Below are 70,119 nucleotides of genomic sequence, written 5' to 3' on the forward strand. Positions count from 1 at the left end.
CCCAAATTTCTCTTCTCTTCTCTTACCTTCTCTTCTCCATCTTCGAAGCCAAATAATATTTTTTAGCATGCAACAACCACCTAAGGATGCAACATAAGTATACGCAACATCCCATAGATAAAATACCATTTAAATACTAACACCAATCTAGCAATTACATAAGAATTTATCAGCCCATTGATAGCATAATCAAAGAAGTGCGTGTGCAATTTAATAATTTATCAAACTTGAAACAGAAAAGAATTTAAGTTTCATTTAAAGGGTATCAACTTTTTCACAGTTTCTTCTCAGTAGCCTCGATTATCAAAACTATGGTAGGGAACTTCGATCATTGTCTTAGGAATCGGCCGATTTTGGAAATCCTCGGGGGAAAGAATTCAAAGTCAAGGCCAAAGTTGAACTTGATCGTGCAGATATTCAATCATTGATTCATTCATTCATTCATTTGTCATTCATTCATTTGTACAATAAATTCTTTTAAGTAGGTAAATTAAGTACACCTAATTTTCAATAAGCAGATATTCAGTCTGCGAAATTCAAAAAGGAATGTGATTATATCTATAATGTATAATGAACCAAAGATGCGGTAGTACTGACCATACTTTACACAATCAGATCCCAGATCCAAAAACAATGATATAGAAACCAATAACATCACCTTCTTTATACCCTTCGTCTCCATACTTCTTCCTCAGAGCCTTATGCACCTTACTCCCATCAATATCCCTTAACATTGTACGGTGACATTTACAAGAATTAGTATATGTAAATCATTATCAATCACAACAGACTATTATTCTAAAATACTACACACATAGAGAGTTGACAGTCAAATGATTATGGAAGTAATATTAGCATGTATTAAGCGGGATTTAAAAATAAGCGACATATTTTTTTGAAGGACAATGGGATCATCAACAAATTCAGAATTCTATTATCAATAGCATTAATTCAACTTCATTACATATATTATGGTATGCTCTAAATAATTTTAATTCAGGTTTGCAATTTCACAGTTAAAACAATCATTCATAAAATTTGTCTTTATCATAAAATTTTTCATATACTAAATAAAAAATAATATTAATATTAATATTCATATCCTGTGATTGAATTTGACTTGCATCATTGACAAAGTGTCCAGGTGATTAAGAATAAGTACTGAAAGTATCTGAATAAGCAACTTCATAATATGACTTCTTTCCATATTTTAGAGACAATTTATAGTCCAGAAGAATGAAGAAGGAGATCCAATCACAATAGATATCATAACTACTATAATAAACCAATTAAACCCTATTATAGCTACTATAACTACCAAAATTAATATTAATTAACAACTCAATCATCAAAATTGAATTATCAAACTCATTATCTTTTAACAGCACCCCTAAAATCTCTATAATCAAAATATAAACCCTTCTATCATCAACCTAACGTCTATAAACCCTAAACCTGTAAACCACATGCCACCAAAACATCCGAATCAAGCTATAAGAATGATGAAGTAGCTATCAACCATAACGAACAACCATTGATTAGAAAAAATAAAAAATTTACCCTGGTCACTAACAAAACTAGTTCCGATGAAACCCTAGCAAAAACAGCAAACCATCAACATTAAGGTAAAACAAAACATCTCTTATTTCTACTTCTTCTTTTCCTTTTTGTTTACATCTAATGGAGAAAACAGTCTTCAACACATACTCTCTAAATGACGACGATGATGAAGCCGACGTTGGAGTGCAGTCATTTTCGAAGGCAGCAACTGCAGTGGCGCAAATCACATCATCGCCGTTGAGGAATAAAGGGAAGAAGGGTTACAATATAGTGTGAAACAACATCGTTTCACAACGTTTGCGCGCCAACACAATACTATGTCATTTTAGGGTTTGCCAACGTGTCAAGATAGAGTCCAAATCAGCTTTCCGATGGTGCCAAGTAGACGGAAATGGCTTGAAAGACGTGTTTGGGTTCCAGAATGCAACTTCAGGAATGAATTTGGGTAACTATTAAGTTCAGGGACCACTTCGAGTCCCAAGTACAATTTCAGAGACCACTTTGAGGTTTAACTCAACCAACAAACTTTACATCCACACTCATAAGCATTTCATTTGTCGAAGTTATCAAAATAAAAGGCCACACAGCCAAATAATTAGTTCCTAATAATGCACCGTCTAATGGAAAGATACATTAACCAAAATATAGAGCCTATACAGGCAAAATAGTTGGTTCCTAATGACAAAATAAACAAAAGAGAGAGTTGCCAAAACAGAAAGTAAACACAAATCTAAGTCATTTCTTTTGGTTAGGTGGTTTGAAATCAGGAGTGGACACAAATCTCATGAAATTTTCAAGCATTGAGTTTTAACATTATGGAGAGAAATTATATCAAACACACCACACAACATCGTTCCACGCAAAAGACGCGCCAAATACGGCCTCGTTTTCGGAGTGCAAGCATGGCAGGCATCAATCCACATCAGCTTTCTGATAGCAACAGATGGATGAAAAGTGTCTTAGGGACTATTATGAGTCATCAGCTTTCCGATAGCAACTGATGGATGAAAAGTGTCTTAGGGACTATTATGAGTCTCGGAGTGCAATTTCAAAAATAAATTTAGATAACTATTAATTTTAAATACCACTTCAAAACTTGAGTGCAACTTCAAAAATCACTTTCACATTTAACTCAAAAATTAATGATGGTGGTAGATAAAATCTTAAGGTGATGTTTAGGGTATTACAGTTTTCAAAACTTTATTTGCTTTGTATATTTATTTTGCCGAACATAACACATGTATTTTGTCTCTATTTCTTTAATATTTATGTATCTGTGTCTACGTTTATGTTTTTTCCCCTATCTATATCTTAGAAGTTAGAACTTCCCATTAAACTATGCATGACTCGAAATTCAGAAAGGATGGTGCATTTTTTTTCTCAATGTGATAATAGTAGCTGTCTTTCCGTGAAAACTTTTATATCACTGATCATATTGCTTATCATCAATGGCAATGTCATTTACAATGGTTTGATTGTTTGACTAACATATCATTCTGTACTTTTGACCAAGCTCAAATACATAACCGGACAACACTACATACATCCACATACTATTACGAAAATACCCTTATGGTCATTAGCTTTTGCTGTAGTTCAACCATGCACAAGCATAAACAAGCTAGTGTGTAATTATGTATATCAAATGCAGTAGGTTGGAACGTTAACAGGTCGATAAACGAAAGTTCTGACAGTGTGTGAATACCCTGATGGGTGATTGTAACTGAATTTCACCCCCGAACTGCCCTCAGCGAGACGGGTGCAATGCTCATGGAAACCACTGATGGGTCGGGCAAGGCACGCATCCCACCGATCACTCTCCGGCATTGTCTCGGCCACTGTGTAAATCCCCTTAGCATCTGTGAATGCTTGGTAGTTTAGAACTTCCCCGGACTTCGTGATGCAAAGGACAGCAACCTCAGCACCTGGACCAACACAGAGAAATAAACGGAACAATGAGATTTCAAATGAAAAAAATGAAAGTTTGTTGATGTTGAAACCATTTTTTTGGTAGTTTTTGGACAATTAACAAAATGATATCAGACAATTGTGAGGTAAACTTTTCAGTAACAAAAGGTTACTTAAAATGGCAAGAAAGCATAGAATAAAGACAGCTTAGCCCAAATAAGTATCAATTGTAGTTTGGTCCTCACTGCTGTTGGGTACCTGTAACGGCTCCCAATTACCTCATGAAGTCAATTGCAAGAATTTTCCTGTCTAATGTGTAAGACTTTACAATTTCATACAAGAATGTGAACCAAATTATTTAGTAAAATATTTATAATCAATGTGAATGGTTAATGAAGTTGAAACTTTTTCTTTTCAGATTTACCTTAAAGACACTCTAATAGTAACCTAACAAGAAGAGTATAACAGAAATTATAAAAACAAAAACTTCTCAAATTAGACTAGGATGTATGTATATATGTGCCAACAAGGTATTGATAACGAATTTATAGGAAACCCTATTCAGTATTCCCCTCTTATTATTATATATTCTCCTAGTCATTCCAAATAACAAAACAACTACAATAAAACTTTATCTCGCTAAGTGGGATCGGTTGAGTCCAGCAGTCACATAATCAAATATTAAATGATTCTAAAAGAATAATGGAAGGACTATCATGCGAAACATCAAAGTCAAATAATTGGATCAGTGAGAATTCTTTTTTTAAAAAAAAAATGGAAAATTCAATCATCAATGTGGTATTGAAAAAATGCACAAGCACATTACTGAATCTATAGGATTTGAGGAAAAAACGGTGAGGCTTTATTCTCCTCCAAGTGTTTTATGTATGGGGGGGGGGGGGTGTGAAAGAACAAGTGAATGTCAAGCTTTTGAGAGGATTGACTCTCCCAGTACTGAGTCTAATTTCCTCAATTTTGAGATAGTCCCCTCACTACCTCTCGACTCTCTCTCATAACAGATATCTTTTCTATTTCACTGCCATGCCAGCAAGGCATAGTTACAAACCCTCCCAACCTAATGATGCACTAAACTAAAATTAAGTCCCTATTTCTCATTGGCTGGATTCCTAGCAGAGGCTAGAGATACATTGATTCTACTAATCAAAATAGGAACAGTTGAATACTTGAATCTGGTAATTGATGCTAATTAGTCACCAAGTCATATCACCCCCCAAAGGATGGTTGTGTTCACATTTTACAATAACATCTTATGTTCAATGGATTAGTCATGAAGTTCAAATAACATGAAAAGAAATGGCAAAACCTCGAAAATCTTGTGAATTATGGTTTAGCTCCAGAACAATGTTGACAAGAACCACAATATGGTGCTGGACAGGGGTTTTGTGCATCCCATCCATGCTCTCTCTCGCTGTTCCGATCAACTCTCTAACTGATTTTCCCTACACCCTTTTGTTCCTATTTAATGACTGATGAAGGCCCTAACTGTTAGGATTGGTATATCAATCTCAATCAGTAATAAGTTTTATGTCAGTGTACATATCAAACAATTCTTAGGGGCTACAAAGAAAATTATGTTAAACACGGTATAATCCTAGGTTAGGTTTCTGTTCATGTATTAGAAACAAGTTAATCTAAAACTTTACAAAGATTGCAATTATCATGAACATAATGGTTAGTAAACTAAAAGGAGCAAATTGAACAGCTGAAACTTCAATTGACCTATTACTTACTTGATATCTATAATTAAACAAGCAGAAACATCATAAATCACTACACCATCTATGCTAATGACAATGATTTCGATGTTTTCCACTCTATATCATTAAGAAGTAGGAACATTCCTATCCTGATTCATAAATTGATATCCACAGAGTGTATATTTCTCAAGAATCAGCATGACCCATGAATGTAGCAAAGATATGCAAATAAAAGAAATAATAATAGAAAAGAAAAATAAAGAGGGAAGTGACAATTGAGCAACATTGTGCATAAACCACAATACCTAAATTTCAAAATTGCAATATCTTGGACTTGATCATTAACAATATTCTTGACATCACACTAGAGTTGAAGGGCAAAATGCTAAAAAGAAAAAATAAAAATAAATTCCACTGTCACAGAACTTGTCCATTCTTATGAACATGTTCAAATCTATTGCTCTACCCGAAGTACCAAACCAATCCAAGTGAATCCACCCTTTTGTTAGTGATGATTTCTTCACAAGAAAAAAATAATTCAGCATAGTATCATTATACAACATCATTTCCTGATGCTTATTGGCAAACCTATATTGTGAGGCTCAAGCTTTCACACATCAACCTACTACAATAATACCTTTCTATAAAACATCACAGAATCAACCATCAAAATTGTTAATTGATACAAATTCCAAGCCAACGTGCACAATTCAAGGAAAAAGGTAACTGAAACAAAAATTCAGGGCAAAAAATAAATGATATAAAACTAAAAACATATTGGGGAGAGAGAGACAGAGACCTTCAAGAACATGATCTTCAGGTCCAAGAGAAGAATCCCCACACACATCACAAACAACTCTTCCATGGATTTCACCGGTCCAACCACTAACGCCGAAAGCAGAAAGCAGTAACGCAACCATACCCATCACTATCTTCTCCTTCGTTTCCATGCTTCGAAAAGAATTCTTTTTTCGGGTGGAAAATTTGGTTAGCTCTTAGAAGTTTCCTTGTTTTCTATGTTTCTAGGGAACTGGTTTTTCTTTTTCCCACCGACACAAGCTAACTTAATTACTGAATAGAGTGAATAGTGAATACTGTCATAATAGGATGAAAAAAAAATTCTTTAATGGGATGCGATCTTCGCCCAAAAAATTTGATTTGTTCTGACTTCTGAGAGCACACAGTAATTTCTCCTTGCTCGGAGTCCCATCATTTTGCAAAAGTCCATCGCTATATGGACTAAAGCGTCATTTTGCAAAAGAGTAGGGGTAAAATAATAAAATTAACCTCCAAGTCCCTTCCTTTAAATACTAAACTGAAACCAACTTGTGCCGCCCGAGTCCGAGTCATAGCGGCTGATTTTGGAGATTTCTTTCGAAGAGAGTTTGTTCACTATTTCTTTCATCTCATTGCATGCTTTTTATTAATAATTCTTTCTTATATATTTATTATTTTTTTTTTTTAAAATGTTATTTTGGCTGGTATTCCAAGATTAGGTGAGTTTTGGTTGATTTCTAATGCAGATTTATGACATATAAATGCTTCCCTGTGACGATTTATAATATTTAAAGTAGTGGACCGAATTCCATTGAGGAAAAAAATAATCTGAGGGATCCTCAAATCGTTTATTGTGTGTTTTACAATCCATTGTTCTTGAATCCGTTGTGAGATAAATTCTGTACTCCAAAGTTTGTTTGATTTTCTGTTATTTGAATGTCCAATTTTGTGCATAAGTGTTCTTATTCTCTGATTTCTAAGCACTGCCCTTAAGATCGCCTTCCCTGTGAATAATGGAAGCGTTTCGAGTCATAGCTGTGCAACATCAAATTACCAAATATGGAGGTTTTCTCATTAGGGTTTTTCTGATGGGATCCTCCTACTACCCACTTTGCTCATATTCTAATGAGGCATGGATCCTTTTTACCTTTGGAGCTTTGCTTTTTCTAGCCATTTGTATTGATGTCTATGGTAAATGGTTTCTTTGCCATTTGGCTTCAGATTCAACAACTGGTAGTAAGAGTTTAAGTCCTTTGGTGCTCAATTAATGTCTCAGCTTGCATGTGGGAAACAATTCTGTTAGCATAATTAACCACAAGAAAGTAAGATTCTGATATTAATGGTATGGTTGTATTGATAGGGAAGTTGACAATTAGAATTTAATAGTATAGTATTAGTAATAGTGTATCCTACTTCCATGATCTTACTATCTGTTCATTTTTATGCTAACAACTTTCCACTAATGTGAACTATTTTCTCTGCCTTTGCATGCTTTGATTATTTTGTTTGATTCATTGTTTTTTAATTGAGAGTGGGAAATGGCAAGGGTGATAAATCAATTAGATGTGTGAAAACTAAAGAGAAATCAAATCCTTTCTGAACTGAGTTTTTTAAGCATATATCAAACTTGCTAAACTACTCCTTTGTACCAGCTATTCTATTTCTCATGTGATACAGAGTTGAACAAAATTTACATTGACTATATAGTCAATCTAACACTAACACAACCGTCTTGCAAAATACTATGCAGAGAGTTGATTCTTGATTTTACAAGCCAAAAAGGAACATTAGTGTTTACTAACAACTGAAATACTAAGGAACTGAATGCCTTGGATCTAATTTTTTTATATTTTGGGGGGTAAATTTTGCTAGTTTGAGCTTGGCATGCATTTTTTCAAGCTTCAGAATCCGGTATTCAAGATAAGATGCCATTTCTCCAATACAATGGCATGCACCTTTTCCGTCCTTGTTGAAACCAGTTTCAACTGTACCACAAAATTTATGAGCCTTTGGTTTGCCTTCTTTTGCATCTTCATTGGAAATTTTTTTGCTCCCTTCTGCTTTAGGATCTTCTACATTAGCAATGTTTGATCCTCCAACAACATTGTCACTTGCAACAAAATTAAGAACTCCACTACTCATTATTCCATATGCTTGAAAGACAGCACCTAGTGAGGGAAGATTGTCAACAGATTCAGAACTAGACAAAGTGCTCTTGTTTTGAACAACTGCATCCTCAAAACATCTATTGTTGCTCGAAGTACTCAATCTTTCTACAATTGTAAGCTCATGCCTTTGATTAAAAACCCCTTGATCTCTCTTTCGCTTAGAAGGTAGACCAGATGGCGAATCATATGATCCAGCACCCTTCACCTGCCTAGACGAAACTCGTGACAAATTCCCCGTCCCTAATCCCGTTTTCATGCCTTCTTCCTTGCCTAGTTTCCGTCGCTTCCACCAAGCATAGTACCTTAAAGTAACATCTGGCTGTCTGGCACACAATGCACTTAATAAATTTGTATCCATGACAGGGCGGATGTAATCCATCCAAGGATCCTTGTTGCGATGAGGAACTGTACAATCAGGTATGTCCTGATCCATACCAAATTGCATAGCAACACGATTTGGGAAGTATTGCTCTATGCAGGACATTCCCACCAACTTAGAGACCCTCAAGCAGCGAATGTATGAATCCAATTCGCTATGAAAATCAGGATTATCACACACCCAAGAGTACTTTGTATTATAAAGCTTAAGTGGTGGAGAATTCTTATACGGGCGCCAAAGAAAGCCGTCTTTTTTCACCCCCGCTGGATCCATAATCGATCTCAATTTGTTGTTATCAATCATTGTTTTCAATCTATCCCACCTAGCCATTATAGGCTGGCTTGGTTCAACCATCTTTGGCTTTGGCGGAAGTGCCGGAAACCTCTCTAAAGCCCACACAATTACCAACTGAAAAGGAGCCCAGAGAGTAACTCCCCCGTTCTTCGTCTTTGCTGAACCCTTGATAGCACTATTCAACAATCTCAAGTCCCTATAAATGCTAGCTAAAACAGCAGGTCCTAATGCTACTCTAGTTCCTCTGGCTAGTTTTACAGCAAGCGGAAAAACACATTTCAAAACAGATCTATGTGATTTAGAAGCGAAAACAAACCTTGACAACCACAATGCCAAGAAAGCTTCATGCTCCACTTGGCTACTTGCATTCTCCATGAAGTGCATCATCCACGCATGATGATCAGCCCTTCTTGCTTTTGATCTGAAGAACATTGCCCTCACAGCGAGGAGTTTCGCCTCAATTTCCTTCTCCTCGTCGGTCTCAATAGACAAAGAAACAGGAGCCCCAAGAACAGAGAAACCCCCACATAACTTCATGTCTTCCAATGTTACCGTGCATTCTCCCCACGGAAATATGAATGTGTTGGTCTCACAACACCACTTCTCTGCAAGAACAATAAGCATTTCACTGTTCTTGTTGATTGTGAATGTTGAAGCCATTATTGCTTTGTCTATTCCAGCTTGCACCCATACATGTTCGTACTTGGGTTTCATTAAGTCAACCCATGTTTTCCATTGTTGTTGTGGGTGTAACCACCCATTGAACGCTACTTCACATGGAACATTTTCTATAACGTTGGAATTGGAAGGGAGTGGTGGAGAGTCACGTGGTGATGGGGTTTTGCTCATGGTGGGTTTGAGAAAGTGGGCGAGTCTTATTGTTGGATTTGAACCCGTTGATGGTGAAACCATGAATTCTTCTCTGGCTTCTATAACGGTGTCAAATGATTCTTCATCATGATGATTATCCATTGGTGTGAGAAGTTCAAGGACCAGAGATGAAATTTGGGTGCATGCAAATGAAAACTCCGGTCAAAGAGACAAAGATCACAGAGAAGAGAGGAAGAAGCATGGAGAGAAGAGACAAGGAAAGTTGCATCGTGCGGTTAAGCCTCCTGTTTCCAAATGTCGGTTTGGCTACTAATGCCACTCTATTGTTCTTTACTTCACAGGTGTAAATACTTAATTTTAAATTATTATATATTTACATGAATTTATAGAAGAAAATAGTAAATTTATCAAGGTAAAACTAGTAATTTCCATTCTCCGCTTTACCGAAGACCTTCATCCAATTCCCATTAAAATAATCACATTCTTCTTGGAAATTTCACAACCGCTTTTGGAAGCACGCCACATAATTACACATCATTGTGTTAGATTAAGGACCGTTTGGGAAATTCTAGAAGTAGTTTTTTTTAACTTTTGACTTATGAAAAGTAATAGTATTAATGTCGGGTGTAATTTTCAAAACTAAATTGCAATTTTTTAAGAAGCTATTTTGGAGCTTATAGAAAAGTTAAAAAAAATAACTTCTCTCATAATACTTCTACTTTTCATTACATTTCTTTAAAATAAGCACTTTTAGAGTTAAAAATCCAAACACAAAATAACTTATTTATAAGTTATTTTTAACAGAGTCATTTATTGTTTAAGTTATTTTATCAAAAAGAGCTTAATTAAGTTAGTTACCCAAACTGGACCTAATTTCTTTTACCGAAGACCTTCATCCAATTCCATTAAAATAATCACATTCTTCTTGGAAATTTCACAATTCAAAATGGAGGGTCGGGGGGAATCATTGAAATCGGTATCGTGGTGAATAGAAACAGACGTCTGTCAAATCATTTGGAAATTTGCTAAATTTTTATAACATGTCAAATTATAATATAACCTTTAATTTTGATGGTTTGAGAGTATAAAATATTTTATATAATATTATATTTATTTTTTTTAGATAATTATTTATATAATTAATATAAAATATTTTTATTTTTGTTGAAATAATATTACGTAATTAAATATATATATAAAATTATCTTATACTAATAATAAATTAAAATTAATTATTTTTATTTATACAAAAATCTAATATTAAAAGTGTTCCGTCTGTGATGACTGAGGTTGGTGATCTCTGGCCGAGCACTTGGATGCGTGGTTGGATTATATGTTGTCCTCGAGTAGCAACGTGAGTTTAACCTCGGCCTTCTGAAACACGGCGGCAGGAGCATCTGCACAAAGCACTCCGACGCTCAAGTAAGTGGGAGAATAACTAATAAATAAAGAGTAAATAACTAGAAGTGAATGTGGAACCTGCTCCTTTCTGAATCAGGGGGTAAGATTTATAGGCTCTTCGAGTTTGCTGGTGAGTTCCTATTAGTTCCGATATTCCTGGTCAAGTGCCGTTATGGATATCTTGTGAAGAGACGTGATTGAGTGGTGTATTCAGTTTCGGAGGTGATTTATAAAGTTTGTTTGTTCTGTACTACTTGGTTCCGATTTTTAAGGTCAGTCTGCAACTGAACCTCCATGCCGATTATGGCGTGGTACGCATCATAGCCCCCCAGGTCGGCTAGCGTTCCGTATAGGTCGGTAGGCGAGCTTTTTGTCTTTCATACGTGGCTAGGTTTTGTTTTGAAAAAATTTGGAAAGGGTTTCACTTGTCTCTTCGCGAATCGTGTCATCTTTTATTGTCCATTATTGCCGTTTCGGTTTCCACGTTTGTTAGTGGGCATGAATTAATTTACCCACTTTGTTAGTGGGCTTGCAATAATAGTTATTTTCATTGTTTTGGAAATTACGCTGTGTTGCTCCTAGTCTTCAAATCTTCGCTATGTCTTCGAAAGGTAAACGTTCTCTGACTCTTCTTTGACTGTTCGTTTCTGCGTACTCTGTCATGGCGGGAGAGAAATTGAAAGAAAAATTGAAGGCTATTGAGGATAGGGAAGACGACCCATATCACTGGGTCCAAGATGATGTGAAGACACGTTCATCTTCCTTCATCAGCGTTGAATCCCTTTCTGATTTGAGGGGCATAGATTTCGTGAGGGGGGGTTCTGGCGTCGTTGTCGAGTTTCAGCCCTGTTCTAGTAGTGATAGGGTTTGTGAGAGGAGGGGTGACTGGGAGTATTTTTATATGTATACTCCATGCATGGTTGAACTTGGAGTGAAGTTTCCATTTTCTTCTTTTGAGTGTGACGTCCTTACTCAGCTAAACTGTGCTCCGTCACAGTTGCACCCAAATTCTTGGGCATTCCTTCGCGCATTTCAATGTCTGATGGAATTCCTCTCCTTCCCTTGTTCGCTGTCTTTATTCTTTTCCTTTTTTCAGGCAAAGGGGGTTCGTAAGGGGTTGTGGGTTTGTTTCAGTAGCTTTCCGGGTCGGTCTGTATTCCTTCTTTATAAGTCCTCTTTCAAGAACTTCAAATCTCTTTTTGTCAAAGTCCGCTTGGCCGAGTCTGAGTACCCTTTCTATTTGGATGGTGAGTTGAGCGAGAAATTTCCTCTCTATTGGTGTTCTGAACCGACTCAGATCCTCGAGGCTTCTGAGAGGAGTGAGGAAGAGGAGTTTGTGATGAATTTTATTGTGGAGAGTGTTGCTGCTGGGGAATGCTTGTCCATCCCTGAAATCTTGCGTTTATATGATTTGGGTGATAATGAGGGTCTTAGGGCTTACATAGGTAATGTTTTTTGGTGTTTTGTTATTAAGTATTGGGCGTTTGCCGAGTTTGTCTGACATTTGGTGGTTTCTTTCAGGTGGCCGAGTTCCCTTGTTGGATCCGAACAAGCTGCAATCTTTCTTGAGTAAGAAAAAGGAGAAAGGGATTGGGAGTGCTGGTGATCGGAAGGATGCGGGCGAGCAGGCTTTCTCGTTCGTTGCGCATCCGGCGTCTTCATTTAAAAGGAAGAGAGACGATACTTCCTTAGAGGTTATTTCCGAAGGTGATCGTGAGGTTGTAGGTGGTGGAGGAGTTGCCTTTGATCGGCAGAAGAAGCTTCATGGCTTCATTGCTAGTTCTAGCTCGCACTCCCTTTGGAACGAACAGTTTAATTTTGCGGAGCTTTCTGATAGGGCCTCGCAGTATCCTGGGGACATGCTTATGACGCGCCGAGCTGGAATGGAAGCGCTCGGTAAATTTGTTCAGGTATGTTTTGTTTGTGTTTCTTATTCTTTCAATCTTTTGTATTGTTCTCATACTACGGATGCTCGGTAGGTGGTTGCTTCTCGCTTACTCTGCGTTGGTCGGACTGTTGGGTGCGTTGGTGCTGATCAGCAAGAGGCTGTGAACAAGGTCTCTTCCATGGAGAAGTCATATACAGCTCGGATTGCTGATTTGGAGAAGGCTGTAAAGGAAAAGGAAGATGTTGCTACCAGTGCTGTGGCTAAAGCGAAAGAAGCTGAGGATGAGGTGGTTCGTTTAAGAGATCAAATCCGTTTGTTGCAGGCTGAAGTTATGGAGCACGACGTGGCCAAAGGTCGGCTTACTTCCCGTGTGCATGAGCTAGAGGAGGCTGGGATGGAGATGTTCTCTTATGATTTTGATCGTGCTGTGAGTCAGATTGCCCTGTTAGCTCCTAATTTTGATTGTGATAAGCTCGATATTACAAAGATAGTTGTAGGTGGAAAGTTAGTTGTGGATGGTACTGTGGAGGAGCACGATGAGAATGCTCCTTCTTAGTTTGTTTGTATTTGTGGCTTTTGTTTTGACTGTCTGAGCTCTAGACTGTTAGTTTTTTGAACTTTGTATGGTATTTGGCCGACGTTAGGCCGGTTTGACTATTAGGTGGTGGTATTTGGCCGATGTTTCAGGCCAGTTTGATAATATAATATATTTATATTAAGTGTTTTTGCTTTGTTATATTTTGTCATTGTCAGGCTTTATTTGAAAAGAATTTACCGCTTTTATTTGGATTCGGGGGGCGTCCGGCCTCATTAAAACCCTCCTTAGGCAAAACCCTTTAGTTGGGAAAAAAGCTCTAAGGGGAAAAAAGAGTACCTTCATTCGCATTTTGTACAAACTATGACATATACATTTTGAGTGATGAGATGTTCCAGTTTCCTGGGATGGCATTGCCTTGTAATGTTTGGAGTTGGTATGCCCCCTTGCCGAGCACTTGGGTAACACGGAAGGGGCCTTTCCAATTTGCGGCGAGTTTGCCATGAGCTGGAGGTCTTCTGGCTTCCTCTGTTCGTCTGAGCACAAGGTCGCCTTTGTTGAATATCCTCGGAATCACCTTCCTGTTGTATTTTCTTTCCATTATTCTTTTCTGGGCCCTTTGTTTGATAGCGGCGATTTCCCTGTCCTCTTCGGCTAGGTCAAGCTCGGCGCTCCTGGCCCTTAGGTTTTGTTGTTCATCGTACAACTCGGTTCTTAACGTCGGTAATCCGACCTCAATGGGGATCAGTGCTTCTGAGCCATAGACCAACTTGAAGGGTGTTTCGCCTGTAGTGTTATGTATTGTGGTGTTGTAACTCCACAGTACTTCGGGAATGAGCTCGGCCCATTCTCCTTTTGCATTGTCGAGCTTCTTCTTTATTGCCTGCAATACAACTCGGTTAGCAGCTTCGGCTTGCCCATTAGTTTGTGGGTGTTCTACCGAGCTAAAACGATGTTGAATATTGAAATTTTTTAGAAATAAACCGAGCTTATTGTCTGTGAATTGTCTACCATTGTCTGATATTATTTCCTTTGGTATCCCAAAGCGGCATATTATATTTCTCCAAATAAAAGATCGTACCTTTTCAGCTGTTATCTTTGCTAAGGGTTGCGCTTCTATCCATTTTGAGAAGTAGTCTATGGATACCAAAAGAAATTTTACCTGTCCTGGTGCTGTTGGGAAGGGGCCGAGGATGTTAAGTCCCCATCTGTAGAAGGGCCAGCTTACCTCCATGCTGTGTAGTACTTCGGCTGGCTTGGTTGAGATCACCTCGTGTTTCTGGCATTTGTCACATGTTTTGACTTTTGCTATGCAATCTCTCTTCATGGTCGGCCAATAGTATCCTGTTCGGATTATTTTTGCAGCGAGAGCTCGTCCTCCTATGTGGTTCCCACATACTCCTTCATGGACTTCGTTCATTACTTCTCTGGCCTGGTCTTGGTCTAGGCATCTTAGTAATGGTTGTGAGAAACCTCGTCTGTATAGCTCCCCTGATGTTCTCGTGTATAAGCTTGCCTTACGTTTAAATTGTTGAGGGTGGAGCTCGTCTCTGGGCACCGTACCTGTACATATGTATTCAAGGAAAGGTTTCCTCCAATCGTGGAAGTGGTTGATGTGTTCGATACACAATAGTTCAATGCTCGGTTTTGTGAGTGTGTGCTGTGATAGTGTTGATGTTTGCGTGTCCGCCCTGGTGGCGGCGAGTTTAGATAGTATGTCTGCCCTGACATTTTGTTCTCTATGCACGTGTAATATAGTGAATGAACTAAAATTTGAAATTAGATCCTTTGCTATGAGCCAGTATTGTTCTAGTAAGGGATCTTTTACCTGGAATTCTCCTCGGATCTGTTGGACCACTAGGAGGGAATCGCAATGTGCCGTTAAGTTCGTCGCTTTGTGGGTTAGGGCGAGCTTGAGTCCCGCTATGAAGGCTTCATATTCGGCCTGATTGTTGCTTGCCGAGAAGTGAAATTGGAGGGCTTGTTCGGCTATCACTTTATTTCCCTCTTTTAAGATTATGCCGGCCTCGCTCCCTTCTCGGCTTGACGCTCCATCTACGTGTAATTCCCATGTTTCAATGTGGTCGCCTGGGGTCATCTCCGTGATGAAATCGGCGAGGACTTGTGCCTTGAGGGCCGATCTGGTCTGAAACTGAATGTCGAACTCTGAGAGTTCAATTGACCATTTGGTCAACCGTCCTGCCAGCTCTGGTTTTGTTAATATTTGCCTCAATGGGTGATTTGTTCTTACTACTATTGTGTGGCTTTGGAAGTAGTGTCTTAGTCTTCTTGCCGTGACTACGAGTGCCAGGGCGAGCTGTTCTATCTTCGGGTACCTCTGTTCCGTTGGTTGCATTACTCTGCTGACGAAGTATACTGGCTGTTGGATCCTTCCTGTCTCAGTGACAAGGGCCGAGCTTATGGAATGATTGGAAATGGATAGGTATAGATATAGAGGCTTGCCGACCTCAGGTCTTTGTAGTACGGGAGGTGATGATAGAAGGGTCTTTAGCTCGGCGAACGCGGTTTCGCACTCTGGTGTCCATTGAAATCGTTTGTTTTTTAAGATCGTCTGGAAGAATGGATGTGACCGACTTGAGACCGCGGGTAGGAATCGGGAGAGGGCGGCTATCCGTCTTGCTAGCTGTTGTACTTCCTTTATCGTCCTGGGGCTTGTCATGTTGAGTATAGCCTTGCATTTCTCGGGGTTTGCTTCGATCCCTCTAGAAGTCAACATGAATCCTAGGAATTTCCCTCCTTGGACTCCAAAGGCGCACTTTTCTGGGTTTAATCTCATTTTGTATGCTCGGACCTGTTCAAATATTTCCTTGAGGTCGTCGCAGTGTGACCGATCTTCAGTGGACTTGGCGACCATATCGTCCACATAGATTTCAATGTTCCGACCTATTTGGTGTCGGAATACTTTGTCCATCAGACGCTGGTAGGTTGCACCTGCATTCTTAAGGCCAAATGGCATAACTCTATAACAGAAATTACCATGTTCAGTTATAAATGCTGTTTTGCTTTGGTCTTCTGGATGCATTAAAATCTGGTTGTACCCAGAGTATGCATCCATGAAGCTCAAGCTGTTAAAACCTGAGGCGTTGTCTACAAGTTTATCGATGCATGGCAGGGGATAAGCATCCTTGGGATACGCCTTGTTTAAATCTGTAAAGTCGACGCACATGCGCCATTTACCTGAGTTTTTTCTTACCATTACCACGTTTGAGAGCCATGTGGTGAAACGGATCTCTTTGATGAAGTTGGCTTTGAGGAGCTTTTCTGTTTCTTCTAAGGCCGCTTTTGACTTCTCTGTGCCGAGGTTTCGCTTTTTCTGGGCTATGGGTCGGCATGTCTTGTTAGTGGCTAGCTTGTGGCAGATGATGTCTGGGCTAATGCCAGGCATATCTGCCGGGGTCCAGGCGAACAAGTCAGCATAGTCTTGTAGTAACTTTATCAATTCCGATCTCTGTTGTCCTCTTAGTGCTTGGCCGATGTAAGTCACCTGTCCCGGGACTTGAGTTAGCTGGATCTTGTGCAGCTCATCTGCTGGTTGAGGTCTTTCCTGGGTATCTCCTCGAGGATCAAGCTCGGCCAAGGATAAGATTTCTGTGCCATTTATTGCAAGGACCTCCCTTTGTTTGTGGCTTATGTCCGATTTTTTTAAGCTAGCATTGTAGCATTGCCGAGCTTGTTGTCGATCAGAATGTATTGTCGCTATCTTGCTGTCTTGCGCCTGAAACTTAACACACAGATGATAAGTAGATACGACTGCCCTGAACATATTCAGGGCAGGTCGTCCGAGGATAATATTGTAGGGGTTGGGGCAATCAACTATTAGGTATTGTACGTCTAAGGTTTTTGATAATGGGTTGTTTCCCATCGTCGTCCTTAGCCATATGTAACCTTTGATTGGTACTCTCTCGCCAGAGAACCCTACTAATTCTCCGGACGAGGGCTGTATTAGTTTTTCGGATAGATTCATTTTTAAGAAAGTAGAATAAAAGAGAACATCTGCACTACTACCTGGGTCCAAAAGGACTTTCCTTACCAGAAGGTCGCCGGCTTGGATCGATATTACCACCGGGTCGTCCGAATTTGGAACAGCCGAGCATATGTCGGTTTGGTTAAACGTGATTTCTAAGTCAGGTATGTCCTTGTTGCTTGGTAGCGTTGTTCCTTCGATTGCTAACATGGCACGGTAGCTTCATTTCCTTGTTGAGATCGTCTCACCCCCTCATGTGAATCCTCCAGATATGCAGTTTATGATGCCTTTGGGGGGGTTATTGCTCGGCCACTTGTTGGTGTCTTTATTGGCCGAGGTTTGTTGTCGTTCTTCCTTGTTATTTTCTCTGTGTTTTCTACCCTCAATGTATTTGTCCAGGAGGCCCTGCCGCGCCAATCTCTCGAGGAGGTCTTTGGCTATCACACATTCGTCGGTCGTCTGTCCGATCCATGCACATAAATCCGAGCTGCCGCGAAATAGTCGATGAATGACCTGGCTAATTCCTCGAAAAAGGAGATTGATCCTGCAGACAGTTTCGAGAACACAATAGGGCAGCCCCATTGAGGTAAGTAGGGAAAGCTCTGCAAAGCACAGGGTCATTGTTAGGTCCGTTAAAAAACATCATGGATTGAAATTTCTTTAGGTGAGCCCGGGGGTCACCAATCCCCTTGTACGGCTCAAGAGAGGAAGGGAGAGTGAAATGTTTTGGCATTTGGTAGTTTGTGATCTCCTCTGAAAACGGGTTGTCCAAGGTCAGCTTTTCCTTGGGGGGTTAGCACAGATTAGATCGGCTCGACCTTGGGTTGGACCTTTGGAGTTGTTTTCCTCTTGCTTGCTGTTCTGCGTGGATAGCTCAGCTAATCTCTTGACTTCTGCTTGTAGTTCAGCCAGCTGGACCATGAGTTCGGCCTGACTGGGTTGAGGGACTCCATTGTCAGCCATGTCCTCAAATTAATGGGTCCTGCGTAAGAGAAGAAAAGAGAGTGGGAATAAAGTGGGGTTAGATCGGCCCCACGGTGGGCGCCAAATGTTCCGTCTGTGATGACCGAGGTTGGTGATCTCCGGCCGAGCACTTGGATGCGTGGCTGGATTATATGTTGTCCTCGAGTAGCAACGTGAGTTTAACCTCGGCCTTCTGAAACACGGCGGCGGGAGCACCTGCACAAAGCACTCCGACGCTCAAGTAAGTGGGAGAATAATTAATAAATAAAGAGTAAATAACTAGAAGTGAATGTGGAACCTGCCCCTTTCTGAATCAGGGGGGTAAGATTTATAGGCTCTTCGAGTTTGCTGGTGAGTTCCTGTTAGTTCCGATATTTCTGGTCAAGTGCCGTTATGGATATCTTGTGAAGAGACGTGATTGAGTGGTGTATTCAGTTTCGGAGGTGATTTATAAAGTTTGTTTGTTCTGTACTACTTGGTTCCGATTTTTAAGGTCAGTCTGCAACTGAACCTCCATGCCGATTATGGCGTGGTACGCATCAAAAAGTATACTTGACAATATAAGAGTAATATTAGAAATCTGTTTTTCAGTCCATATCAATTAATTTTTTAAATTATTTTGTTAATTTTAAATTCTAAATTCTATATCATAAATTTTAATAGTAAATTTTAAATTATAAATATAAACATTAATATTAGCTCACTAAAAATTAATTTTTTTATATTTTTATATAAAAAAAGCATTTATATAATTAAAATGGTTTAACTTTAAAATATTATATTTTAATTTTATGTTATATTTTCTAATAATGAATTTGTTCGGTGGATCGGTTTTCGGACGGTTCGGGTCAGGATCAGGGGTGAAGGAAGGGGCTCGTCTGGTCACAGTCTTCCAGTCCGAGGGCGCGAGGTCTCGAGCACTTCGTGTGAGGGGGGTGCCACCTGCAAAAACACTCCGACGCTCTTGTCAGAATACGTGCAGGCAGAATGAAGGTGGTGTAGGGATGTGACGTATCTCGGGGGAAGAGCCAGTCTTCCCCTTATATACATGTCAGTATTGGGTCCCTCTGGAGGGCAGGCCCATACTCCCAAGGACGCTGTCCCATAGCTGCGAGAGAGCCGTACGGGACGCGTGTCCGGGTCGGTTGAGAGGCGAGTAGTCGGGCCGGGTGGTCGTGAGGCGATCGGTGGTGCGTGATGTCCATGTTCGTGTGTTGTCGCCGAGTCGTCTGACCGTGGGAGAGGCGCGTTTCTTGTGCGCGTGTCCCTTGGTCTGCTGAGGTGTTCGTTCGCCGCTTCGTTCTTCGTGCTGAGCATTAAATGCTCATAATGGGTTAAAACTCCGTGCGTAAAGACCATTTTGCCCCTATCTCTTTTCGCACTCCTTGTGGTGGTTTTTAAACAGTTTCTTTCCCTTTTCCTCCTACCCTTGCCATTTTCACTTTCCTCTCTCCCTGATATCCAAAATTTCCTGTTCGAGCCCTCTCGTGCCTTCTTTTTCCTCTCAAGTTCCTGCAACCAATTCAGGTAATTTCTGCTTCCTCTTCTCTTGTGTTTATGCTATGTTTTACCGCTGCGTAGTTATTGTTTGTGATGGTTGCATGCTTGGTTTACTTTAGCCGAATGACCTTCCACTGGTGGGGTAGACGAATTAAGGGAGGGGTACCATTCCTGGGTAGGTTTTAGGTGATTTGCGTGATAGGCGTAGTTTTTAACTGTTCTTGGCCATGATCTGAGTTTGAAAAGGCGTAGTTTCTGGGTTTCTATGGACTCCCGACCTCATAGTCTAACGGAGTGGTACCCCGATGTAGGTATGCCTCGCATCGTTTCCCGGTCTTTTGGAACTGGCGCGGCCTACGACCCGTACGCCTGGGTGACCGACGATATAAGGAGCTCGCCCAACCAAATGGACCTGGAGGAGTTGACCGAGTTCCGGCAAACCGGCTACTTGTGTGGGGGGACTGACGAGGAGGCCAACTACGAGGCCATTGTCCCTGCCCCCCATGAGCGTATTTATGAGCTCAACTTCCACTCTCCTCGTGCCCCGATTGGATTTGGTTTTACAAGTCCATGTTCACACAAGTTGGCGTTCGGATACCGTTCTCCGACTTTCAAATGGCGCTGCTGAACCGGATATCCGTCCCCCCTTCTCAGCTTCATCCGAACAGCTGGGCTTCGATCCGCTGCTTCGAAATGGTTTGCGAGCACCTGGAGCTGCCGGTGTCGGTGGACGTCTTCCTCTTCTATTTCAACCTTACCAACCCTTCCAAACAGGGGAAGGCGAGGAAAGGGTTTCTCTCTTTCCGTTCCGCCCAAGGTAGGAGAATATTTGGCCTTTTTGAGGACTCCTATCATGGTTTTAAAGATAAGTACTTCAAAGTTCGTCCCGTCAAAGGTCGTCACCCCTTTTGGTTGTCGTTAGAGGGGGAGCGCCTTATCCAGACTTATTGGAGTTTTGGTGCGGGGTCGAATCCTTTCATCAAGGTGACGTACAAGAGGTTGTCGGCTGTAGATAAGCAAATAGCTGACGTACTTTTTGTCATTTTTGAAAAGAACCCCGTGAACCCTCATCTTCTTATGGGTGAACGGGAGGCCTCCAGGAGCTCTATTCGTGAGTTGTCTTCTTTGTTTGCCTATGTTTCTTTGTTGTTGTTTTTCTTTTCCCGATCTAACGACTAATGTGCCTGTTGTTTGTTGCAGTGGAAATGTCTGCCACCGTGACCGGTCTTGAAAATCTGATGAAGACCTTTTTTGAAGCAAGTGACGACGAGAATGCCGAAGAGAAGGATGCCGGTAAGTCGGAGGGTCCTTCAGGGGAGAAGGAGAATCAGGCTGTGCCTTCTCCCCAGGATGCCGACGTGTCGGGGAAACAGGCTGCAGGGGGCCAGGCTTCCCTTACTCGTGAGGAAGGGCCCGCTGAAGGGCACGCGTCTCTCACCCCCCAGCCGGATAGTGACGTGGAGCTCATCCATACTCCCAAGAAGCGAAAGATGTCTTCCAGCCCGGAAGGGGCCCTTACCATAATGGAAAGGAACTTTGATGCTACCAAATTTATTGACTCACAGTTGATACCCGGGACAGAGGAGCATTTTCACGAGACCGAACTGTCCGGGCAGGCGAGGTGGATGTATCGCACCTTGCTTCGTGGGGCCGTGATAGCTCGGAAGGCTGAATTCGAGTTATCGGGGATGGAGGCGCTCCGGAGGAAGCTTGAGTCCTCTGTTAAGGCGAACAATGACTTCAAGGCTCAAGTTGAACTCCTCCAGGGTCAGCTGTCCGAGATGGGGGGAAAGCTTAGCGCTGCTGAGGAGAAATCGTCGTTTGTTGCGGAGAGGTTGAAGGCGTCCGATGAGACCGTGGCCCGGCTTCTTGAGCGTGAGATGACCTTGGAGGGTCAGCTGAATGCCGCTCAGGGTCGGGTTGTCGCCTTGGAAAAAGAGCGGGAGCAGGCCGTCTCGGAGGCGAAAACCGCTAAAGCTGAAGCCGCTGAGCTTAAGAAGAAGCTTAAGGTGACCAAGGAGCAAGGGAAGAACGCCATCTCGATGACCGAAGATGCCCTGAAGGCTCAGCTAAGGATCGCAGCTCCTGATTTCGACACGTCGTCAATTGGCGTTTTCAAGACTATCCAGGACGGAAAGATTGTTGACATGCCGAGGAAGTGAGGTCTTGTAACTTAGGATATTTCGTAACGCGTTTGCTGAACAACTTATTGCTCGTTTTTTGTTTTGACTCTTTATAAGTTATACTTATTCAGTCGTTTGGCCGGGTTTCCGTTTGCTATATTTGTTGTCGTTGTTTCTTTCGGGGGTGGGCTCGCGCCCGTTTCCCCGTTTTATGTTTGTTATGGCTTGGATCGCCGTGGTCGTGTTGTCGTCGTAGTTGGCTTTGGCCATAAGGAAGATGGCCCCCGGGGTGATCAGTCCCGGTCTGCCGTTTTAGGGAGCGCTCGTGCGCGGCGCACGTAGGAAAGTAGTGGACAAGCACGAAAATTTTTGACAAGTATGAGTTAGTCGTTAGCTAAACAAATTAATCAATATGGCGAGCATTTGATAAAATAAAAAGACAGATCATCATGCGAACAAGGCGAATATTTACAATTTGTTTGGGTTCCCGGGTCGGCGAGTCGTCTGGTCATGAGTAGAACCTTCTTAGGCTACCCGTATTCCATGTTCTGGGTATTTTCTTGCCGTCGAGTCTCTCGAGCTTGTAAGCACCTTTGCCGAGTACCTCCCTTACCCTGTAGGGACCTTCCCAATTTACCGCCAGCTTGCCTTCCCCTAGGGTCGGGACGCCGATGTCGTTGCGTCGCAGGACGAGGTCCCTTTCCTCAAAATCTCGTTTGAGGACTTTTGCGTTGTAACGCAGGGCTATCCTTTGTTTCAGCGCCGTTTCTGATAGGTGAGCCATCTCCCTTGTTTCCTCAACCAGGTCCTTTTCGACCGCTTCGCTCATGCCCGCGAGTAGTAGTCGAGGGCTCGGTTCGCCGATTTCGACTGGTATTACCGCATCGGCCCCGTATGTTAGGCGAAAGGGAGTTTCCCCCGTAGCGCTTTGCTCAGTTGTCCGATAAGACCATAGAACGGAGGCGAGTTCGTCAGCCCATGTTCCTTTCTTATTGTCTAAGCGCTTCTTTAGACCAAGAAGGATGACCTTGTTTGTGGCTTCTACCTGCCCGTTTGTTTGGGGATGTTCTACCGAGGAGAACTTCTGCTTTATCCCTAGGCCAGAGAGGAACTCCATGAACTTCTTGTCCGTGAACTGGGTCCCGTTGTCTGAGATAACGACTTCCGGGATACCGAAACGGGTCATCACCTGCCTCCACATGAACTTCCGACAGTTGGAGGACGATATCGTAGCCAGCGGTTCAGCCTCCACCCATTTGGTGTAGTAGTCGATGGCGACAATGAGGTATTTGACTTGTCCTGGGCCGACCGGGAAAGGCCCCAGGAGGTCGACTCCCCATTGTGCGAAAGGTCGAGTAGTCGTCAGAGAGTTTAGCTCGGAGGCCGGTGCCTTGTGGAAGTTGGCGTTTTGTTGACACTTTATGCATTTTTTGATAAATTCCTTTGAGTCCTTCATCATTGTCGGCCAGTAGTATCCTGCTCGGATGAGCTTCCTTGCTAGGGCTTTACCCCCGATGTGGTGTCCGCAACACCCCTCGTGGACTTCTCTGAGCACGTAGTCCGTCTGGTCGGGGTGCAAACACTTCAATAGGGGCTGGCTGAGTCCCTTTTTGAATAGTTGTCCCTGTATGATTGCGTATTTGGCCGCCTCCCTTCTTAAGGCTTTGGCTGCTTTCTCATCTTCAGGCAACTTGCCGAGTTCCAGGAAGTTGGTGATGGGATCTAGCCATGAGGGGCTCGACTTCGTCAAGTGGAGGGCGACCGTCGGTTCCTTCACCATGCCTTGGATAAGGGACCGGTTACCCGACCCTGGCTTTGTGCTCGCCAGCTTAGACAGGAGGTCTGCTCGTGTGTTCCTTTCTCTTGGGACGTGTTGGACGATGACCTCCTGGAACTGACTCGTTATTTCTTTAACCTTTTCCAAGTATTTTTGCAGGATGGGGTCCCGGGCTTGGTAGCTTCCGTTCACCTGCGAGGTGACAACTTGTGAGTCGTTGCATACTTCGACCTTTGTCGCTCCGACTTCCCGAGCTAGTATTAGTCCGCCCAAGAAAGCTTCATATTCTGCTTGGTTGTTCGACACTGGAAACTCGAACTTAGTCGATTGCTCATAGATGACCCCTGCGGGGCTTTCTAAGATGACCCCTGCTCCCCCGGACGTTTGGTTGGAGGCCCCGTCAACGTGGAGCCTCCACCGTGTGCCCGTTTCCTCGGGGGGGTCCCCCGTCACCTCTACCAGAAAGTCTGCCATTGCCTGGGCTTTGATTGCATGTCGGGGTTCATATTGTAGGTCGTATTGGGAGAGCTCGATGGCCCAGGTCATCATCCTACCGGCCAAGTCAGGTTTTTGCAGTACTTGGCGAATCGCCTTATCCGTCCTCACGACTATACGATGGCTCTGGAAGTATTCTCTTAACCTTCGGGAAGAGACTAGGAGCGCCAGCGCCAGTTTTTCCAGCTTGCTGTATTTCAATTCTGGTCCTTGGAGGACCGTGCTCACGAAGTAAACGGGTTGTTGGGTCTTCCCTTCTTCTCTAACGAGCACTGTGGCAAGTGCTTCCTCGGTTACTGATAAGTAGAGGTAGAGTGGTTCTTCGACCTTAGGTTTTCCGAGGACCGGTGGTGCCGCTAGGATCTGCTTGAAGTGGTTGAATGCCTCTTCACATGCTGGGGTCCATTCGAACGTCATTCCTTTTTTCATTAGATTGAAGAAAGGCAGAGCTCTTGCTGCTGACGCGCCGAGGAATCGGGATAAAGCCGTTAACCTCCCGGCAAGTCGTTGGACGTCTTTGATACAACCCGGGCTCTTCATCTGGAGAACTGCTCGACACTTCTCTGGGTTGGCTTCTACTCCTCTTTGAGTAATCATGAATCCCAGGAACTTTTCGGCCTCCGTGGCAAACGCGCACTTGAGCGGATTAAGCCTCATGCCGTGTTGCCGTAGGGAGGAAAAAACGCCATCAAGATCGCTCAGGAGGTCGTCGGGTCGTGTGGTCTTTGCGAGTATGTCATCCACGTAGACTTCTACTATTTTGCCTATAAGTTCACTGAATATCCTATTCATCAGCCTTTGGTACGTGGCCCCAGCGTTTTTCAGACCAAAAGGCATTACTTTGTAACAATAGGTTCCTCCTGGCGTTATGAACGCCGTTTTTTCCTCGTCGGGTCGGTGCATCGGTATCTGATTGTATCCTGAGTAGGCATCCATGAAGCTCAGATACCGGTACCCCGCCACTGCGTCGACGAGTGCGTCGATGTTAGGTAGGGGGTAGCAATCCTTGGGACACGCCTTGTTCAGGTCGGAGTAGTCCACGCACATTCTCCATCTCCCATTGTGCTTTTTAACCAGGACCACGTTCGACAACCAGGTCGAGTAGTCTAGTTCTCGGATGAATCCTGCTTCTAGGAGGCTGGCCGTCTGCCTGGCTACCTCTTCTGCCCTTTCTTGCGACATTTTTCTCCTCCTCTGGGCCACTGGCTTGGTTCCCGCCTTAACGGCCAGGTGATGTATATGAGCTGGGGATCTATTCCGGGCATATCGGCAAGCGTCCAGGCAAAGAGGTCGGCATTAGCCCTGATCATTTCCATCAAAGGCTCCTTCATCTCGTGGGGGAGGTTCCTGTTTATGAATGTAAACTTATCGTCTTCCTCGCCGACCCTGAATTTATCCAGGTCTCCTTCTGGCTCTAGTCTGGGTTTGTCGTCTATCCTGGCGTCCAGGTCAGCAAGGAAGACCCCAGATGCTTCTTTAGATTTTTTTCTGAGAGAAAGACTGGCGTGGTCGCAAGCGACCGCCGTTTCCAAGTCGCCTTTGATGGATCCTACGGATCCGTCATTGGTGACAAACTTCATCACCAGCAGCTTCGTACTAATGGCCGCCCCCAGGTCATTGATGGTTTTTCTGCCCAGAATGATGTTATAGGCCATGGAGTCTCGTAATATCACGAAGTCCGCCATGACTGTTCGTCGTTTTTGCCCCTGTCCTACAGAGGTCGGGAGTGAGATTATTCCATCCGGGTTGATGAAGTGGTCCCCCAACCCTACCACACCGTGCTGGTGGGTCGTCAGGTCGGCGTCCCTTAGTCCCAGGGCATCGAAAACGTTTCGAAACATGATGTTCGAGTCTGCCCCCGTATCTACCAGGATTCGTTTGACGAGGCCCGTTCCGACCTTGGCCGTGATGACCATGGGCGGACTTTCCGGTGCCTCGTCAAACCATTGGTCCTCTGGGCCGAAGGAGATGGGTGGGATACCTCGGGAACTTCTAACAGTCGAGGTGGAGACTGCTAGGACTTTGGCGTCTTTTTTCTGTACTGACTTTGACCTTGGGGCGGTATTTCTGGCCGTTACCACGTTTACCACTATAAGGCCGTGGTCGTCACCCTCTGGTTCCTGCCGTCGCCTTATTGACCGGGATCTGTCTTCGCTATCGTGGTCCCGGTTGCGTCTCCTTAGTTCCCGAATAAGGTGGGAGAAGTCGGCAAGTTTTCCGTCCCTGATAGCTTGTTCCAGGGCGTCTTTCAGGTCGAAGCAGTCTTGGGTCTTGTGCCCGTAACCCTTGTGGTACTCGCAGTAGAGGTTCTTGTTTCCTCCCGTCCTGTCCTTCAGAGATCGGGGCTTTGACAGTATCCCCTTTTCCGCTATCTGTTGGTAAACTTCGGTGATTGGTGCCGTGAGGGGGGTATAATTGGTGAACTTTCCAACTCGGGGGAACGGTTTGGGTGTTTTACTCGAGCCGCCGTCCCTGGCGTGTTCCTTTGGTCTTTCTCTGCCTTCATAGTGCCGTGCTTGGTTGTAGGCGGGCTGCCGTTTATTGGCAGCCACGACCCGGCTGACTTCTTCGTCATTGATGTACTATTTGGCCACGCACTGGATCTCTTGCATTGTCCAAACGGGCTTTGTGGTAAGGTGTTTCCTGAAGTCCTCATTCGAGAGCCCGTTCGTCAAGCACAGGCTTGCCACCGAATCCGTTAGACCGTCAATTTCCAGGCACTCGTCATTGAAACGGTCCAGGTATTTCCTGGTCGGCTCTCCGGGTCTCTGTGTCACCCCTAGCAAATTGATTGGGTGTTTGGCTTTGACAATCCTGGTCGTGAATTGAGCCAAAAAGGCGTGGCTGATGTCGGAGAATTGAGTCACCGAACCCTGCGGGAGGTTGTTGAACCACTGTATCGCTGGGCCCGCCACGGTGACCGGGAAGGCGCGACATCTGACCTCGTCTCCCACCCCTTCCAGGTTCATCCTGGCCTCAAAGGCCGTCAAGTGTTCCAGGGGATCTTGTGTTCCATCATACTTCATGTCCGTTGGCTTGTCGAAGTCTTTCGGCAGCCGGACCTCGAGTACGGAACGGTGGAAAGGGGTCGCTCCTATTATCACTGGTCCCCGGGTAGTTCTCCCCGGCTCGTCATTCTCCCGACGGGCGTCCTCTTCGCCTCTGTTCGACGCACGCCGTCTCTCGTGTCGGGCGTAAATGATGGGGTCCCGGCTTCTTCTTCTGGCTCGTCCCCGTCCCCCCGTGCTCTCCGACTCGTATTTGGGGCTGGGTGAGCGCCTTGAGCGGCTCCTTGAACGGAGCGGGTGGGGCTCTGCTCCGGGGTGCGTTGGTCGCGTTCTCTTTCGGCTAGCCGGCGTTCCAAGTCTTGCATCCTATGGCGCAACTCTTGTATTATCCTGGCGTAGTTGTCGCTAGTTCCTCCGAAGGGGCGTCTTTCGTGAGTCTGCGTCGTGTCCCTTGGAGGCGACCTCTGCTGTTGTCGAGTTTCTGTCGAAACGGCGCCTCCCCCAAGCACGGGAGGCGCGGCCTCGCTGCCGGTCCCAGTCTGGACTAGTACGAAGTCCATGGACGAGAGTCCCCACAGACGGCGCCAATGTTCGGTGGATCGGTTACCGGACGGTTCGGGTCAGGATCAGGGGTGAAGGAAGGGGCTCGTCTGGTCACAGTCTTCCAGTCCGAGGGCGCGAGGTCCCGAGCACTTCGTGTGAGGGGGGGTGCCACCTGCAAAAACACTCCGACGCTCTTGTCAGAATACGTGCAGGCAGAATGAAGGTGGTGTAGGGATGTGACGTACCTCAGGGGAAGAGCCAGTCTTCCCCTTATATACATGTCAGTATTGGGCCCCTCTGGAGGGCAGGCCCATACTCCCAAGGACGCTGTCCCATAGCTGCGAGAGAGCCGTACGGGACGCGTGTCCGGGTCGGTTGAGAGGCGAGTAGTCGGGCCGTGTGGAGCTCGGGTCGGGTTGACCCGCGGGAATCCAGGACTGTAACAGAATTATAGTTTTTTATTTTTAAGTTAAATTATAGTGTTATATTAATTTTTTTTTAAATATTTTAATCACTTCTCACAACCATTAAAAAAATGTTAAAAAATCATCAAAATTTATTAATTTTGGTCTTTATTTTTAGTCATCAATCTAATTCATTTAGTCTAATAATCTAACAATATATTTTAACATATTTTTTATTTTAATTAAACAAATGTTTTATTTATTGAACTAAGTAATTTTAAAACTAATACGTCATCTACCCTTATCTGGTTTACATAATAAACGAGATAATTTTTTATATACTTTGTTTAAACTGTAAACGAGATATATGTATTTGTAAATATAAAAATATTTTTTTAAAATAGTAAAAAATATTAATAATTTAAATTGGACCAAACTCTCAACAATAGAACATTTTCAAATAATAAAAAAGATAGACGATTTTATATAATAGAAAAGATAAACAATTTTAAAAATGGAACACTATCAATAATGGACCATAATTAAAAATAGTGGAAGAATCAATAGTGTTAATAGTGGATAATTAGAAAAAAAAGATAACAGTATTAATAATGAACAATTTAACGGTACTACTTAGGGTCTGTTTGGGAAACACCAAAAAACTATTTTTTTCAACTTTTGACTTATAAAAAGTTACATTAATGTGTTTGGTACAATTTTTTAGATAACTTTTCAAAAAGTTGTTTAAGAGTTTTTGAAAAAGTTAAAAAATGTGACTTCTATTTTCAAAAGCTATTTTATCACTCTTATTTAATGCACAACTTTAAAACAAGGACTTCTATAATAACTTTCCAAACTCAAAATAACTTATTTAAAAGTTAATATTAATAAAAGTCCTTATATTTTAAGCTCATTTTTCAAAAAAACTTTTTTAAGAAGTTTAGCCAAACTGGCCCTTAGTACTTTTACTTATTCTCACTTGTTTTCACTTGGGAGAAATAAACGTGTTATATCAAACCGTCTATTTGTCATTTAAAATGTTCCATTTTTAAAAATTGAGGTAATGACCAATTCGGTACCCGAAAGATTCAAACGCTGACATTTTGGTACCCAACTATTGTTATTGACAAAAAGGTACCTGAATGATTTAAAATTTTGCCAAGCGTGTCCAAGAGCTTGCCGGAACATATCTCCGGTGAGTACGATGCTTACGTGGTGGCCCGTTTTTGCTGACAAGGTTAGTGTTATATTAGATGGAATTTCTAATTTTAATTATTCTTATCCTACTTAGAAAATAAACTAAACCTAATTTGAACATTAGTTTTGCCCCAAATTAATTTTGCCCTAAAACCCAATTTTGCTCTCCTCGCTCTCTCGTAGAGCACGATCCCAATCTGGAAGATGCAAGCAGCTAGGGCTCGTGGAAAAGGTGGAATCGTGAGAAAGCACTCATCCATAGCCTTCGACGTTGATGGTGGTTCTGGAGTTGGTAGTAAAATCTACGATGGGTGTTGCTTTTGTCCCCTTCCGGTGGTTCCGTTGAAGTCGAAGACAAGTAGCAACCCTGATAGATGGTTTCTACGTTGCCCTCTGTGGAAGGTAAGGTTAAAATGTTGATGTTACGTGAGGAAATGATGCATTCTTCCTGGGTTTATTTTCTCCACTTTTCAGATTTACTTTCCGATCTTCTCTGATTCATGAAATTTTTGTGCCATGCTAGAACACACAAAGACGTTGTGGGTATTTTCAATGGTTGGATGAAATTGAAGAGCAATGTGTGGAAGGAGAAGTTTCTTCGGAGAATAGCAACATGGTGGGCATAGCAGACCCAAAAAAGAAAAGCAGAATCAACCAGGAGGGTAGTGATGGACGGGAAAGGGATAGGATGATGATGGTGTTTCCTATGGTTAATGACATGAAGGAGAAACTGAAGAGGGTTGAGTTCTTGTTGATTGTTATCTGTGTATTGCTTGGGTTAAATCTGTATTTGAGTCTGCTGTGTATGGCTAAGTATGGTCAAATTTAAGATTTTAGGAATGAAATTTTGTTTATTTGTAATGTTCTCCTAATTGTAATTGAGATGAATTAATGGATGCACTCTTATTTGTCTTCTGTGACTGAGTTATTGCTTTTGAATTGTGAGCAAGCCATATATAAGATAGGTTAGCCATTGATTAAAAAATGGCATAAACAGAAGCTGTATAAAAACACCTGTCTCATAGCATGAAAACATAATCTCATAGCATGAAAACATAATCCATAAGTATCCAGAGTAACATATCTCAGACCCAAAATAACAAAAGTTTTGCCCCAAAAAACCTATCATGGCATATTGATAGTAATGTTGATAACAAAATGGAACTAAAAACTAAACATGCCATAATGGCATTTAGTTGCATAGTATCTAGATCAAGTCCAACATGGAACTAAAAACAAAACGAAAACCCAAGAAAGAAAGCTATCACTTCTTGATGCTTGCTGAAGGCTTTTTCTTCTTCAAGGATAGGGTGGGCATGAAGCCTATGAACCTGCTCTGTGTGGCTGGGCTTGCTGCTGCCATGGTTTTCCTAGACACAGTTGGTGGCCTAGAGGATGCTGAATATTGGGCTTGCAGAGTGGGCCTACCCAAAGGACCTTGTGACATTGACCCAGGCCCAGTACTTGATCCTGCAGCATTGGTTGGTGTGGCTGGGATCTGACAATTAGACCCAGCATCATGGCTGGCAACCCTAGTTTGAGGTGCTGTTGGGGTTGGGGGTCTTCCTCTTCGAATGGTCCTGCCCCTCCCTCTTGTTGGTGGTATTGGTGGTGTTGGCTCTACTGGCCTTGCTGCCACTGGAGGTGCTGGTCCTGAGCTGGTTGCTGGTGTAGTGGCTGCATTAGGGGGTGCAGCAGTTGTTGTGGTAGACAAATCAGCCTCAGTGTTCTATATGAGTTGGGTGATTAGTTCCAGGTGCAACATTTTGAAAAGAACAAGGTCTGAATTAAAATACAAAAGTTTACCTCATCAGGTTGACTCTGTGGGTAGTTTTGAGTGAGGTTTTCCTCATCTGCAACATGTGCAGCATGTGCAGCCTCCATGGTCTCCTCCCAGTTAGCTTCTTGCTCTCTAGCTTCATCCTCATCAATTCCTTCTTCTTGAGCAGCTGCTCCATTTGATCTCTCAGGGCAAGTCCTACTATTATGTCCAACCTTGCAGCCAGGCAATAAATAAATTAAATCAGTATCCAAACAGTTTATGTATCATTGAATAATATTATGTAAGTAGATAGTAGATAATAAATTTGTTTCACTTACTCTCTTGCAGGTTTGACATGTTATCTGGCCATATCTTCTCTTGGCATGGTATTGGCTCCCAGAGTCTTGCTCGCTGCTGTCCTTCTTCCTTTTCTTGGAAGGTCTGCCAATAGGCCTCTTGTATGGAGGAGGCAAACAAGGCAACCCTTCATGGTGCTCCCAATACTCTTGGCTTGGTATGCTGTTAATGTGAAACTGGTAAGTCCTGTTGTATGCCTCGATGGTGAGCTTGTGATGGACATAGTCTTCAGGCTTCTCATTCTTCCTCTGGATTGCTGCAATACCATGACAGCATGGTAGTCCAGTCAGCTGCCATTTTCTGCAGGAACATGTCCTCTCTCTTGTGTTCACCCTGACTCTATGTTGCCACTTTCTGAGTTCAAATTCGTTATGTTCATCATCACCACACCACTGTGCCTCCCAATAGTTAGCTTGTTTTTTTTCCTTCTCTAATCTACTCACTTGTATTGGGGCTATAAGTCCAGTGTAAGCCATCAGTGCGTCCTTGTGAGTTGCCATCGTCTTCATGATATAGAATCTGAGCTCCTCAAGCATTGTCAGTATGCTTTTCCCCCGCAGATCCACAATGGTTGAATTAAACGATTCACAGTTGTTGCTAGTCAAGCTATCAACCTTTGGCCATTCAGAAAACTTGCTTCTTGACCACTGTTCTTGCTCAAATTTATCCAAATACTCCCATGCCTGTTTATTGATCCTTTTCACATTAGCCATTGCATCCTTGAATTCTTGATCAGTAGTTGCTTTTGCACATTGCCAGAATGCTCCCTTAAGCTCCTTATCCTTCCATCGTTTGTTCAGATTTCTCCACATATGCATACAACAAAATCTGTGCTTCACACCTGGCATCACATCCTGTAATGCTGGTATCAATCCCTGCATTCATGGGTAAATTCAGCAGTTAACATTAATACACTTAAGTTACTCAAGTAGGAATATAAGAACTATAATGATTGGATACACTGCATATTACCTTTTGCTGGTCGGACATGAACACCCAGCCATTCTCATTATAGTCCCCTATGTCAGTATGTAACTCCTCGAGAAAGAATCTCCAATTTTCCCGAGTTTCTGCATCGACAACACCATATGCAATTGGAAATAGCTGGTTATTCGCGTCCTGACCTACTGCTGTTAGTAACTGCCCTCCAAAGTACCCTTTCAGAAACGTCCCATCTAACACTATGAAGGGTCTGCACCCTGCTTTAAATCCCTGCTTGCAAGCAGCCAAACATACATACAAGTTCCTAAATCTAGGCAACCCTTCCTGCTGTGGAGTTGTCCCCATGTTGGCTCTTGACCCAGGATTAGCCTTGATGATCTCATTCAGATAGTCTCTAAGTCTCAGGTATTGATCCTTTTCCGTTCCTTCAATAACATCTTTGGCCTTATCCATAGCCCTGTACGTCATCCTCTCATTAACTGAGATGTCATACTCCACCTTAAACCACTCCTGTGCCTCCCTTTGTAACATGTTAGGATGGATTCTGAGTTTAGGCACAAGCTCTTCAGCAACCCAGGCACAACTCACTGACTTACTCTTGTTGCTTCTCGGACAAGTATGCTCATCCACAAATGTTTTAATCTGAAACGAGGCTGGATAGTTGGTCCTAGAACAGTAACACAACCAAGGGCAGTCGAGGTCATAGCAAATCACCCTGCACCTCTTCTTCTCATTCCTAAGATAGAAAACCTGTCTTCCAATCTGTATGTTGTACTTTTGAACCGCTGCTTTAAAGTGTTCCATGGTCTCAAACTCCATGTTCAACTCCAGAGTAATTTTCCCAAAGGGTGTGTTCGGGTTATGTTGAGGAAAAACAGGTTCATCTTCATCATCAGATCCAGGAGGGCTATACAGTTCATCAGATTCGTATTGGTACATCTCAGGTCCCATCTCTCCATCTGCTCTGTTTGGGTTAGGCACCTCTACCCTTGGTGCTTCATCATCCTTTCCAGGTACAATCCTCTGTCCAGATGGTTGAGGCCTAGGATGATTTCTCCTAGAATTTGTCCTATCCTTTCTTTGTGTTTCTGTATCTGTTAATACATCAGGTGATACTTGTCAGCCATCATGCAATATTTATCAAAAAATGCTGTAACAAAACAGAAATAATATGTTTACCTGCTGCATTTTCTGTAGCTGTTTCCTCTGCCCTCAAGTCATCCACCACTGGTTCTTCAAGGTTAACACCTTCATTGGCAACATGTGCATCATAATCATTGGATTCATAAAACCAATACTTATCCAAAAATGATATAACAAAAAAGAAATAATATTTTTACCTCCTGCATTCTGAGTAGCTGCTTCCTCTGCCCTCATCTCATCCACCAATGGTTCTTCATTGTTAGCACCTTCATTGGCAACATGTGCATCATCATCATTCCTCTCATGTGTTTGTTCATTTATTGTTTCAGCTTCTAGAGGATCACCCTCAGGCTGTTCAGATTCAGCAGCTCTCCTTTCTTGTGATAAACCACTGGGTGGTGGTCTTGGATGCCTCTTTCTCACCCTCTTAACAACTTTTTCTGGAGCTGCAGGTTGCTCAGTCTCTTTATCCCCATTTCTGTGATTCACATCTTCATTCATAACACCACCCTCTCCGGCCTCCGACTCGTTAACATCAACACCCTTCTCAGTCACAACTTCATTCAAAGTCTTCTTCACAACAACTGTTAAAGCCTTACTCAACTGATTAACCTCGCCAGTTTTCTCACTCACAACTTCAGTTTCCCTCTCATCACCTGGTGGATTGACCTCAACCACACTCTCACTGCTACCAGAAGACACCACATCGTCATCAATGATTTCAGGGTTGGCATCAATAGGGTGATCAAAGTAGAGATGGACAGTGTTGTCGTTTTTAATTGCACTCTCACACATCATCATCACTTCAGCATCTGTCCTTAGTACTCTAAGACCCTGACCTAATTCGAAACCAGGTTCTAGCCAATACGCCTCATTATATCCAGGGTAACCCAGGTCTAAAAACAACCCCTCAACAAAAAATAAATTACATGTCTCCACATTCACCCTGTGTATCTCAGTGACTAAACCCCCTTCGTATATCACATTCCCATCTCTAACCTTTTTCAAGCAACCCATGTGATGATACACAAACGTAACTAAACGATCCATCTAAGAAATAGTAGAGAGAAGATACAATGAATAAACAAGATGTCACCAGCAAACGCAAAATACCAGAACTTAAACAAAGAACATGAAGCAGAACGTACCTCTTCGTAGGGTTGCTCCTTGCGAACAATGGTGATCCCACGATGCCACTTGAGAACCGTTACCCTTGATTCGATAATGCCTCTCGCCTTGTATCCTTCTTCTTCGCGCCAAGCTTCGAGACCAACGTCTCTCCCTCTCTATGTGACCTTTGATTTTCACTAGTGACACACTATGACACTAACCACAGTAACTCAGTAACTAGTAACTTGGTATATGCTAATTAGGTTTTAGGGCAAAATTAATTTGGGGCAAAACTAATGTTCAACTTAGGTTTAGTTTATTTTCCAAGTAGGATAAGAATAATTAAAATTAGAAATTCCATCTAATATAACACTAACCTTGTCAGCAAAAACGGGCCACCACGTAAGCATCGTACTCACCGGAGATATGTTCCGGCAAGCTCTTGGACACGCTTGGCAAAATTTTAAATCATTCAGGTACCTTTCTGTCAATAACAATAGTTGGGTACCAAAATGTCAGCGTTTGAATCTTTCGGGTACCGAATTGGTCATTACCTCTTAAAAATTTAGTTCAATTTAAATTATATATATATATATATATATATATATATATATATATATATATATATATATATATATATATATATAAACGAAATACACTAAAAATTATCTCATTTATAGATGGCATATTTTTGTAATAAATTTTAAAATTATTTATTTTATTAAATAAAATATTTATTTAATTTATTAAAATAAAAAATTCATATTTTAACCCATATTTTTAAATATTAATAATTAAAATAAATAACACTGTTAACAAGTAAAAGCTCTATTAACACGAAACACGTTTATTTCTTATTAAAATTTACACTAAATTAATTTAAATAATACTTCAAAATTTTAATTTAGATATAATTTTATTAAATTTTTAATTGAAATATAATTTTTAACTGACAAAATTTTTAAATTTTTTTATGTACTTTCTTAAATATTAATATATATCATTTAAAGTATATATAATTTTACATACTCTCATACAATAAATAAAATTAAAAATATATAATTTAAATTTAAAAATTAATACTCAAAAAAATACATAAAAAATTTAAAAATATATAATAATGGACAATGGATAAAAGTAATAGTAGAAGAAGCAATAATATTAATAATGAGTAGTTAGAAAAAAAAATAACCATGTTAATACGTGTTAATATTTTTAAAACCGTCCATCTTTTTTATTATATAAAATCGTTCATCTTTTTTACTATTTGAAATGTTTCATTTTTAAGAATTTTATTCGATTTAAATTATAAATATTTTTTATTATTTTCAAAAAAATATATTTTATATTTATAAATATATAATATATCTCATTTACACGATCAACAAAATAATTTTTAATATATCCCTCAACAAAATAATTTTTAATATATTCCTTTTACACTATAAACAAAATATATAAAAATTGAAAAATAAATTTTAAAATTATTTATTTCAATAAATAAAATATTTATTTAATTTATTAAAATATAAAACTCATACTTTTAAATATTAATAATTAACTAATAATCTAAAACAATAAATTTTAATTAATTCCTCAAACAATTAATAAATAGGAACATGAATGAAATAGTAGAGTAGAAACAGAGCCACAGAGGGATGCTGGCGCCGAACATTTCAGACTCAACTATTCACGACAAATTATTGATACCCAAAAAATCAGATCATGGGCTGTTGAATGACAAATATGAATAAAAAAAGGGAACGTGAACAAATTAATGACCACAAGAAAATATGCAACGGAGGATTTCCAAAAGAATTTACTGTAGAAGTGTTGTCCAGAAGAATATAGGCGTGGCTCGACCAAACGAGGTCTAGTGAGGATTGACAGTTAACTACTCAAACATAAACTACCCTTATTGTTATCACCACCACCACCCTCTTCTCTCACCTGCCACCTTCGCACCCCATTGCCCCAAGTCATTAACCGAGCTTGAGCTTCACATAACTTGACTCGACTCAACTCACTTGCGGCCCAGACCAATAGATCATGGTGATGATAATAATATACCAAAAGGCAAAATTGAAAAAATTATATTTGACCACCGATTAACTATTTAAAAATTAACATTATGAGTATAAGTAAAATTTATTTTGAAATTAAGAGATAAATTAAATCCATTTAAACCAAAATATTTTTTAAAACTTTTTGAAAACTTCATAAACATACAATATACTTTTTTTTTAAGCTGGTCTTGTGTTAGATTTGAGTGTCAAACTTTAGTGCATATATAGCAGTATTGCAAAAAAAGAAATAAAAAAATAAAATAAAAATAAAAATCATGCCATCTCGGGTTCAGATCTTAAACAAAAATCCGTTATTTTATTGCTAGCCTACTTAACCTCATAGGCACAAAGAAAATTAAACTTAGAACTTTCTCAAGTGGTTTACTGTAATCCAAGTTTTCCAGAGCTTCCTTCCTCAATAACTGAACCAACAATCAGAATAAGCATGAAAACCAATTTAAAATACCAGCTACTAAATCGAGACCAGCTTATTATCAACGGGGGTTAAATGAGAAAAAATGAATAGAATACTCTTCCTGTAAGTCACATTATCCAATTCAAAACTCCACACCAGCACTGTATGACGGATGTTTGTATTATGCAGGTCTCTTCTCAAATCGTCATTGGAGTTGCTATGCTTTGGCCCTGAAAATGAGAAGATAATACAACTTATATTTACCATATCAAACTAAATTAGTCAACATTTCATAAGAACCTCCTCAAGTGATAGTGATTGCACATCAAAAAAAACAAACGCAAAGCAATTCCTAGCATAAAAATTAACATTATATATCAAATGATACAAGTGCAACTTTCACCTCTTATTAGCAATGGGTAGGGTAGGGTAGGGTAGGGTTTGAACCCAACCCTAACTCCAACTATAGCAACCTGCAGGTATCCAACCTGACCCGAGAGTTTTCACAAATATATAATATTATTATATAACCTAATGAGCATGCAAATTAAAAATTCAATACAAACAATACAATCATCCCACAAACAACACAATCGTTCCATAAACAACATAACCATCAAATGTTCAATTTCACATAAAAAGTCTTTGCTTAAATTAATAACACAAACGTAAATAAAATGATGTGCTATAATGTGGTATTTATATATCACTAAAAATAGAATTGGTTTTTATATAAACAAAAATGTTAAATTATCAATTGATGGTCTTGGCTCAATGGTAAAGATCTTTTACACCCACCTATAACATATTTTTATAACATATATAGGGGGCGGGTTGGTCGGGTGACTCAACCCGCTACCCGACCCGTGTTCAAACCCGCTTCGCACTCAACCCTACCTGCAGCGGATCAGGTTGAAAACCCTATTTGACCGGGTTGGATACCCGCAGGTAGGTTGCATGCTGCCACCCCTACCGCTTATGACCCTTTATAGGATATATCGATTTCAACTGTTCAGTTAAAATAACATATAGGGAAGATCATCAAACTTTCATAAGAGTGCAATTGAAGAGCTCTTGTTTACATATACTTTTAATATATTACACTGATTTTCAAATATATAAAGGTTATAACAAATGATTTTGGATTGACATAAAATCTTTTAAAGATTATTTACAAGATTTTTTTTCTGGATAAAATCTATAAGATAATATCTTCTAATCCAACTGTTAGATTTAAAGAAAAATTACACAAACAGGAAATTAATCAATGATGTAACATTTACTTAAAGTTACGCTAGTGTCATATGATCCTTAACTATTCATAATCTGGTTGACTAGATGGCAACAATATTTTTCAGTAACCATATCAAATACTATATTTCCCACAATAAAGTTTTTTATTCTTTCTCAATCTCCATAGCAAAAAGAGCAAATGTGAGGGTGGAGATAGAAACAGGAGACAAATACATCATTTTTTTTAAGTGTACCCAAGTGAAGATAACACGGAGAGATTGAAAGCAGTTAAATCAGTTAGAAAAGAGATTAGTAAAACAGCTGCTTTACCTTTTATTTACAATAGAAGAGTGAAAGAAAAGAGAGGTAAAAATGTAGTGTAGACCAACTAATGTAACAAATAGGACAGCTGACAGGGTTAATGGAGAGGATGTGAGAGAGGAATGAATTCTGTTACAGGAGGGTCAAGAGTATAAATAGGAGGAATGAAGAGATTGGAGGGGGGATCTTGGACTGGGCAAGACCTTAGGAGAGTGGTAGCTTTTTGAATGCTACCATGTTCTCTATTTTCCATAATTGGTTCTTCAATGAATTCATCAAGAGACCAAGAGAGAAACACCTTCTGTTTCTCATCTCCGTCTTCCCTTCCTTAATTGTATTCTTCATATTCTAAATTGCACCTGTCTCTACTGGCTAGTGGTTAGTCTTATACATTTCCATAAAAACTTGAAAAAGGAAAACAATATAAAACCAAAGTAGCATTTTGCACTTACTAGTAAAAGCATACCAATTTGAAATAAAGAAAACAAAGAAAGTAACCCTTAGGTGTTCAGATGATCCAGAACACAATCCAGTGAAGAACAACAATGAGAAACAACATGCAAGGATGATGTAATAATTTTGCTTCAACATTTTAGCAGGTCAGCAATTATTAAAGTTACATTAGGAGGAAAAGAATAAAAACTGGCAATAATTGCCTTGTATAAAATTAACAGAAAAATGTTTGTAATAACTTAATGCAAGTTTTAATTTAGGATTAAACAGATGGAGTAGTTAGAACAAGACTCTTGAATATCCTGTACTACAAAATGTTGTGTCTGACACTCTGGGATTCTGATTCAGCCAAGGTGACGTAAAATTCAAATTAATAATTCCATGTAAAATCAAAATCTGAAAACTCTAGATATATACAGCACCTAAAGTTCCAGTCAAAATTCACCATATAGGGCGGGTTCAAAAAGTAACCAATAATCCAGTTCATAAACACAACAGTGGATAACGCTTACCAAATAGAAAGTAATAATCATTTTATTTCCAAATGCTTTGAATTAGTTACCAACTAACCTTTCCAAGTAAGAGTCATCCTCTGTATTAATAACTATAGCATCACCAGCAACAATGTGTGGTGGAACCTGACAATTTTGTTCATACAATAAGCAATTTGTGTTACCAGCATTGAATGTTAGATCAAAACAATTGAACTTCCAAAACTCATGGTGGGTTATTCAAATGAAAAAGAACCTCAGACAAAGTAATCATAAAAGCATGTAAATATCTTATTTACTAGTTGTATCCATTTGATTTACATGGAAAGCATTTGATCCTTATCTTTATATTAAATCAGACTGAATTTGAGCAGTCAAAAATTTTAAAAGACCCTGTCACTCTGGCATATATTCCTATTAACAATAAAATAATAATTTTTATAATACCTATCATTTTTCACAAAGAACCATTCTGAAATCCCCCTAAAATAGGGGGATGAAATGTCCAGGATTGGTATTTCGTAATTTGTAGAATTTTTAATATAAAAGTCATGCCTCCAAATCTTTACCTTCATTTTAAAGGGAATATCATACAGACCCCAAGTAAAATAAGTCCAAAAGAAATTCTTGCATAATTATAGTACTTACATATAAAAGGGAAAAGAAAGTGCTAAACAGCAGTCATAAATAAAATATTACCAATTGTTTATACTATTAAGGAATAGAAGTTAAATGAAAGAACAATTTGACTTACTTCAACTATAATGCCATTCTCCAGTACCACCTTTTTGTTCCTTAAAAAACCATAGAGAAAATATTAGTACAAGAAATCAACATTTTGCCAGCCAAAGGGTGTGGATTGCAGAGAATTTTAATGCTCCATCTTTGAAGTCAATTCCATTATAAATATGTATGATGTATGATGATGTCATCTTGCAACGTGTCAGATTCAAGGTCCAAATAAAATTAGTAAGTAATATACTATAATAAACGATCAACATCTTCCCACAAAAAAATATCATATACTACTTCCATGAAACTTATAACTAGCTGTTTGTTATTGCATGACACACAGTACAAAATTTAGGGACTACCTTCTGACCAAATCTTTTGGAAGTCTAGAGCTCCTATTAATTACTAAATACACATAATAGGTTAAAAACTTGAAAACAAATTACTTAAACCATATTTGTAGACACATACAGTTCTCTCCCTTGACATGCATCTTAATTACAACTCAAGCTCTACAACAGTGACACTTATTCTTCAACTGAAAAGAAGCTTTTTGTTTTTCTTCATTTCCAATGAGCCTAAGGCACTTCTTTAACCTAAATTTGAATAAGGATAGGATTATACAACGAAAATTTTCTTGATCTATGGATTTTCATTGGTTACAAAGGTCAAGATTGGCAAAGGAAATGGTTGACATTATGGGTTTTAGGTAGAAACTGAAAGGAGAGAATAAAACCATTGGATATTGATATGAGAAATTTTGATGTGTGCCATGTGGTGTTATGTGAAATATAAGGCACTAAACTTTATTTATGTCCTCTCATTTGGTTGTATTATTCTTATCTTTGCCTTAAGTTATATTCTTCCTTTATGACAAAAATAATAATACTAGAATCCTAATCCGAATTCGAGAAACCAATCAAGACATGAAAGCCTTGAGACTCCTACATTGCTTGAGGATATGACTATACCATAATAATAGCCTTGATAGATATTTGGGCAACCTGTAAATGGTATCAGAAATAGGAAAAACGTTTGAATCTAACTATAAAAGCATACTTTTCATCAGTAAATGTTCCAAGGTATACAAAACGTAAAAGGGGAAAAGCAATAAAAAGTTTATGTTAACAAACAGATCTAGTATATATCTAACTTTGACAATAGATAATGTCATATACCTTGGAGTGGCTGCAATACCTTCTTTCACAGTACATGTTACCCGTTTAGGAACTGATGCAGATAAAGGTTTCTCATCAAAAAATTGCACCTTAACTTTCATTTCACCTGTTAACCAGGCAAGAAACCACACTTAATTAGTAATAGAAGGAAAGAAAGATCAAAATCAACTCGTAATAGATGGGAACATGAAACTATGTAGTAGTTACATCCATGAAATAAAGAAGTACCATTGCTACCTGATGACTGCCCAAAGACTACAATAACTTTTTGGATAAAAGAAATTTAATTAGAGACCATAGGAGAGAAATACAAATAGGGAAAACAATAAAACCCATTGAAAAAATATTCAAGAAAGTACAGGTAGCTGGAAGAGCCCTCAAAGTAGAAGTCTTAAAATGTTATAAAGCAACATTAACCCACAAAAAGAGAATAACAAGAGCATATATCATGACTGTGTAGACAAAGATAAGATGGAAAATGAAGACACGGGCAGGTCAGGTCAAAATGTCAAATTAAACCAGTCCCATGAACACCCGATAAATCCAATTAAATATAACAGAAAACATCAAAAGGTGGAATAGAATAAAACCAATGATGATCAATCAAGATTCAGGAGATAGTAAACTACATTGACAAGAAATCTACAGAGCTAAGCATTATGGTTGCACCGGATAAAGAAAGTAATGGAGGATTAATACCAAAAATTGCAGAAAACACTTCCACCATAGTATAATTGTAAAGGCACTAAGAAGTTGAAATTTTGGCGTTTCCCATATAAATAGATAGAGAAAGAGCAGTAACAAGTGATGGATCAGTAGTGCTTTTATCCACCTTGTAGATACGAAGCATTTTTGCCGAACAAGTCTCTGGAAACTTCTATCTGATCAAAGGTATTAGGGCTGACCACAATTATAAAGAGAATCCATATTAATCAACTTTTCTCATCCTGAAGGTTGAACCTAACATCATATCATGACACCATGACAGCACAAAAGGATGAACCGGATAAGAACTCACTCCATTAGAACTACAGTTCCATCATGATCCATGCACATATACATGAAGGTCTTTTCATTAACAAAAGCTCCTGCAACAATATATGATTTGCAAACACAAAAAAGAATTGAGTCAAATACATCAGGCATAAACTGTCCTAGCCATAAGACAAACAAAAACCAAGAGTGATATGTGGATTAATGACTACATTACTAAATATATGACAGCTACATTAGAAATTCAAATTTGAAATATTCCATATAATGAGGACATACTTTCAATATTGTCATCTGTATTCATTCGATGTGTTACCTTGTTCCCCTGGGCAATGTCACGAAGCTCCACCTATTATAAGAAATAGTACAAAATTTTCGGTTAGGCATGGAATTAGAAACTATATCCAATAAAAACAGCATGAATAAGTAAGGCATCTGCCAATGGCAAACTAAACAAAAATGAGATTTTCTTTAACCATGTACGCTTGACTAATATAAATTGGCATAAATATATCATGACAAAAAATTAAATTCATTATGTACAACCAAAGAATTGAATTTGATTTTGTAATTTACTAGTTTATCTCAAACTAAAGAATTCAAATAAAAGGAATTGAAATCCAACTCAACTCCTTGGTGAGGGGAAAATCATTTTGCATCGTCGAGTCAAAGAGCAAAGAAAGAAGAAATTTAAGAATAAATAAATAAACCTTTATTGTAGCTTTTCCTCTTCCTTCATGAGAATGATCAGCTTTAAGAACCTGATGATGTTAACAACAAATAAGTCAAAAGAGGCGAGTGACTTTTGGATAAACAATATTCAGAGTCAAATGAAGGAATACAAACTAATTGACAACGAGTTTAAGATATTCGAGCAATTCATAGGTACCTCAAAAAAGCGCCCTGGAATCAAAGCAAACCAAACCAATCGAACTTGTAAGTAAGGAAACTAACTAGCTAACTAACTAATTAATGAATGAATTCAAAAGGAAAAACCTAACCTTGCTTTTCAATGATGTTCCCGACTCTAACCTGGACAGAAGAACACACACACACTCACAAATTGTTATTTATTAACTTATATGAATGATCAATGAAGTCGAGAAAATGGCTTACATCAGAAGCTGAGACTTTGATTCCGCGGGATTGAAGTGTGGACCATGGATTACTGAACAAGTCGAAGTTGGAGGAGGAAGCAAAAGAAGAAGAAGACAGTGGCAGTGAATTAGGGTTGAAAATGGAGAAAGAGGAGGAATAAGTAGAATAATGGGAATAAGATGAGAGTAATCTGAACAAGAGAGGGTTTGAAGGGAAAACCCTTTTGATCAGCCTCATCGAAAGATATTTTACTAACTCAGAAGCATCGATAGAGAAAAAAAATGGACCGACCGCCGACGGTGGAGTTGCGGCGACTGGCGGTGTGTGTTGAACGGAGGTGTGAGGAAAGATAAGAAAATGCAGGCTCAGGTACAGTATAGCAGGGAGTGGAAGTCGGCAAACTTTTTTTTGTTTGTGAAGTCCAGGTGTTCATGAATGGGATCCAATTCTTACGTCCGCGGTATTTATTGATAGTAGATTAGTAGTCCGAAAATTGTAGATAACTAGATATAGATCTTATTTCCAAGACTATTAGATCAGATTGAATCCATAAATCAATAGGATCCAATTACGAACTTTATATAAATAATAAATAATATTGTTGTAAAACAGGGGTGGCAAAGCGGGACGGTCCACTCCAATCCGTCCCGTTTCGTCTAGGTCCGCTCTATAAATGAAGTGGTCCGGTCCGTTCTACCAACTAAAATAAATTTAAAATGCTAGTTCGTCCCGTTTTATGACGGATTGGCAGGTTGCCGCTTGACTTTTTTTTTAAATAAAATTCATTAAAATTAACTAAAAAATAATAATTAAAAAATCAAATACAAATAAAAAATAGTCAAATTATAATATAATTTTTTTATTATTTTTTTAAAATTTTTAACTTCAATAAAATTGTTCAAAATAATATTTGTCAATAGAATTATCTTTATTTAAAAAAATAAGTCACATAATTTGAGCATATATACGAAATTGTAAAATAAAATAAATAAAGTTAATAACTAAAAGAAGAATAAAAACAAAAAATGAAAAAAAAAAATGTTTAAAAATTCTATAATTATTAATTTTATAATAATAATAATCACTCTTTTATTTAATAAAAAAAAAGAAAAATAAAAATCTTCGGCCCGGCGGATCGGTCCGCCCCGTCCCGCCAATTTGGCGGTGCGGGTTTGACGGATTTTTTAATTTGGTAGGCTCCAAATCCTAACCCGACCCGCCTTTTTTAGCGGGTTTAACGGATCGACCCGACGGACTCGACCCGTTTTGCCACCCCTATTGTAAAATAACTAAATAAATAATTAAGGAGGAGGTAACAAATATAAAGTATGGAAATATAATTAGATAGCTATAGTAGTAATGTTCACTAGAATTACTATATTAATAGATATATTTAATAATATTGTAGTAAATAATATAAGAGAGAGAATAGTATAAGAGAGAGAGTGTGAAGAATATTTAATATTTTTATTGTTGTGTAACTGTGTGTTACGTACTGAAGTTTAACCTCTATTTATACATACAAGGAGGCTACCTTTTTCTACTATTATTAAATGCAAGGACTTTGGTAACATAGAACTTCAGTATGAAAAAGGTGAGCCGCCCCCATGGTCATCCATTTCATTCTTATCATAACACTCTCTCCTTAGATGACCATTTAGGATTATGCCTCGTTAAAACCTTATTAAAGAAAAACCCAAATGGAAAAAAAAAACTTTAGTGAAGGAAAAAGAGTACAAAATTCTTTGTGATGGGGACTGTCTCATTAAAAACCTTGTCAAGAAAAACCCAATGGAAAAAAAACCTGACCAAGGAAAAAAGAGTACAGTCTCCCCCTCTTGTCGACATCATTTAATGTCTCGAAATCGGCGCATCCCAATCTCATGTACCAATCTTTCAAAGGAGGATTTTGGGAGTGACCTTGTAAATAAATATGCCAGATTGTCACTTGAGCGGATCTATTGGACATCAATTGTCTCTTGATTTTGAAGATCATGAGTGAAGAAGAATTTGGGAGAAATATGCTTTGTTCTATCACCTTTGATGTATCCGCCTTTAAGTTGAGCAATACATGTTGTATTATCTTCAAACAGGATAGTTGGAGCTATCTTCTGATCAATCAGTCCACATGATGACAAAATATATTGGATCAAACTCCTCAGCCAAAAACACTCGAGACTAGCTTCATGTATCGCTAGTATTTCAGCATGATTAGAGGAGGTTGCTGTTATTGTCTGTTTCGTGGACCTCCATGATATAGCTGTACCACCATATGTGAATAGGTATCCTGTTTGAGATCTCTCTTTATGTGGATTAGACAAGTATCCAGCATCTGCATAGCCAACTAACTGTGACTTGGATCCATAGGGATAAAACAATCTCATATCAACCGTTTCATGAATATATCGAAAGATTTGCCTTATTCCACTCCAATGTCTTCTGGTTGGAGAGGAACTATACCTTGCTAGTAAATTCACAGCAAATGATATATCGGATCTTGTATTATTAGCAAGATACACTAGCGTTCCAATGGCACTAAGATATGGTACTTCAGGACCAAGGATATCTTCATTTTCTTCTTTAGGACGAAATTGATCCTTTTCCACATCCAAAGATCTTACGATCATTGGGGTACTCAAGGGATGTGACTTATCCATATAAAATCTTTTCAAGATCTTTTCTGTGTATGTTGTTTGATGAATAAAGATCCCATTTTTTATATGCTCGATCTGCAGGCCGAGACAAAATTTAGTCATTCCAAGATCTTTTATCTCAAACTATTCTTTTAGAGTTTTTATAATTGTTGGAATCTCTTCAGGAGTTCCGATGATATTTAAATCATCAACGTACACAGCAATTATAAGGAATCCAGATGCAGTTTTCTTTATGAAAACACATGGACAGATATCATCATTCTTGAATCCATTTTTGGCCAGATACTCAGTAAGACGATTATACCACATTTGACCAGATTGCTTTAAACCATATAAAGATCTTTGCAATTGGACTGAGTATAACCCCTGTGAATATTCATTGGATGATTTAGATATTTTTAGTCCTTCAGAGACTTTCATATAGATATCCCGATCTAATGGGTCGTATAAGTAGGCTGTTACCACATCCGTTAAATGCATATGCAATTTATGATATGCAGATAAACTGACCAAATAACGCATTGTTATCTCATCCACTATAGGAAAATATGTTTCTTCATAATCTATACCGGGCCTTTGTGAAAAACCTTGTGCCACAAGTCGGGTTTTGTAGTGCACAACTTCATTTTTCTCATTTCGTTTTCTCACAAATACCCATCGATATCCAACAGGTTTTACATCTTCTGGTGTATGTGATGCGTGAGCATCTTTCTTATCTTTTCCTAGTGAATTTGCATCTAATTTGTTGAGCTTAATTAAGAATTAATTATATTTTAGCCACTATGGATGCTATTTTGAGTTTTGTGCAATTTTATTTATTTTAGGTAGCATTCGGATGGATTTGATGAAGTTTCTGCAGAGAAAGAGAAGAAACCAAGGAGATGACCAGCGAATACCGACCCGGACGCATGGCTCACGCGACCGCGCGAAATGGAGGAAATCACAATGACGCGATCGCGTGCCTGACGCGAACGCGTGGACTAGAATCTGCACAAATGACGCGAACGCGTGGACGACGCGGACGCGTCACAGGAACGATCTGCAGAATTGACAGAAAATACTGGGGGCGATTTCTGGGCTGTTTTGACCCAGTTTCTAGCCCAGAAAACACAGATTAGAAGCTGCAGAATGGACAATTCAAGTGGTCTCCATCCATCAGCTGAAGACTTGATTATTTAAATTAATTCGAATTCAAATTCAAATCTTATTTTAGGAAAAGATATTATTTTAATTTTACTTTTAGAAATTTGATTTTTAAAAATTATTAGGATTAGTTATAAAAGGGATCCCAATAAGGTGATTCAAGAAGAACATTCCACAACATTATTCCATACAAATTTACATTTCATATTCCATGAGCAACTAATCCTCCATTGTTAAGGTTAGGAGCTCTGTCTATTGTATGGATTGGTAATATTATTTTTCTATTTTAATTCATGTTTTGATTTATATTTCAATAATTGTTTTCGTTCTTTATTTTATGAACCTGGGTGGAACGGAAGTATGACCCATGTTCTATTTGAGTTCTTGTAAAACTTGGAAAAGCTCTTTACTTGAACAATAGCTTGAAAACATATTATCCTGAATTTCTAGTTGTTTGTATTTAACGGAATACGTGACATATAATCCATTTATTTTTGGACAATTAGGATTCTTGTGGCATATAAACTGGAATTAATCATCACCCTCTAATTAGAATCAATTGACCAAGAAATTGGCAGTTGATGAATTTTAGAGGAGACTAGGAAGGTCTAAGGAATTAGGGTCTAGTCACAATTAGTTTGCTATGAATTAAATCTTGCATGATTAAAATAGTTAATAAGAAAAGTCAATCCAGAAAATAGATAACTCTAAAACCTTAACTGTCTTCTCCATATATTATTCCCATCTTAATTACTTGCCCTTCTTTAATATTTTTGCTATTGTTTAATGTCTTTGAACTCCCAACACTATTTTCTGTCTGTCTAACTAATCCTATCAAACGCTATTGTTGCTTAATCCATCAATCCTCGTGGGATCGACCCTTACTCACGTAAGGTATTACTTGGTACGACTCGGTGCACTTGCTGGTTAGTAAGTGTGGTTGTAAAATACCGCATCAAGTTTCTGGCGCCGTTGCCGGAGAGTGACTGTGATTAACAACTATTAGTTGTTTGATTGTTTAGATTAGGCTTTTTAATTTTAATTTTAATTAAATATTATTTTATTATTTTTCAAAAAAAAATTCATAATAGCACTATTTTTTTTTACTTTCTGAAATTAAGTTTGGTGTCACCCAGTTAATTTTATTTCAATTTTTCTGTTTATTTTTCTTTTAAATTTTCGAATTTTTTTAGTTATTTATTTAGTATTCTTATTTTATTATTTTACACAGGTTACCTCACAGGGACTTCTCTACACTCTGACGTAGAGAGTCCCATATTTTCTTATTTTTCTGATTGTGTATGCGCAGGAATAGAGACAAAGAACATCTCTTAGACTTTGATCCTGAACCTGAAAGAACTTTCAGGCGACGTTTACAACAAGCAAGACTTTACAAGGCTGCAGAATCCACTATGGCAAATAATAATGCTAATGCCAATGTGGTAAATCCGAATGGGATGATCAGCAGAGAAGAGTGCTTGGCTCTTATTCTGCCCTTACTGCGGATCTCTATGGAAAAAGCATTGTGGTGCCTCCTATAACTGCAAACAACTTTGAGTTGAAGCCACAATTGGTCACTTTGGTGCAACAAAATTGCCAGTATCATGGGCTTCCTCATGAAAATTCAAATCAGTTCATATCTGATTTTCTGCAGATATGTGATACTGTGAAGACAAATGGAGTGAATCCAGAGGTGTACAGACTCATGCTTTTCCCGTTTGCTCTGAGGGATAAAGCAAAGCTATGGCTAGATTTCCAACCAAAGGAGAGTCTGAATACTTGGGAAAAAGTCGTTACTGAATTTTTCACTAAATTTTTCCCACCAAAGAAGCTGACTAAGCTTAGGTTGGAGGTTCAGACTTTCAGACAGAAGGAGGGTGAAACTCTTTATGAAGCTTGGGAGAGATACAAGCTACTGACTAGGCAATGCCCTCCAGACATGTTCTCCAAGTGGACCCAACTGGATATCTTTTATGAAGACTTAGGAGAGATGTCAAAGATGAGCCTAGACACTTCTGCATGCGGTTCATTGCACAAGAAGAAGACACCAGAGGAGACTATTGAGCTGATTGAATTGGTTGCAAGCAACCAATATTTATACACATCTAACAGGAATCTTGTGAACTCTGAGGCCGCTCAGAAGAGAGGCGTGTTGGAAGTAGAAGCTGTTAATGCTCTTCTTGCTCAGAACAAGCTTATGTCTCAGCAGATAAATCTACTTACTCAACAGATGGGTGGCATGCAAGTCTCAGCTATCAACACTCAAAATCCACCCCAAGATACCTCCTATGACATGACAGGTAACATTATGCAAAATGATAATTATGATTATGCTCAACCCTCTTCTGAACAGGTGAATTACATGGGGAGTGGTCCTAGAAATCCCAACAATGATCCATATTCTAAGACATACAATCAGGAGTGGAGGAATCACCCAAATTTTGGGTGGAGAGATCAACCTCAGAGACCTCAGAACTTCAACAATAGTTCTCAGGGTGGTTTTCAATAGAACAACCATAATAACTACCAATTTCAGTCTCAGCAACAACAACCACCTCAGCAGGCAAATTCTAAATCCCAAGAAGATTCTAAATGGGAGATGATGATGAGTTTCATACAAGAAACCAAAGCCTCTATTAGAAACTTGGAGGTGCAAATGGGTCAAATGAGCAAGCAATTACTTGAAAGGTCTTCAAATACATTCCCTGGTGATACAGTGGTGAACCCAAGAGAAGATTACAAGGCTATTCAATTGAGAAGTGGTAAGGTGGCTGGTTCTGAGACCAAGGTCAATGAAGATCTAGTTGAAAAGGAAGCTCCAAAGGAGAAGAAGGAAGAAGTAGAGCACGCCCCTCCTAAGCGGGCAGACAACCCGTTCCCTGACTCTCTTGACACGTATCCCACCTTACCAAAGGCCCCTGAATACATGCCAAAAATGCCATATCCTCAGAGGCTTCAGAAGGCGTCCAAAGAAAAGCAATTCTCTAAATTTTTAGATGTCTTCAAGAAGCTGCAGATCAACATCCCTTTTGCAGAGGCTCTGGAGCAAATGCCTCTCTATGCTAAATTTATGAAAGAATTGTTGACCCACAAGAGGAATTGAAAGGAACAAGAAAAAGTGGTGCTAACCAAGGAATGCAGTGCTATTATTCAACACACCCTTCCTGAGAAGATGCCAGACCCAGGGAGCTTTGTCATTCCTTGCACCATTGGAGAAGTCGGCATTCAGAGAGCTTTATGTGATCTTGGAGCTAGCATCAACCTCATGCCACTTTCAGTGATGAAAAAGCTTCAAATTGAGGAGGTAAAACCCACTCGTATTTCTCTTCAACTTGCTGATCTTTCTATTAAATTACTTGTGGGTGTTGTTGAAGATTTACTTGTTAAAGTAGGACCATTTATTTTCCCTGTTGATTTTGTTATATTAGACATGGAAGAGGAGGTAAAACCCTCTATTATACTTGGTAGACCCTTCTTAGCTACAGGTAGAGCTCTGATTGATGTGCAAAATGGTGAATTAACCCTGAGGATCAATGAAGAACAGGTAGTCCTAAATGTTTTTGAAGCCCTCAAACACCCCAATGATTCTGAGGGGTGTATGAAAATAGATGTTATTGAACCACTTGTTCAAGAAGTACTGGAAACTGAGGTACTTGATGATGTTCTAGATCCTATTTCTGAGTGTGAATTAGTTGAAGTTGATGATTCACCACCCCAAAAGGAGCTGATGAACACGCCAATTAAGGAGGAGGAAGCCCCCAAGCTTGAGCTCAAACCCTTACCCTCTTCTCTGAAATATGTGTTCTTGGGTGGAAATGATTCATATCCAGTGATTATTAGCTCTTCTCTGAAGCCTGAAGAAGAGGAGGCACTTATTTCAGTGCTCAGGAGCCATAAAACAGCTTTTGGGTGGACCATTAGTGACTTGAAGGGGATGAGTCCAACCAAGTGTATGCACAAGATCCTTCTTGAAGATGATGCTAAACCAGTTGTGCAACCACAAAGGAGACTCAATCCAACTATGAAAGAGGTGGTCCAAAAAGAGGTAATGAAATTATGGGAAGCAGGTATTATTTACCCTATTTCTGACAGTCCTTGGGTAAGTCCTGTACAGGTAGTTTCCAAGAAAGGAGGGATGACAGTGATCAAGAATGAAAAGAATGAGCTTATTCCTACAAGAATAGTCACAGGATGGAGAATGTGCATAGATTACAGGAGGCTAAACACTGCTACAAGGAAGGATCATTTCCCCCTCCCTTTCATTGATCAGATGCTTGAGAGGTTAGCTGGTCATGCTTTTTATTGTTTTCTAGATGGATATTCTGGATATAATCAAATTGCAGTGGACCCTCAAGATCAAGAGAAGACAGCATTCACATGCCCCTTTGGAGTATTTGCCTATAGGAGAATGCCATTTCGACTTTGCAATGCTCCAGCAACTTTTTAGAGGTGTATGCTTTCAATTTTTTCTGATATGGTTGAAAAGTTTATTGAGATATTTATGGATGATTTTTCTGTTTTTGGTCATTCTTTTGAATCCTGCCTTAAATATTTATCTCTTGTCTTGAAACGGTGTCAAGAATCAAACCTTGTTTTAAATTGGGAAAAATGTCATTTTATGGTTACAGAAAGCATTGTTCTTGGACACCAGATTTTAAGTAAGGGAATTGAGGTTGACAGAGCAAAGGTGGAGGTAATTGAAAAATTACCACCACCAACTAATGTTAAGGCAATTAGGAGTTTCTTGGGTCATGCAGGATTTTATAGAAGATTTATAAAGGATTTTTCTAAAATTGCTAAACCATTGAGCAACCTGTTGGTTGTTGATGTTCCTTTTGTCTTTGATTCTGATTGTCTGCATGCTTTTGAAACTCTGAAGGCAAATCTTACCTCTGCTCCCATTATAGCTCCCCCTGACTGGGATTCACCATTTGAATTAATGTGTGATGCTAGTGATTTTGCTATAGGAGCTGTTTCAGGACAGAGGCATGGTAAGCTTGTACATGTCATTTATTATGCCAGTCGTGTGTTAAATGATGCTCAAAGGAATTACACAACTACAGAAAAGGAATTATTAGCTGTTGTGTATGCTGTTGATAAGTTTAGGTCCTATTTACTTGGTTCTAAGGTTATTGTTTATACTGACCATGCTGCTTTGAAGTACCTTCTAACCAAGCAGGATTCTAAACCAAGATTAATCAGATGGGTGTTGCTCCTTCAGGAGTTTGATATTGAAATAAAAGACAGGAAAGGGTCAGAAAATCAAGTAGCTGACCATCTCTCCAGAATTGAGCCTGAAGCAGGAGTGCAACCATCCACAGCTGTAACTGAGACATTTTCGGATGAGCAATTGTTCCTCATTCAGCAGGCTCCATGGTTTGCAGACATTGCAAATTATAAGGCCATGAATTTTATCCCAAGGGAGTACAGTAGGCAACAAGTAAAGAAGCTATTGACTGATGCAAAGTACTACATTTGGGAGGAAGCATACCTTTTTAAAAGGTGTTCAGATGGAATTATCCGGAGGTGTGTCCTAGATGAAGAAAAACAGCAGATTCTTTGGCACTGTCATGGTTCTGAGTATGGAGGCCACTTTGGTGGTGAAAGGATAGCTATAAAGGTCCTTCAGAGTGGGTTTTACTGGCCGACTCTCTTCAAAGACTCAAGAGCATTTGTAAAGCACTGTGATAGATGTGAAAAAGCAACAAATCTCCCTGCCAACCATGAAATACCACAGCAGGGGATTCTTGAGGTTGAGTTGTTTGATGTGTGGGGTATTGATTTCATGGGACCTTTCCCACCCTCACATTCAAACAACTATATTCTAGTGGCGTCGACTATGTGTCCAAGTGGGTGGAAGCTGTGGCTTTGCCCACCAATCATGCCAAGGTGGTAATGAGCTTTCTTCAGAGATATATCTTCAGCCGGTTTGGTGTCCCAAGGACACTCATTAGTGATGGAGGAAGTCACTTCTGTAACAGACAGCTGGACTCTCTTCTGCATAGATATGGAGTCCGTCATAAAGTGGCAACCTCCTATCACCCTCAGACAAGTGGACAGGTTGAAGTTTTCAACAGGGAACTCAAAAGGATTCTAGAGAAGATCGTTAGTGTTTCAAGAAAGGACTGGTCTAGGAAGCTTGATGATGCTCTCTGGGCATACCGGACAGCATACAAGACTCCAATTGGCATGTCCCCATATCAGTTGGTCTATGGCAAAGCCTGTCACTTGCCAGTTGAGCTGAAGCACAAGACTTATTGGGCAATTAGGTATCTGAATCTTGATTCAGAAGCTGCGGGAATTAAGCGGATGCTTCAGTTGAATGAGCTTGAAGAATTCAGATATTCAGCCTATGAGAATGCCAAGCTCTATAAGGAGAGAACCAAGCTACTGCATGATAAGAAGATTGCCATCAGAATATTTGAGCCAGGACAGAGAGTGCTTCTATATAATTCAAGGCTCAAATTCTTTTCCGGGAAGCTGAAATCCCGGTGGTCAGGACCATTTGTGGTTACCAGAGCTTTACCATATGGTCATGTGGAGATACAAGAAGAGAATTCTGACAGAAAATTCATAGTGAATGGCCAGAGGTTGAAGCACTATCTTAGAGGTGAGATTGATCGCCAGAGGTCCACTCATCTGCTGAACTAGCAGAACTGATCGTCAAGCTAGTGACGTTAAAGAAGCGCTTGTCGGGAGGCAACCCGATAATTTCGTATCCTTAAGTTATTTTTCGTAGTAGTAGTTTCCTTAGTTAGTTGATTTTTATTGAGTTCTTACTAATTCTCTGATCATGCAGCTATTTTAGAACAGAAACCGGACACTCAAAAAAAAAAAGGGGCACACGATGCACCAGCGTCATTGATGCGAACGCGTCAATCATGTGTGCGTGAACAATGAAAATTGACAGAGAGTTGCGCGGGAGTGACGTTGGACTCATGCCTTTCGCACAAACGATCCCACGCGAACGCGTGGCCAACGCATTCGCGTCGTTTGTGATTTTCGTCATTCACGCGGTCGCGTCACCGACGCGATCGCGTGACCTGCAAATTCGATGTAAAAGAGCGTTTGGGCAGAGAGTTATGCCAGCTTGGGGCAAGAAGTGTGCTAAAAGCACAAATTTGGTCACGCGGACGCGTGACTGACGTGTTCGCGTCAGTTGCACATATGGCCATCCACGCAAACGCGTGCCTGACGCTATCGCGTCATTATGAAGAATGCGCGACGTACGCGATCGCGTCATTGACGCGAACGCGTCGCTTGCGCCGCCCAGTTTTCTCTCTCTCTCTCCCAATCCTAATTCTCTCTTATTCTCTTATCCTTTTATTTTTTCTTTCATTTTAATATTTGTCTCTTCTATTTTCAGTTCTTCTTTGCTTGAGGACAAGCAAACCTTTAAGTTTGGTGTTGACGCTGTGCTTATAGGTTTTCTAGTATAAAAGGGAGGTGAATCATCTTCGCGAAGAAGCACAACCTGAAGAATAAAGCGACCGCTAATTAAGGTGGTTGAGTTCCTTTCATTTTTTATTCCTCCCCTCTTTTTCTATGTTATGTTCCGATTTTCTGTTATTTTGCTTTGTTTGTTGCATGATCCTTTATTAGTTAGAATCCTAGGCCTAGTTTAGTTTTCCTATTGCTTTAATTCTGAAAAGATGTCTCATGTATTACTCACTGAGCTTAAATCAAGAATAAAAAAAATATAGGAGTGATATATTGCATGAGAAAGTGAGTCTATATTGAATAATAGTCTTATTTACTTAAATGTGGTTATATTTTCTGTGATTCTGAATGCATGACATGAACAGTGCATATTTTTTGATAGTGAAGTTTATGAATATTAAAATTGTTGGCTCTTGAAAGAATGATGAAAAAGAAAAATGTTATTGATAATCTGAAAAATAAAAAAATTAATTCTTGAAGCAAGAAAAAGCAGTGAAAAACACAAAGCTTGTGAAAAAAAATTAATAAAATAAAAAATAAAAAATAAAAAAGAAAAAAGAAAAAGCAAGCAGAAAAAGCCAATAACCCTTTAAACTAAAAGATAAAGGGTAAAAAGGATCCAAGACTTTGAGCATTAATGGATAGGAGGGCCCTAAGGAATAAAATCCTGGCCTAAGCGGCTAAATCAAGCTATCCCTAACCATGTGCTTGTGGCGTGAAGGTGTCAAATAAAAAGCTTGAGACTGAGCGGTTGAAGTCGTGGTCCGAAGCAAAAAGAGTGTGCTTAAGAACTCTGGGCACCTCTAACTGGGGACTCTAGCAAAGTTGGGTCACAATCTGAAAAGGTTCACTCAGTTATGTGTCTGTAGCATTTATGTATCCGGTGGTAATACTGGAAAACAAAATGCTTAGGGTCACAGCCAAGACTCATAAAGTAGCTGTGTTCAAGAATCAACATACTGAACTAAGAGAATCAATAACACTATCTGAATTCTGAGTTCTTATGGATGCCAATCATTCTGAACTTCAAAGGATAAAGTGAGATGCCAAAACTGCTCATGATTGCAGTTGTAAACCCCACTATAAGAAGAGAAATGGGCTTAATCGAACTCTCATTCTCATGCAAATTCACATCCTAAGCTTATATTAGTTTTGGTTGCTTGAGGACAAGCAACAGTTTAAGTTTGGTGTTGTGATGCGTGAGCATCTTTCTTATCTTTTCCTAGTGAATTTGCATCTAATTTGTTGAGTTTAATTAAGAATTAATTATATTTTAGGCACTATGGATGCTATTTTGAGTTTTTGTGCAATTTTATTTATTTTAGGTAGCATTCGGATGGATTTGATGAAGTTTCTGCAGAGAAAGAGAAGAAACCAAGGAGATGACCAGCGAATACCGACGCAGACGCATGGCTCACGCGACCGCGCGGAATGGAGGAAATCACAATGACACGATCGCGTGCCTGACGCGAACGCGTGGACTAGAATCTGCACAAATGACACGAACGCATGGACGACGCGGACGCGTCACAGGAACGATCTGCAGAATTGACAGAAAACGCTTGGGGCGATTTCTGGGCTGTTTTGACCCAGTTCCTAGCCTAAAAAACACAGATTAGAAGCTGCAGAATGGACAATTCAAGTGATCCCCACCCATCAGCTGAAGACTTGATTATTTAAATTAATTCGAATTCAAATTCAAATCTTATTTTAGGAAAAGATATTATTTTAATTTTACTTTTAGAAATTTGATTTTTAAAAATTATTAGGATTAGTTATAAAAGGGATCCCAATAGGGTGATTCAAGAAGAACATTCCACAACATTATTCCATACAAATTTACATTTCATATTCCATGAGCAACTAATCCTCCATTGTTAAGGTTATGAGCTCTGTCTATTGTATGGATTGGTAATATTATTTTTTCATTTTAATTCATGTTTTGATTTATATTTCAATAATTGTTTTCGTTCTTTATTTTATGAACTTGGGTGGAACGGAAGTATGACCCATGTTCTATTTGAGTTCTTGTAAAACTTGGAAAAGCTCTTTACTTGAACAATAGCTTGAAAACATATTATCCTGAATTTCTAATTGTTTGTATTTAACGGAATACGTGACATATAATCCCTTTATTTTTGGACAATTAGGATTCTTGTGGCATATAAACTGGAATTTAATCATCACCCTCTAATTGGAATCAATTGACCAAGGAATTGGCAGTTGATGAATTTTAGAGGAGACTAGGAAGGTCTAAGGAATTAGGGTCTAGTCACAATTAGTTTGCCATAAATTAAATCTTGCATGATTAAAATAGTTAATAAGAAAAGTCAATCCAGAAAATAGATAACTCTAAAACCTTAACTGTCTTCTCCATATATTATTCCCATCTTAATTACTTGCCCTTCTTTAATATTTTTGCTATTGTTTAATGTCTTTGAACTCCCAACACTATTTTCTGTCTGTCTAACTAATCCTATCAAACGCTATTGTTGCTTAATCCATCAATCCTCGTGGGATCGACCCTTACTCACGTAAGGTATTACTTGGTACGACCCGGTGCACTTGCCGGTTAGTAAGTGTGGTTGTAAAATAACGCATCAGTACGCACTACAGCCTACAGGTGCAAAGACTTCACGTTTTGCAAGTGAGTCTAGCTCAGCCTTCATGACTTCTTCCCATTTCGGCCAATCATTTCTTTGTCGACATTCTTCGACTAATCTTGGCTCAAGATCCTTACTTTCATGCATGATATTTAATGCCACATTATATGCAAATATTTCATTGACAATTGTCTTATTTCGGTCCCATTTCTCTCCTGTAAATACATAATTTATCGAGATCTCGTCATTTTCACAATTTTTAGGTACCTGGACGTCTTCTGGCGTTAAAACTATATCAGAATTTTGGACAACTGCAGTTGTTTCTACTTTGTCTTTTTCAACAGGAATCGTATTTACCTTTTTTCTTTTTCGAGGATTTTTGTCTTTGGAACCGACAGGCCTGCCACGCTTCTGGCGTGAATTTGCTTCAGTGGCTACTTGTCTTATTGGGACATCAATTCAAATTGGGGAATTTTCCACTGGTATATATGACTTGGTTATCCTCTTTGTATCGAAAAATGCATCAAGCAATTCATTTGCTATTCTTTGCAAATGTATAATCTTTTTAACTTCTAGTTCACATTACCCTGATCGAGGATCTAAATGCATCAACGATGATGCATTCTAATTAAGTTCCTTTTTATGAAGCTTATTCTCCCCCCCTAATATTGGAAATTTTGATTTATCAAAATGACAATCTGCAAATCGGGATTTAAATACATCCCAGTTTGTATCTCAAGATACCTTATTATAGAGGGAAAATCATATCCAACATATATCCCCAATTTTTTTGAGGTCCCATTTTGGTGCGATTAGGTGGTGCAATGGGAACATATATCGCACACCCGAATATTATTAAATGGGAAATATTTGGCTGCTGGCCAAAAACTAATTGCATAGGAGAGAACTGATGGTAACTCGTTGGCCTCAAACGAATAAGTGCTACAGCATGTAAAATAGCATGCCCCAAACCAAGGTTGGGAGATTTGTTCTCATAAGTAAAGGTCTAGCAATTAATTGGAGGCGTTTAATAAGTGATTATGCTAACCCATTTTGTGTGTGAACATAAGCTACTGGATGTTCAACACTTATTCCATTAGCCATACAATAAGCATCAAAAGCTTGGGAAGTAAATTCACCAGCATTATCAAGACGAATTGCTTTGATTGGATTTTCTGGAAATTGTGCTTTTAATCGAATAATTTGAGCCAGTAGTCTCGCAAGCGCCAGGTTGCGAGAAGACAATAAGCATACATGTGACCATCTCGAAGATGCGTCTATCAGGACCATAAAATATCTAAAGGATCCACATGGTGGATGAATAGGTCTACATATATCACCTTGAATCCTTTCTAGGAATTCAGGGGACTCAAATCCAATCTTTACTGGTGATGGCCTTAAAATTAACTTTTTCTCAGAATATGCAGCACAACAAAATTCACTAAATTAAAGAATCTTCTAGTTCTTTAGTGAATGTCCATGGGAGTTTTCAATAATTCTCCGCATCATGGTTGTTCCCGGATAACCCAATCGGTCGTGTCAAGTTATGAATTCATTTGGGTTAGTAAACTTTTGGTTTACAGTGGCATGTGATTCAATTGCACTAATCTTGGTATAATATAACTCAGATGAAAGTGAGGGCAACTTTTCTAATATAACCTTCTTATTTGAATCATGAGTTGTGATACTTAAGTACTCATGATTTCCCTCATTCATTGTTTCAATATGATATCCATTTCGGCGAATATCTTTGAAATTCAACAAGTTCCTCAGAGACTTGGTAGATAATAGTGCATTATTTATTATAAATTTTGTTCCTCCAGGAAATAAAATTATAGCTCTTCTGAAGCCTTCAATCACACTGCCTGAGCCAATAATAGTATTAACATATTCTTCTTTTAGCACAAGATGGGTAAAATTTATATCACTTTTGAGAATGGTGTGCGAACTTGCACTATCCGCAAGGCAAATATCTTCACTATATGTCTTTGCCATTCTCTTTAAAGACAATTAATAATAAAATGAGTAGTAATACATGCACAATCAAATTGAATACTTGATCGGAATTATTTTTCTAAGAAACACTGTACATAAAAATAATGTCATATACGAAAATTTTATTTTAAAACATGACACATTTAATGATTTCAAAATTCATGAATATTAATATTTCATTATTTATATAAATCATATTTGAAACTTAAATACATAAAAAATAAAACTTAACAATAAGTTCTTTACATTATTTATTTACATGGATACTTAACAATTTCACATATTAAACTATTCCATCATTGATCAAATGACCAATATTTCCTTCAAGATCCTCAAAGAAATCAGATACATCATAATGAGTAGTGGAATTTTCAGCATCATTTGAAACAAAATTTGTTTCCTTTTCTTTGTCGTCTTTTTTCAAAGATGCTTGATAAAGATCGACTAGGTGCCTTGGGGTACAACAGGTACGTGACCAATGGCCCTTTCCACCACAACGGAAACACTTATCCTCTGTTGATTTACTTTGCCCAATATTTCTTTCTTTATCCCACTTCTGGTGAGATCCTTTCTTTTGAATATAATTCCTTTTTCTTCCATAATTTTTCTTGTTACTAAAACCATGCCATTTATCTCTTCTGGGGTAATTTGCTGCATTTACTTCAGGAAATGGCGCGGCGCCAGCTGGGTACGCTTCATGATTCTTTAAAAGCAACTCATTGTTGCGTTCAGCAACAAGAAGGCAAGAAATTAACTCAGAATATTTTTTAAACCTTTTTTCTCGATACTGCTACTGCAGGAGCACATTCGAGGTATGGAAGGTTGAGAAAGTTTTCTCTAACATATCATTATCAGATATCTTTTTCCCATATAATTTCATTCGTGAGGTGATTCGAAACATTGCAGAATTATATTTATTTATAGATTTAAAATTCTGCAGACGCAAGTGCGTCCATTCATATCGGGCTTGAGGAAGTATCACCGTTTTTTTATGATTATACCTTTCTTCAAGGTCTTTCCAAAGATATGCAGGATCTTTTAATGTGAAATATTCATTTTTCAATCCTTCATCAAGATGACAATGAAGGAAAATCATGGCTTTGGCTTTATCCTTCTGGGATGCATTATTTTCAGCCTTAATGGTATCTCCAAGATCCATTGAATCAAGATGGATTTCGGCATCTATTATCCATGATAAATAGTTGTTTTCAAATATATCAAGAGCATTGAATTTAAGATGAGAGAGTTTCGACATAATGAAAATTTGTTACCTGAGGCTTCCTAAAAATTTGATCAGATTCTCATGCTGGTAACGTGTTGTAAAATAACTAAATAAATAAATAAGGAAGAGGTAACAAATATAAAGTATGGAAATATAATTAGATAGCTCTAGTATTAATGTTCACTATAATTACTATATTAATAGATATATTTAATAATATTGTAGTAAAGAATATAAGAGAGAGAATAATATAAGAGAGAGAGAGAGTGTGAGGAATATTTAATATTCTTATGTTGTGTAACTGTGTGTTACGTACTGAGGTTTAACCTCTATTTATACATGCAAGGAGATTACCTTTTTCCACTATTATTAAATGCAAGGACTTTGGTAACATAGAACTTCAGTATGGAAAAGGTGAGCCGCCCATGGTCATCCATTTCATTCTTATCGTAACAAATATCCGCATATTTGCATATTCATAAAAATAAATAAATAAATAAGAAATATTTTTGTATGTTTTATTTTAACTAATAATTATCATATATGTTATATTATTTTATTTTTATTATTTTAAAAAAATATGTTTAAGTTTATTATTTTAAAAGTAAACATGTTTAAAAGAATAGAAAAAGAGATTTTATTAATTTTTCTAAATAAAAATAAGCTTTTAAAAAGTATTTTTATGTTTCACGGATATATCCGATATTCCATCCGATTCAATCTGCAAATGTGCAGATCGGATAGGATCCAGGCTAAAAAAATTGCGGATATTGAATCTGATCCAATGATTTTAGTGCGGATCAGATCGAGATTTTGACCATATCCGATCCGATCCAATCCGCGTTCATCCCTAGCAAAGTTTGCAACTTCGATTTTCAAGTCCTAATGGTCAGGCCCACTCTAGTTTGGCAAGTCTGACCAGCAGATCCACCCGAGACGACATCAACATTTGTAGTGTTGCATCTTAGGAATATAGTTACATCCGGGCTTAGTTCAAGCAACAATTATGGGATCTTTTAATATGGTGTATTTGAGTGCAAAATTTGGCAAGGCCATCTACCCAAAAAAAATGGCAAAGCCAAATAGCCTCAGAAAATCTTTAAGGTAGCATTGATTTTCAAATACGAAATTGAAATTGGAATATTGAAATTTAGTATTATATTTAGTGTTTAAAGATTGAAATTAAAATTTTACCTTTATGACATAAAAATTTAGTTCCTTTAGTACTTTTAGAAAGTGGAGATACAAATAACTAAAATTTGAATTTTTTTTATTTAAATTAAATAAATATAGTATTTACCGATTTAAACAAACGTTGAAGAATTTACTAAAATATGTCGTTAGTCACATCTCGGATACAGATGGTCGCTCCTAAAAATGGCCACATCTCGTGTGCACTGACCCCGTTCTGTGATATAGGGTGTGTGAGTCATATCTCGAATGCAACCGTAATATAAATATGAGCATATATTGGATACACTGCATCCAAGATACGCTTGTATTCTAATTTAGGTCCGTGCATCCGAGATACGCGTGAGGATTCAGGCCAATTTTTTAGATATAACGTTACAATATTTTCGTAAAAAAGCTCATATCAAAATGGATAAACAAGTAGAGTCATGCATGAGTAATGCACTAAAAATAGTCTTACATGTGATGGAGGTCTAAAAACATAAGTAATGAGCAAAATACATAGTAATAATAGTAACTAACGCCGTTCGGCGGCAGGATCCAAGTGGTGTCCAGTCCCACATCCACGAGGACGAGACATCCTGGGAGGACGGTATGGACGAGGACGAATAACTGGCTGGCTGGAAGTGGGTGGTGGCCGCTAGTGTGGTGGCGGAGGAGGAGCTGCTACAATCATGGGAGGAGGCGTAAGAGGTGGTGGCCAGACAAAACCAGACAGAGGTGGCGGTGGTGACAGGGATGGAGTCTGATAGTAAGGTGACAGACCAGAACCAGACTGGTGCAGTGGTGGAGAAGGACTCTGGTAGCACCCTGGAAGAGCTATCCCATGCTGGGTGGATACGCTGCTCGATGTCCCATGTATGTTGGTATCGTCTCTCCGGTGACGATAACGGCTAGCCAAGTCATCCATCGCATCACCGGTCGCCCCGATGATTTGGAACATATCATCGATGCTTATCTTAACATCGGATCCAATGTCGAACCAGGGCTGCTCCCAAGCGGTGTCATCAGCCGGGTGGTGACTGAGGATGGAGGTACCCGGCATAAGCCTCGTAGCCACGTCAGCCTCATGGTCAGCAAAAAATACATCGAACGGCTACCCTGCATGTGCATCGGGAATGTCAACCTTGGGTATATCCTCCTGTCATGCGTACTCACCCTCCTCGTTTGACAATTGCTGGTCTCCGTCACCGTCCTTAGGATCTCCACCGTCCCTACGGGCACGCTGACCACGTGCCTGCCGTGCTGGTCTCCGGACATCATCGTGAGGTCGTTTCCTCGCCCGTCACCTCCAATCTAAGGCATCCTGTGGTAACTATATCTCATCTCTGTGACTAGGGGCTGTAAGGAGGATATCAGCCGGTGGGGCTGCTACTCTGGGATCGGCCAAGATGTCATCATCGGAGAGATGTCTCACTCTGCAGGCCTGCTACCACCATGTGAGGTACTCCTGTGTCAGGCGAAGGTCTGGATGACTGTTGATGGTAACCAAGTGTTGTGCCTAGTAACGGCCCTTGAATAGTTCGTACCACTCACGGTGCTGGTCTGGCCACCAGGTGTCATCTCCCCTGATCGTCTTGAAAAGGTACTCATCGACGTTCACTGGGTCTGCTGGCCTGTGCTGCTGCCCCCTAGCTGCCTCTTCACCCTGTCAACATGATGGAACTCGACAATGTGAAAGCAGACGATAGGGACGACAGCCCTCCATGTATAAAGCTCTGCGTCACTCATGAGCTTGTCCGGCTCAATCTGACGTAGCTCTACATTGTCGTACGGTGTACATCGAACTGTGGATATAACATTTAGGGACCTTCATTAATTAAACGATATACCAATGGTATATTAAAAAAATACATAAATAAGACTCTATCATACCTGCTCAAATGTCAGTGCATTGATACGATGATGCAAACTCAGTATCCTGTCATTATGACGATCTCTGCTCTGCTGCCCTAGCCCTGCCAACCTGCGCAGATCAAAGATAGTTTTATAGAATTTCATTAATTATATTCCAACATATATTATGTGTCTACTATATGGTAACTAACAAATTAATTACAACATACATATACCTGGAATTAAGTGGGAACTTGACAATGTCGTAACCTGCCAGACTAAAACATGGGAACCTATGGTAGATCAACGATACAAGAAGCGATATACACCCTGCAATGTCCATCACATTACGCGATGCCGCCGTGCACGAGTGGTAGGTATGATAGAGCAGTGCATACTCACATGACAACTGGCTACATCGATCGAAATCCTCCAGCAGTGGCAGCCATCTCAACGGCACAAGTGTAGCTGACTTGTCTGTGAATAGAAAACCCCCAATCAGCATCATCAAGTAGCATCGAGCATACTGACGGAGAGTCTCCGAGGCTACCCCATCAGGAATATGTGCCACTCTGTCCCTGAGCCACGTCATCCTGACCGCAAACACCTACTTCCCTCCCTCCGGCTGTGGTGGCGGCCTGACGCCTAATAAATTCTCAACCCACTCCTATGTCGGGTGGTGGTGCCACTAGTGGTACAACCCCAACAAGCTCTCCAGCAGTGTGCAGTCCAATATGGTAGGCAACATCTCGGAGCGTAATGCTGGCCTCACCCCACGGAAGGTGGAACGTATGGGTCTTTGGCCTCCACCGCTCGACAAATGCAGAGATCAAGCAATTGTCAAACATAAAATTCCTCAACTCTACTGCATGCTCAAATCCAGTCTCCCTTATATAGGGCAGCAGGATGGGCGGCATCGGGAGACCGAGTGTCACACGGCGTGACAAGAGTAACCGTGGTCGCTGCAATTTCCAAAACAGATAACTAGCGCATATTAGTTACATCTAAACTATTAATTGTCCCTAAACAGTACTAAAACTTATAACACACCTACATATGCATTTACATTAAATGTAACATATATATATATTATAAGTCATTAAAGACTAACACCCTAAACTTATTAAAAGATAACTAAAAAAATCTACAAAACTAAACCTATTATTAACTAACACCGAAAAAGGTTAAACTACTAACCTCAAAGTCCAATGCTCCAGTTGCATGCCAAGTATTATTCAGTCTATTAATGTCTCCTTCGCGGATATATTGTCGGGGGGCCGTATCTCGTGAAGAAGCTCGCTTTCACACGTGCAGAAGCTCAAAAGTTTGGGAAAACTTCCTCTAATCCACGTTCTTCCCAGATGTTGTGGTTTATATACGCCTCCGGGCGTATCTCGAATGCTGTGCCACCGTCTTGAATCCTCATGCTTATCTCGAATGCAGTATATCCGATATACGCTCATGTTCATATCACGGTTGTATCCGAGATGTGGCCATTTTTAGGAGCGACCCTCTGTATCCGAGATATGACTAACGACGTATTTTGGTAAATTTCTCAACGTTTATTTAAATCGATAAATACTATATTTATTTAATTTAAATAAAAAAATTCCTAAAATTTCTAAAAATAAAACTGAAACTCTAACAATATTTTTTTAATAATTAAGAATATTTTAGTAAATACTCTTATTTTATCTCTATATTTATCTTAAACCTAATAAGATATTAAGATATAACTTAGTCATATATATTTTATACCAAACATAATATAGAGACTTAATTTAGTTTCAATATCTCAGTTGTTGTCTCCCAATTTTTATCTTTTAATCTTTGTTTCTCGGACTCTTTTTTAAATACAATTTAAATATTATGTGTATAAATGAATTTGTGATGATATAATAATTAAGATTGAAAATTATCTAATTTATCTGAAAAAAATAAATATAATTATTATACGGGATCATCCAATCTTAAATTACGCATTACAGTTAAGAAAAGTTAAAGTTAAAATACTTTTACTATTGATGCAATTATGCTTGTCTTTTAGGTAGTGGTGTTTGTAACGAAAAAAATCTTAAGATTCTAGCAAAAATTAGAAAACACAAAGGCAAACATATTAACTAAGTAAGTAACTGTAAAATAGAACTTTAAATTAACAAAATAACTAATTAGCAACATCAAATTAATTTAGCTTTGTCAAGTGGTCAATTTACTCGTCCACTTAAGTAAGTATGGAGGTTTGAACTTTATCTTGTATATGCAGTAATTTATTGGTAAGTGGTACATCATTAAATAGAGCACATATTTACAATGAATTAACTTTTGGTTTATCAGATTGAAAGATGCCATAGCAACAAAAAAATTAATTACACCCAAAATTACAAATCTAAAACATTTGTTATCATACCTACCACCTTGGAATTCAATTTCATTATGAATGTTCATATTCAATTTCTAATTTTATGTCCAACTCTTTTCTTTTATGCTTTTAACTATTTAAATTTCCTTTCTATTTACATAAGTAATGTCTTCATTGGTACTTTCTTCAATTAATATATCTAACCACTTAAGATACTTGTAATGTAGGACTAGTGTTTGAAAATTAAAAAATTCAATTATAAAATACAAAAAATATATACATTTTCTAAGATTAGGCAAAAAAAAATTCAACTTCATGCAAAAAATATGAATAATTACTTATATTGTAATTAGAGCATTTTAAACTAGGTTTTCTCCTCTCTTTCCTCGTCCTAGATTTTCTCTCCTAGGGCTTGAAAAGTGTAGTGCAAGTTGTCCATATCATATCGTGCAACTCGTTCGTCAACGATCATGCACCCCAAACTGAAATAGGGAGGGTTTTAGTACTCTATCAATTATGTCCTGAAAATGCAAAACATGGAGAACGAGGAATAAAGAAAAATAAAAAGAGACAATAGAATAGTAGAAGAAGAGGAAATAATCACCTATGATGCAGAGAATATAACGAAAGTGGTCCAAGATTGTAAGACAAGCATAACAGAAAAACTAATCACTAACAAACGCATCAACATACAATGGATACAAACAACTATGTCTAACATTTGGGGGAATCCGGAGGTATTTAGAGTGAAGGAGATAAAAAGAAAGACATACCAATTTTTCTTCAAAAAAGATGCAGATCTAACTAGAGTCCTACAGGGAAGTCCATAGATGTTCAGGAATGCATGGTTACTAGTAAAAAGATGGGAGAGATCGGAAGCAAACCTGGAGGAAGGCCTTAACACAGCCGAAGTGAAGATGCAGATATGGGGGCTGTCTGAGCACTATAAGACATTAAAATTAAGTGGAAAATTGCATCTTGCATGGGAAAATTAGTGGAATGCGAGATATTTAAAGCTGGTAAAGAACATAAAGGTTCTTAAAGGCTAGAATTAAAATGAACGTGGATATCCCTTTCAAAAAAATGGTTCATGCAGGGAGCAAAGAAGATGGTCTATCTTGGGCTGACTTCAGGTTTAAAAATACCCAATCTTTTTGCTATTATTGCGGCAAAACTGGACATAATGAGAGCGGGTGTGTGGTGGTGAAAAAGCTGAAGAATGAAGAGAGCTAAAATCAAAGGAGCTAGGTCCCTGGTTGAAAGCAGAAGTGATAGGAAAAAGGATGTTAACAAAGAAGAATATTTCAGAAAATGAGGAGAGATAAACGGCTGAGAGGAAGTAGAAAATGAAGGAAAAGTTGACTGAAAAACTAATGGAGAAATTGGCTAACCTGATAGTTTTTGAGACAAATGTTCTTGAAACTGAGGAAGGTATGGGCCAATCCCTTGTGTTGTCAGACCTAAGACTAGTTTCCGAAGAAAAGAATGTAGAACTAGACAACAGAAAATGGATTATAACAGTTGAAAACAAAGATCCATTGGAGGTAGGAATAGAGGAGATCTCGAAGGAATATGGTAGGGTGGACAAAGGATCTAAAGATAAGTTAAGTAAGCAGGACCAAAGTTACACTAAGAAGAGAAGACAACCACAATTGCAAGAATAGAACAAGGAGAATGTAAACATGCTGATGGACATAACAAACAAAATGAGAGAAGGAGAAAAGATGGCAGGGAAGAAATGGAAAAGACAAGCACGGGAGGCAGCCTTATCTACGGAGAGGAATGAGGAAGCTGAATAGATAGAGAGGAAAAGAAAAAATAGCAACAACGAAGAGACAGAGATAGATGATGAAGAACCATGGGTTGTAGAAGCTGGATGGCAGAGGTTGTAGGCCAGCCCTGCCGAGAATTATGAAAATATTAAGTTGAAATTGTCATGGGCTTGAGAACCCATGGGCAATGAGAGCTCTGAATAAGCTCATCAAACAAAAAATTCTCAACCTAGTCTTCTTAATGGAGACAAGAAAGAAATAAGAGGAGGTTATGAGATTAAGGTATAAGAGTGGACTTCAAAATGTGGTGGGAGTTTACTGTAACGATGAAGGAAAGCAAAGGGGTGGTGGCCTAGCATGTTTATGGGATGACTCTATAGAAGTAAAGTTAGTATCAAAGTTAACAAATCACATAGATATGGAGGTAACTGAGAAGGACAGCGATCTAAAGTGGAGAGCCACTGGCTTCTATGGATGCCTGAAAAGCCAAAACAAAAAGTTCAATTGGAATATTTTAAATGTGCTTGGATGTAATTTTAGACTACCTTGGATTATTTTTGGATATTTTAATTAGGTGTTAAATCAAAATGAGAAGAAAGGAGGAAACCTAGTTGTGCTATCTCAAGCAGAGAGCTTCATAGAGGCCATACAATCAAATAGCTTGCTGGACCTAGGCTTTGATGGTCATCCATTTACGTGGTCAAATGGGAAGTCAGGTGATAGGAACATCCAAGAACGTCTAGATAGGGCCCTAGCGAATGTAGAATGGAAAGAACTCTTTTCAATGACAACAGTCCATCACTTAGAAATGTTCAAATCAGACCACAGTCTAATTCTAATAGACTCACAGGGCGAAAAGAGGAAAAGAAAGAGAGGTGACTACCATTTCAAGTTGGAGGAGATTTGTTTATTGAATAAAGAGTGTTACAAGGTTGTTGAACAATCTTGGAGAAATAGCACAGAAACGCTTAAAGAAAAGTTAGGGCAATGTGAGAGAAGGCTGGACAAATGGGGGGAGGAAAATTTTGGGAATATCCCAAAGATGATTAGAGAAGAACAAAAGGAACTAGCTCATTCAAACTCAATCCAGCAAATCGAAGAGGTTTTGAGGAACACCAGGGAAGTAGAAGCTAAACTGAATGAATTATTGAAACTGGAGGAAATTTGGTGGTCGCAAAGATCTAGAGCCAACTGGTTGAGACATTGTGATAGAAGCACGAAGTATTTTCACCAGAAAGCATCTTAGAGAAAAAGAAGAAATAAGGTCGAAGCAATAATAGATGATGCGGGAAGAAAGTTTGAAGATGAGGACAAAATTGAATGTGTGATGAGGAGTTTTTCTGAAGGACTTTTTTCAACGGAGGAGACAATAGGGGCAACAGAGATCTATGAAGTTATTGGAGACCGAATAGATGAGGAGAAGTTCCAATTTCTAAATAAGGATTTCTCTAGAGAGGAATTGATGCAAGCTCTCCAGCAAATGCATTTGACAAAGGCCCCCGGACTAGATGGTATGCCAGTCTTGTTTTACCAAAAGATGTGGCTTGTAGTGGGGTCAGAAGTAACTAGAATAGTACTCAAGAGTCTTAATGAAGGTGCTAATCCAAAACCGATTAACTACACCTACATCTGCATGATACCCAAGGTAGCTAAACCAAATTATACAATGGAGTTCAGGCCTATCTCATTATGTAACGTGATCATGAAGATAGCTACCAAGACAATAGCGAATAGACTAAAGAGCATCCTACCTCAGATTGTAGGTAAAAATCAGAGCGCCTTTGTTCCCGGAAGGCTTATTACAGATAATGATTTGGTTGCATTTGATATCTTCCACTACATGAAGAAGAAGACAGAGGGAAATAAAGGGTATGTGGGGATGAAGCTAGACATGGAGAAAGCCTACAATAGAGTCGAATGGACTTTCTTAAGAGAAGTCCTAATCTCTATGGGATTCCGGACAGGTGGGTTCAAACTATTTGGAAATTTGTGAGTACGACGCCCTTCTCTATATTACTGAATGGGGTGCTAGGGAAAGTCTTTCAACCAGGGAGACCCAATTTTCCCTACATGTTTATTCTTTTTGCGGAGATACTCTCCGGTAGTCTAAACAGAGCACAGGAGAACAGACAGATTCAGGGGATCAAGATAGCTAG

The 70,119-nt window shown here is 39.3% G+C and overlaps 8 protein-coding genes and 2 non-coding genes across 11 annotated transcripts; 4 read left to right on the plus strand and 6 right to left on the minus strand.

Annotated features, from left to right (window-relative positions):
- Window positions 1–2,963: 2,963 nt before the first annotated feature.
- On the minus strand, window positions 2,964–6,371 carry LOC107625192 (Pollen Ole e 1 allergen and extensin family protein). The gene is made up of 2 exons (XM_016327770.3): window positions 5,986–6,371; window positions 2,964–3,485 (listed from the first exon to the last, which is right to left on the minus strand). The coding sequence occupies exons 1-2, from the start codon at window positions 6,134–6,136 to the stop codon at window positions 3,202–3,204; spliced, it is 435 nt and encodes a 144-aa protein (XP_016183256.1). The 5' UTR covers window positions 6,137–6,371; the 3' UTR covers window positions 2,964–3,201.
- Window positions 6,372–6,523: 152 nt separating this feature from the next.
- LOC107625181 (uncharacterized) lies at window positions 6,524–10,047 on the minus strand. The gene has a single exon (XM_016327759.3). The coding sequence runs from the start codon at window positions 9,774–9,776 to the stop codon at window positions 7,776–7,778; it is 2,001 nt and encodes a 666-aa protein (XP_016183245.1). The 5' UTR covers window positions 9,777–10,047; the 3' UTR covers window positions 6,524–7,775.
- LOC148575738 (small nucleolar RNA Z266) lies at window positions 7,500–7,599 on the plus strand. Its single transcript, XR_015904374.1, has one exon. It is a non-coding gene; the product is annotated as a small nucleolar RNA Z266 (small nucleolar RNA).
- Window positions 10,048–12,484: 2,437 nt separating the features above from the next.
- LOC107646438 (uncharacterized) lies at window positions 12,485–13,582 on the plus strand. Its single transcript, XM_021117505.2, has 2 exons — window positions 12,485–12,946; window positions 13,016–13,582. The coding sequence occupies exons 1-2, from the start codon at window positions 12,485–12,487 to the stop codon at window positions 13,478–13,480; spliced, it is 927 nt and encodes a 308-aa protein (XP_020973164.2). The 3' UTR covers window positions 13,481–13,582.
- A 13,302-nt stretch (window positions 13,583–26,884) lies between these two features.
- LOC148575739 (uncharacterized) lies at window positions 26,885–27,328 on the minus strand. Its single transcript, XM_088502526.1, has one exon. It carries the CDS (start codon window positions 27,326–27,328, stop codon window positions 26,885–26,887), a length of 444 nt encoding a protein of 147 aa, XP_088358652.1.
- A 2,317-nt stretch (window positions 27,329–29,645) lies between these two features.
- LOC148575740 (uncharacterized) lies at window positions 29,646–30,294 on the plus strand. The gene is made up of 2 exons (XM_088500589.1): window positions 29,646–29,856; window positions 29,978–30,294. The coding sequence occupies exons 1-2, from the start codon at window positions 29,659–29,661 to the stop codon at window positions 30,281–30,283; spliced, it is 504 nt and encodes a 167-aa protein (XP_088356715.1). The 5' UTR covers window positions 29,646–29,658; the 3' UTR covers window positions 30,284–30,294.
- Window positions 30,295–30,476: 182 nt separating this feature from the next.
- LOC107646447 (uncharacterized) lies at window positions 30,477–35,325 on the minus strand. 2 transcript variants are annotated; one of them, XM_088501026.1, is made up of 8 exons: window positions 35,146–35,325; window positions 34,807–34,976; window positions 33,856–34,708; window positions 33,695–33,763; window positions 32,546–33,609; window positions 31,555–32,448; window positions 31,261–31,449; window positions 30,477–31,183 (listed from the first exon to the last, which is right to left on the minus strand). In XM_088501026.1, the coding sequence occupies exons 3-8, from the start codon at window positions 34,706–34,708 to the stop codon at window positions 30,719–30,721; spliced, it is 3,534 nt and encodes a 1,177-aa protein (XP_088357152.1). In that variant the 5' UTR covers window positions 34,807–34,976; window positions 35,146–35,325; the 3' UTR covers window positions 30,477–30,718. The 2 variants fall into 2 exon arrangements, with proteins under 2 accessions (XP_088357152.1, XP_088357151.1); XM_088501025.1 differs by having other exon boundaries at window positions 34,807–34,984.
- Window positions 35,326–37,067: 1,742 nt separating this feature from the next.
- Window positions 37,068–44,147, minus strand: LOC107625199 (elongation factor P (EF-P) family protein). The gene is made up of 11 exons (XM_016327780.3): window positions 43,767–44,147; window positions 43,652–43,682; window positions 43,540–43,553; window positions 43,361–43,411; window positions 42,930–42,999; window positions 42,676–42,745; window positions 42,490–42,557; window positions 41,658–41,763; window positions 40,502–40,541; window positions 39,827–39,894; window positions 37,068–37,479 (listed from the first exon to the last, which is right to left on the minus strand). The coding sequence occupies exons 1-11, from the start codon at window positions 43,983–43,985 to the stop codon at window positions 37,467–37,469; spliced, it is 750 nt and encodes a 249-aa protein (XP_016183266.1). The 5' UTR covers window positions 43,986–44,147; the 3' UTR covers window positions 37,068–37,466.
- A 5,236-nt stretch (window positions 44,148–49,383) lies between these two features.
- Window positions 49,384–49,489, minus strand: LOC148575741 (small nucleolar RNA R71). The gene has a single exon (XR_015904324.1). It is a non-coding gene; the product is annotated as a small nucleolar RNA R71 (small nucleolar RNA).
- An 18,745-nt stretch (window positions 49,490–68,234) lies between these two features.
- LOC148575742 (uncharacterized) lies at window positions 68,235–69,209 on the plus strand. Its single transcript, XM_088502527.1, has 2 exons — window positions 68,235–68,387; window positions 68,538–69,209. Exons 1-2 carry the CDS (start codon window positions 68,235–68,237, stop codon window positions 69,207–69,209), a joined length of 825 nt encoding a protein of 274 aa, XP_088358653.1.
- The last annotated feature ends 910 nt before the right edge of the window (window positions 69,210–70,119 follow it).

Source organism: Arachis ipaensis, chromosome B1 (genome assembly GCF_059453495.1).
Source record: "Arachis ipaensis isolate K30076 ecotype BB chromosome B1, ASM5945349v1, whole genome shotgun sequence".
In the NCBI taxonomy this organism is placed as follows: Eukaryota; Viridiplantae; Streptophyta; class Magnoliopsida; order Fabales; family Fabaceae; genus Arachis; species Arachis ipaensis.

Excerpts from the sequence above, each read along its gene's own strand:
- LOC107625192 (XM_016327770.3), bottom strand. The coding sequence starts at position 6,136 with ATGGAAACGAAGGAGAAGATAGTGATGGGTATGGTTGCGTTACTGCTT. Across the intron at positions 3,486-5,985 it reads TGAAGATCATGTTCTTGAAG|GTGCTGAGGTTGCTGTCCTT; the intron begins GTCTCTGTCTCT and ends GTGTTGGTCCAG.
- LOC107625181 (XM_016327759.3), bottom strand. The coding sequence starts at position 9,776 with ATGGATAATCATCATGATGAAGAATCATTTGACACCGTTATAGAAGCC.
- LOC107646438 (XM_021117505.2), top strand. The coding sequence starts at position 12,485 with ATGTTTTTTGGTGTTTTGTTATTAAGTATTGGGCGTTTGCCGAGTTTG. Across the intron at positions 12,947-13,015 it reads CGCTCGGTAAATTTGTTCAG|GTGGTTGCTTCTCGCTTACT; the intron begins GTATGTTTTGTT and ends GATGCTCGGTAG.
- LOC148575739 (XM_088502526.1), bottom strand. The coding sequence starts at position 27,328 with ATGAAGTATGATGGAACACAAGATCCCCTGGAACACTTGACGGCCTTT.
- LOC148575740 (XM_088500589.1), top strand. The coding sequence starts at position 29,659 with ATGCAAGCAGCTAGGGCTCGTGGAAAAGGTGGAATCGTGAGAAAGCAC. Across the intron at positions 29,857-29,977 it reads TACGTTGCCCTCTGTGGAAG|AACACACAAAGACGTTGTGG; the intron begins GTAAGGTTAAAA and ends GTGCCATGCTAG.
- LOC107646447 (XM_088501026.1), bottom strand. The coding sequence starts at position 34,708 with ATGGATCGTTTAGTTACGTTTGTGTATCATCACATGGGTTGCTTGAAA. Across the intron at positions 33,610-33,694 it reads AGCTACAGAAAATGCAGCAG|ATACAGAAACACAAAGAAAG; the intron begins GTAAACATATTA and ends ATGTATTAACAG. Across the intron at positions 31,184-31,260 it reads CACAGAGTCAACCTGATGAG|AACACTGAGGCTGATTTGTC; the intron begins GTAAACTTTTGT and ends CAACTCATATAG.
- LOC107625199 (XM_016327780.3), bottom strand. The coding sequence starts at position 43,985 with ATGAGGCTGATCAAAAGGGTTTTCCCTTCAAACCCTCTCTTGTTCAGA. Across the intron at positions 43,683-43,766 it reads TCAAAGTCTCAGCTTCTGAT|GTTAGAGTCGGGAACATCAT; the intron begins GTAAGCCATTTT and ends TCTTCTGTCCAG. Across the intron at positions 43,000-43,360 it reads GAGGAAAAGCTACAATAAAG|GTGGAGCTTCGTGACATTGC; the intron begins GTTTATTTATTT and ends TTCTTATAATAG.
- LOC148575742 (XM_088502527.1), top strand. The coding sequence starts at position 68,235 with ATGAGATTAAGGTATAAGAGTGGACTTCAAAATGTGGTGGGAGTTTAC. Across the intron at positions 68,388-68,537 it reads CAAATCACATAGATATGGAG|GTGTTAAATCAAAATGAGAA; the intron begins GTAACTGAGAAG and ends TATTTTAATTAG.